The 60,948-nt window shown below is 39.0% G+C and overlaps 4 protein-coding genes across 4 annotated transcripts in view; 3 read left to right on the forward strand and 1 right to left on the reverse strand.

Annotated features, from left to right (window-relative positions):
* The window catches only part of LOC310723663 (uncharacterized protein), a 122,486-nt gene extending 116,695 nt beyond the window's left edge, over window positions 1-5,791 (forward strand). Inside the window, exon 2 of the mRNA XM_083537024.1 lies at window positions 5,299-5,791. The gene's annotated coding sequence lies outside the window, so the exon portion shown is untranslated. The remainder of the gene's footprint in view (window positions 1-5,298) is intronic.
* A 7,122-nt stretch (window positions 5,792-12,913) lies between these two features.
* LOC310725012 (engulfment and cell motility protein 1) lies at window positions 12,914-24,772 on the forward strand. The gene is made up of 7 exons (XM_083539563.1): window positions 12,914-13,246; window positions 15,890-16,015; window positions 19,801-19,913; window positions 20,061-20,168; window positions 20,744-20,826; window positions 22,938-23,015; window positions 23,632-24,772. The coding sequence occupies exons 2-7, from the start codon at window positions 15,978-15,980 to the stop codon at window positions 23,842-23,844; spliced, it is 633 nt and encodes a 210-aa protein (XP_083395689.1). The 5' UTR covers window positions 12,914-13,246; window positions 15,890-15,977; the 3' UTR covers window positions 23,845-24,772.
* A 2,274-nt stretch (window positions 24,773-27,046) lies between these two features.
* On the reverse strand, window positions 27,047-35,486 carry LOC310724410 (serum paraoxonase/arylesterase 2-like). The gene is made up of 9 exons (XM_083538423.1): window positions 35,269-35,486; window positions 32,954-33,024; window positions 31,304-31,359; window positions 29,515-29,677; window positions 29,303-29,429; window positions 29,013-29,213; window positions 28,859-28,940; window positions 28,629-28,757; window positions 27,047-28,166 (listed from the first exon to the last, which is right to left on the reverse strand). The coding sequence occupies exons 1-9, from the start codon at window positions 35,343-35,345 to the stop codon at window positions 28,005-28,007; spliced, it is 1,068 nt and encodes a 355-aa protein (XP_083394549.1). The 5' UTR covers window positions 35,346-35,486; the 3' UTR covers window positions 27,047-28,004.
* A 5,112-nt stretch (window positions 35,487-40,598) lies between these two features.
* ywhabl (tyrosine 3-monooxygenase/tryptophan 5-monooxygenase activation protein, beta polypeptide like) lies at window positions 40,599-60,703 on the forward strand. The gene is made up of 6 exons (XM_083539170.1): window positions 40,599-40,814; window positions 43,118-43,423; window positions 52,999-53,122; window positions 57,823-57,986; window positions 58,999-59,094; window positions 59,581-60,703. Exons 2-6 carry the CDS (start codon window positions 43,130-43,132, stop codon window positions 59,638-59,640), a joined length of 738 nt encoding a protein of 245 aa, XP_083395296.1. The 5' UTR covers window positions 40,599-40,814; window positions 43,118-43,129; the 3' UTR covers window positions 59,641-60,703.
* The last annotated feature ends 245 nt before the right edge of the window (window positions 60,704-60,948 follow it).

Raw genomic sequence — 60,948 nt, forward strand, 5'->3', positions numbered from 1 at the left:
AAGCCAGAGTACCATTAATCAGAGCTGCAGCGGCCATCAACCTAAAATGGCGCCATGGACAGCGTGCCATTTGCACAATCTAGCTCTGAATAACAAACAAACAAGTGTTTCAGACTTGGTACGCTTTGCGAGCTAGGCTTCGAGGAGCTATGGAGGTTGTGGCTGGCCTATGAGGGCGGAGCATGATCGGTCGGTTCCCGAGGGAGCCGGCTGCGCACATTTGGTGCAGATTCTCTGCACATTCTGTGCATGATCTGCGCATATTGCGCCGCACTCATTGAGCCGTGCACATTCTGCTAGCATGTCTATGCAAATGCTCCACTCCCGGAGAGCCTTCCTCGAGGGGTTGTTGCTTTTACTCCTCGTATTTCTGGCCCTGTTAGCTTAGGCGGAGCGGTGCGCTGGTTCCAGTAAACGCTTTCTGAACCTACGTCACAACCTCCGTGTCAGGGTCTGCCTTTCTTCCAGACCAGCACCCCGAGGTGTCTAGGTCCTTGCTTAAGCCAGCCCCTGGGTATGCCATAAAGTGGCCCATCTTTTTTAGTGGGACACTGGCCACAGGTGTCGGGGCGGCGGCGGGAGCTTCTCGACTGCCCAGCTCTCTCCAGAACGCCTCCCGGTCCTCCACCTAAGGATGGATTAGCTCCTGAAACCGATGTTCCTGTTCGGAACCTGAAGGAGGGCTTGGTGTCGGGTCTGCTGGAGCTCAAAGAGCGCCTTCACCAGCTCACCCAGTGGGGACGATTCCATGGCGGTTTGTCCTGCATTTCTTCCCGGGTTTTGGCACCAGTGTAGGAGAGCAGGAAGTTCAGAGGAAGGAACACTCTCAGGACAATGACCAGTTCTGAACAGTTCAGTTTATTAGAGCGTTTCACAGGACTACACACACCATCCAGCGCCCTTCTCTCGCTCCTTTTATATGCTCCCTCCGCTCACTGCAAACAGAGAACCCTCATTAGCAAAACTCCCTCAGGTGTTTCATTCTTACTGCTTTCTGCCCCCGGCCTCGCCCTACATTCACAAACCGGCACTCAGCCACCTCCCCGCTGCCTCAACTGGTTTGTCACAGTAGATCTAAAGGATGCATACTTTCATGTATCCATCTTTCCTTCTTACAGAAAGTTCCAAAAGGTTCGCTTTCGGGGTTGAAGCTTACCAATACCAGGTTCTTCCATTTGGCCATGCTCTCCTACCCCGCACCTTCACGATTGGTAGATATTAGCCCGATCAGAGCAGTTAGTGGTCCAGCATCGAGATTTCACTCTCGCTCACATACACTGGGCACTGGGGTTTTAGCTAAATGCCAAGAAAGAATTTGCTTTCTCTATTACAGAGAACCACTTATCTAGGCGTCATATGGGACTCGACCCTTTGTATGCACAGCTTTCTCCTGCCCGCATTGCGTCCATCCTTACAGCCATTAGGAAGGTCAGGAAGGGCAGTCACTTACTGTCAAGCAGTTCCAGAGACTGCTCAGGCTTATGGCAGCAGCGTCCAGTGTGATTCCACTTTGCCTTGTGCACATGAGACCCCTTCAATAGTGGTTTAGAATCTGGGGGTTTCTGTCGAGACAGAGATTGATACCGGGGAAATGGTGGCTCCATCCTCATCTGGTGGAGCAGATTTGGGAGAATTCTGCAAAGTCCAAGTGGATTGGTCGTGTCTTAAGACTTAGCACTGTCCCTATGGTTCTCCCTCACTTCTCCAGCCACTCTAGGGCTAGATGCCATGGCAGGCATGGCCAAGCCTGTATGACTTTTCCACGTTGCGCTGCTTGCGGGAGTTCTGGAGAGAGTTCGCCATCATACCTCGTTCACTTTAATTTTTTAATTCTGTAAAGCTGCTTTGAGACAGTGTCCAATGTGAAAAGCGCTATAGAAACAAACTTAAACTTGAACATGTACATACTGCTTTTCAAACATCCTATTCCACATTTAGTCCTCATTTGCTCTTATAATAACCTTCACTCTTGTGGGAAGATGTTCCACTAAACTTTGAAGTGTGCTTGTGGGGTGCAGGCCTGGGGTATAATCAGTGTTCCAATTCATCCTAATTGTGTTTAATAGAGTTGAGGTCAGAGATCTATAGTAGGAGATCTTCCTCTCCAACCCAAAGCATATCTTCATGGAGCTGACTTTGTGCACAGGGGCAATGTCCAGCTGGAACAGGTTTGGGTTTCCTAGTTTGAGTGAAGAGAAAATGTAACACTGCTGAACATTGCATCCCACATATGGCTAGAAAAGTTACCTGTCCCAATATAATATAATATAATATAATATAATATAATATAATATAATATAATATAATATAATATAATATAATATAATATAATATAATATAATATAATATAATATAATAAAGAAATGTAAAATAATATTTTGTATATATGTAATAATATTGTTACAGGTGTTTGTTTTTTATTGCAGTTGAAGTAATCCTGTCATTTCAATCCAATGCTGGGCCCTTGAGCAAGGCTCTTACCTCTCAACTGCTCATATGTATGAATGAGATATTTGTAAGTCACTCTGGATAATGGTGTCTTTCAAATGCCTTAAATTAAAAGGTTGGGGTTCTCATGCTTGACCCTTTGCTCTAACCTCAGCTTTCTTACAAGCTGAAATATGAAAGGAAAGCTATTTCTCTGTGCCGATTCTTGATTTTATCCTTTATGCACTTTGAATGTCTTAACCCGGCCTGGGTAAATGGGAAGAGTTGCGTTAGGAAGGGCCAAATCTAATATACGGATCATGAAAGAGAAATTCATACCGGATCAGTCGAGGCCCGGGTTACCAACGACCGCCACAGGTATCGTTAGTGTTAGATTTTTATCATGCCCAAATGAAACTTAATTCTTGGAGAGGTTTTCCATACGATCTGCGATGCACGTAGGCCTTTCTGATCAGGAAAGAATCACACCGCACACAGCAAATGCTTCCTCTTCAGTTTATTGCAGGCAGCAGAACGTATATATACACATACAGGGAAAAGAAACCTGACCTAGTTGTTTCCTGTTTAGACAAGAGGATATACTAGCTGGAGATGTGTGAGTCCAGATAAGGACTCCCTGTTTACCTTACAGACTAACATCGTAAATATTCTATAGACACTGAGCAGACAAAGGAATGTGTGTGAAACAGTGTGAAAAACATCTTAACACTAACAGTTAGCCAACAGGGTACTGGTGGAAATTGGGCTACTGTTGGCTGAAGGAGGAAAAGGAGAGGAGAAACATGACTACAGAGACGGCAGGGAAAGGAGAAGTGTAGGAGAGTGGAGGTAATGGTGGGCACTTCAAATGTTGGTACTATGACTAGTAAAGGGAGAGAGGTAGCTGATATGATGGAGACAAAAAAAGGTAGATATGTTGTGTGTTCAGGAGACCAAGTGGAAAGGGAGTAAGGCCAGAAACATTGGAGGTGGGTTTAAACTGTTCTTTCATGGTGTAGATGGAAAGAGAAATGGTGTAGGGGTGATTCTGAGCGAAGAGTGTGGTGGAGGTAAAAAGAGTTTCTAATACGGTGATAATCGTGAAGCTAGAAGTTGAAGGGGCGATGATAAATGTCATCAGTGCATATGCTCCACAAGTGGGTTGTGAGATGGAGAAGAAGGAAAAATTCTGGAGTGAGTTAGATGAAGTGGTAGAAGGGGTACCTAGGAATGAAAGATTGGTGATTGGGGCGGATTTCAATGGGCATGTAGGTGAAGGGAATAGTGGTAATGAGGAGGTGATGAGTAGGTATGGCTTTAAGGAGAGGAATGTGGAAGGGCAGATGGTGATAGATTTTGCTAAAAGGATGGAAATGGCAGTGGTGAACACTTATTTTAAGAAGAAGAAGGAACATAGGGTGACATATAAGAGTGGAGGAAGGTGCACACAGGTGGACTATGTTCTATGTAGGAGATGCAACCTGAAGGAGATTGGAGACTGTAAGGTGTTGGCAGGGGCGAGGAAGAAGAGAAGGAGAGTAAAGAAAGAAAGAAAGAAGAAAAAGATGGTGGAAACTGAAGGAGGAAGACTGTAGTGTGAGATTCAGGGAAGAGGTCAGACAGGGGCTCGGTGGTGTTGAAGAGGTGCTGGATGATTGGGCAACTACTGCAGAAGTGATAAGGGAGACAGCTAGAAAGTACTTGGTGTGACATCTGGAAATAGGAAGGAAGACAAAGAGACGTGGTGGTGGAATGAGGAAGTGTAGGAGAGCATAAGGAAAATAGAGGTTGGTAAAACAGAATTGGGATCGACAGAATGATGAGAAAAGTGGGCAGGAGTACAAGTAGATCGGGCAGCAGGTAAAGAGGAATGTGGTGAAAGCCAAGGAAAAGGCATATGAGGAGCAGTATGAGAGGTTGGACACTAAGGAAGGAGAAAAGGATTTATACCGATTGGCCAGGCAGAGGGACCGAGCTGGGAAGGATGTACTGCAAGTTAGAGAAATAAAGGATGGAGATGGAAATGTGTTGACTAGTGAGGAGAGTGTGTTGAGAAGATGGAGGGAGTATTTTGAGCAGCTGATGAATGAGGAAAATCATAGAGAGAGAAGGTTGGATGGTGTGAAGTTGGTGACGCAGGAAGTGGATAGGATTAGTAAGGAGGAAGAGGATGAAGAATGGAAAGTCGGTTGGACCAGATGACATACCGGTAGAAGCATGAGGATGTTTAGGTAAGATGGCAGTGGAGTTTTTGACAAGATTATTTAACAGGATTTTGGAAGGCAAGAGGATGCCTAAGGAATGGGTGCTGGTACCAATCTTTAAGAACAAAGAAGATGTGCAGACCTGCAGTAACTACAGGGGAATAAAGTTGATCAGTCACACCATGAACTTATGGGAAAGAGTAGTGGAAGCCAGGCTGAGAGAAGAGGTGACAATCTGTGAGCAAGAGTATGGTTTCATGGTGAAGAAGAGCACCCCAGACGCAGTATTTGCTTTTAGAATGTTGATGGAGAAGTATAGAGAAGGTCAGAATGAGTTGCATTGTGTATTTGTGGATTTAGAGAAAGCGTATGACAGGTGGCCGAGAGAGGAGTTGTGGTACTGTGTAAGGAAGTCAGGTGTGTCAGAGCAGTATGTGAGGGTGGTGTAGGACATGTATGAGGACAATGTGACAGCAGTGAAGTGTGCAGTAGGAACAACAGACTGGTTCAAGGTGAAGGTTGGTCTGCATCAGGGATCAGCTCTGAGCTCTTGGTGATGGACAGGTTGACGGATGATGTCAGACAGAAGTCTCCATGGACTATGATGTTTGCGGATTATATTGTTATTTGTGGTGAGAGTAGGGAGCAGGTTGAGAAGATCCTAGAGAGGTGGAGGTACACGCTGGAAAGAAGAGAAATTAAAGTCAGTAGGAGTAAGACAGAGTACATGTGTGTGAATGAGAGGGAGGGCAGTGGAGTGGTGCAGTTGCAGGGAGAAGAGGTGGAGAAGGTGGAGGATTTCAGGTACCTGGGGTCAACAGTGCAAAGTAATAGAGAGTGTGTTGGAGAAGTAAAGAAAAGAGTGCAGGCAGGGTGGAGTGGGTGGAGAAGAGTGACACGAGTGATCTGTGATAGAAGGGTATCTGCAAGAATGAAAGGGAAAGTTTATAGGACTGTGGTGAGACCTGAGATGTTGTATGGATTAGAGACAGCGGCATTGAATAAAAGACAGGAGGTGGAGCTGGAGGTAGCAGAACTGAAGATGTTGAGGTTTTCGTTGGGAGTGACGAGGATGGACAGGATTAGAAATTAGTTTATTAGAGGGACAGCGCATGTAAGACATTTTGGAGACAAGGTGAGGGAGGAGTGATTGAGATGGTATAGACATGTTCAGAGGAGGGACATGGGGTATATTGGAGGAGAAGGAGGTTTATGGATGTGGTGAAGGAAGACATGCAGGTAGTTGGGTTGAAAGAGGCAGATGTAGAGGACAGAGGGGTATGGAGACGGATGATTCGCTGTGGCGACCCCTAATGGGAGAGGCCGAAAGAGGAAGAAGTGCACTTTGAATGTCTTCCCCAGAAATATGAAAAAAGCAGAGTGCAATAAAGAATGTTAGCCAATTATGCATTTACGTAAGCACCCCTCATATCTAAGCTTTGTTTTCCAGGTTGAAGGGAAGGTCAGTGCCAACAGTGACTTGTTCCAGAAATAGGCGGCAACCGCTGTGTGTGTGAGGTGAGCAGGTGTGCCCCTGTCAGATGCTGGGTCGCTGGTACAGGCAGGTGTGTGATCCTGTGAAAGTTTGAGAGTGGAAGAGCAGGTCCTCCAGGACAGTGTGTGCAAACCTTGTACTCTTCTTTTAAACAAATACAAAAAACTATTTGCATTAACAGAAATGTTTTGTCTATCACACAAATAGGACTCGAATCCATATCTTTGGCCTTTTGCTAGGATTCAAATTAAAAGCATATACCACCAACTAAAAATAATTATAAATATATTAAATTAGATTCAACTTTATTGTCATTACACATGTACAAGTACAAGGCAACGAAATGCAGTTTAGGTCTAGAGTGCAATAACAGCAAGTGCAGGATATACAGTGTTTACATGAGTTAAATAAATTAAATGAAATAGTAATCTAGGTGTAATTTACAGATGTGTAGGTACTATGAACATAATATACAGATGGCTATTACTATAAACTGAAATTTACAGAAGGATATGTGCTGTAACAAAATATATGGCTATTACTTTAAACAGTAATTTACAGACGTGTACTATTAAGTACTATGAACATAATATACAGATTATTATATATATGTACTCTGAACATAATATACAGATGAATATACAGTGAGGAAAATAAGTATTTGAACACCCTGCTATTTTGCAAGTTCTCCCACTTAGAAATCATAGAGGGGTCTGAAATTGTCATCGTAAGTGCATGTCTACTGTGAGAGACATAATCTAAAAAAAAAATCCAGAAATCACAATGTATATTTTTTTAACTATTTATTTGTATGATTCAGCTGCAAATAAGTATTTGAACACCTGTCTATCAGCTAGAATTCTGACCCTCAAAGACCTGTTAGTCTGCCTTTAAAATGTCCACCTCCACTACATTTATTATCCTAAATTAGATGCACCTGTTTGAGGTCGTTAGCTGCATAAAGACACCTGTCCACCCCATACAATCAGTAAGAATCCAAAAACTAACATGGTCAAGACCAAAGAGCTGTCCAAAGACACTAGAGACAAAATTGTACACCTCCACAAGGCTGGAAAGGGATACAGGGAAATTGCCAAGCAGCTTGGTGAAAAAAAGGTCCACTGTTGGAGCAATCATTAGAAAATGGAAGAAGCTTAACATGACTGTCAATCGCCCTCGGACTGGGGCTCCATGCAAGATCTCACCTCGTGGGGTCTCAATGATCCTAAGGAAGGTGAGAAATCAGCCCAGAACTAAACAAGAGGAGCTGGTCAATGACCCGAAAAGAGCTGGGACCACCGTTTTCAAGGTTACTGTTGGTAATACACTAAGACGTCATGGTTTGAAATCATGCATGGCACGGAAGGTTCCCCTGCTTAAACCAGCACATGTCCAGGCACGTCTTAAGTTTGCCAATGACCATTTGGATGATCCAGAGGAGTCATGGGAGAAAGTCATGTGGTCAGAGGAGACCAAAAAAGAACTTTTGGGTCATAATTCCACTAAACGTGTTTGAAGGAAGAAGAATGATGAGTACCATCCCAAGAACACCATCCCTACTGTGAAGCATGGGGGTGGTAGCCTCATGCTTTGGGGGTGTTTTTATGCACATGGGACAGAGCGACTGCACTGTATTAAGGGGAGGATGACCGGGGCCATGTATTGCAAGATTTTGGGGAACAACCTCCTTCCCTCAGTTAGAGCATTGAAGATGGGTCGAGGCTGGGTCTTCCAACATGACAATGACCCGAAGCACACAGCCAGGATAACCAAGTAGTGGCTCTGTAAGAAGCATATCAAGGTTCTGGCGTGGCCTAGCCAGTCTCCAGACCTAAACCCAATAGAGAATCTTTGGAGGGAGCTCAAACTCCGTGTTTCTCAGCGACAGGCCAGAAACCTGACTGATCTAAAGAAGATCTGTGTGGAGAAGTGGGCCAAAATCCCTCCTGCAGTGTGTGCAAACCTGGTGAAAAACTACAGGAAACGTTTGACCTCTGTAATTGCAAACAAAGGCTACTGTACCAAATATTAACATTGACTTTCTCAGGTGTTCAAATACTTATTTGCAGCTGTATCATACAAATAAATAGTTAAAAAATCATACATTGTGATTTCTGGATTTTCTTTTTTAGATTATGTCTCTCACAGTGGACATGCACCTACGATGACAATTTCAGACCCCTCCATGATTTCTAAGTGGGAGAACTTGCAAAATAGAAGGGTGTTCAAATACTTATTTTCCTCACTGTATATGTACTATGAACATAATATACAGATGGCTATAACTATAAACTGAAATTTACAGAAGGAAATATGTGCTATAAACAAAATATATGGCTATTACTATAAACAGAAATATACAGAAGGATATGTACTATGAACATAATATATTGCTGTTACTATTAACAGAAATCAGGTGGATATATACAATGGTAAGTTAGGCAATGGTGAGCAGCAATGCAAAAAAAACATAGTGAGCATAGTTTTTGTGTAAACAGTCTATTAATGCAATACGAAGTGTGAGGTGAGAAATGAGCAAATGTACAAGTGAGCATAAGTTTTGTGTAGACAGTCCATTAGCGCAATAACAAAGTGTGAGGTGGGGGAAAGGTCACCATGATGTTGAAGTGAAGTTGAAGTGGAGAAATTATTTAGATTTGCACTCTCACCCATATGATGGTGGGTTCCTATTGTTATCTGGTCCCTCTTGAGGTTTCTTTCTCATGTTATAATTTTCGGTATGATTTTTTGCCAAGCTTGGAATGCGTTAAATGCGTGTACATCCAGATTTCTGTAAACTATTTTGTTAGAGGAATTATTGTAAAAAACAACAGTGTTATTGAAATAAAAGTGTAAACCTGAGTTGAAATGCTAAACATTTTTAGAATCATTAAAAGACAAGTGTGATCTAAAAGAAAATAAATTAATGAGGTGTCAAATAGAAGTGTAAACAGGAAACAAGATCGCGGTAATGAGATCCCAGAAAAAGGAATTATAATTACAGCAAGACTACAGTGCTAGGCTATTAAGTATTAAACATGAAACTGTTTTAATAGAGGCAAATCTTTAGTGTATTTATGTAAGGCAGCAGCAGAGTAGACACCTTCGGTAACAGTGGAGAAGCTGAAAGAAGCAGAAGTAAAGCATCAGCATGAAACAGTAAGCTTAAGCGTGTAAACAAGATCAGACTCCAGGGCTTCCTCTTGTCTGGTTTAAAATGGTTTACAAGTAAGTTTTGGTCTTTCTATGACAGCATGTCATTCCACAAGGTGACACAGTAAGGCTGATATAAAGTGCTTTACCGCACCATTAACAAGCCTGTGTGATCAAGTGAGAGTTGTGGTAAAAATTCTAACTACACTTTCCTATGCACTCTCCAGCACTCTGACTAAAATGCCTACATGCCTAAAACTATTCTATACATTAACTGAAGGGCACTATTAGAAAAAGTTCAGCTTTCTGCTGTAGTATTTGTTGGTTTAGATACTAATAATGAGCCTGTACCTTTTTACCAAAACAAATGCGATCATAACAGTCCAAAGGTTCACACTGCAATTGTGAAATAAAATATAAAAAAAGAAAAAGTGTTTTATAGTCATTAGTAGTATTTTATAATCAATGCAACATTTTACACAGTATTTTACAAATTGCAATAATCCAGCTTAGAGATTAACCTATAAATGTTACCTAGAACCTATTAACCTAGAAATGTTGCACGTATCAGATTCAAAACACTGATGCTTGCCTCCAAGGCCAAAAATGGGCCGGCACCATCTTACCTCAGTGACCTAATCACATCTCGCACTGCACCACGCAGTCTGAGATCCTCCAGCACTGCTCAACTGGTACCACCTTCTCTCAGAATAAGAGGTAAGTAGACTTCGAGGCTCTTCTCTGTTCTGGCACCAAGGTGGTGAAATGAACTTCCCCTAGATGTCCGTACAGCGGAGTCCCTGATTATCTTCAAGCGACGACTGAAGACCTACCTTTTCCTGAAACACTTAAATTAGCACTTTCCAAGTTTGTAGAAATCTAGGGTTATATTTAAATTAAGTTTGTAATCTGGCATACCAGTGTAGATTTATTCATTACAAGATATTTAAAGCACTTTTGTACGTCGCTCTGGATAAGGGCATCTGCTAAATGCCGGAATGCAAATGCAAATGCAAATGTTTCTGAGATGACAAAAGTCTATCCTAGTACAACCCTAATTGCAAAAAAGTCGGGACACTGTGTCATATGTAAATAAAAACAAAATGCAATGATTTGCACAAACCCATATTCTATAAATCCATATTCGTAGTAGAAGAGTCCAACTGCTGAACTGGTTAGGCAGCAGTCTAGATCTTTCACCATTTGAAAACAATGAAACATGAAACAAAAAATACAACAAAGGTGTCAGGGATCCACCAGCCACACCTCCACCTATCACTCCAAGCAGCTCTCCCTCATACTAATCAGCTACACCTGGCCCTTATTAGCTTGCACTCTACTTAAACCCCGTTCTCCCACCAGTTCTTTGTCCGTTCTACAGCTTAGGCTTTAGAACACTGTCGGACTATCCTAACACTATGTTTCTGGTACTTATTGGTTACAGGACTCTGTGTGTTTTGTTTGCTCATAGTTTTCACCAGGATTGTTGAACCTGGAGTTTCGTTGCGTTTTTTTTCCGTTTTCTGCCTTGCTCTTTATTTCTTCCATTAAAAACCTTTGTGGATTGCTCTTCGGTTTTCCGGCACGTTCTTTCGCCTGACAAAAGGACACCCAGAACTGTTAAGCAGCTAAAATCCTGTATCAGACACATATTTAAAAACAGTCCTCTCCCAAAACTTCAGCAACTGGTGCCCTAACTTTTTTGGAATTGTGTTTGTATAATTATATGCGTCAAAAATCACAATTACTGCTGCACCCGATGTAACTGAAAGACGTTCCTAAATAACCAAATACACAGTTTATTGTGGCTCTAGTAGTAGTAGTAATAAAACTTCTGCCTTTCATCCTTTATTGTCTACCTTTCATTCTTAATTTTACTTTGTTGCCAGCATCTTGAAAAGTCTTAAATAATTGAAAAAAAAAAATCTGCTAAGGGATATATATTATAAAGGGGAACTTACACATGAAATACTACAAATCTACTAGGTTCCCTGGTGGTCTAGTAGTTAGGACGCGGCGCTCTCACCGCTGTGGCCGGGGTTCGATCCCCGGTCAGGGAACCAACCCCAGCCATTAGGGTTGCACAAGCCTTAGTGCCGGTCCCAAGCCCGGATAAATGGGGAGGGTTGCGTTAGGAAGGGCATCCAGCGTAAAATCATGTGCCAAATCAAAAACGCGGATGATCCGCTGTGGCGACTCCTAATGGGAGAAGCCGAAAGAAAGTTTTACTACAAATCTACTACAAAACCATTTAAAGATTGCTAAAGTGAAAAAGAAAATAGAAATGTAGGCTTAGCGATCAGTTTGAGCAATTAATGTAGTAATTTGTTCCTTTGTATAGTGGGGTGTCTTGGTCTTTTTAAAGGTTTGTATGACCGTTTGAGTAAAAATGTTGGAAAACAATGCTTTCTACTTTCCCCTTCCTTTCTCCAGCTTTAAAAAACATAAAAAAATATGTTATTCTGGACTAAACTATGAGCCAGTAAATATAAATATCTCTGCAAAAGTGCTGAATAGCACAAATAAAACCCCTTCTTGTTTTACCCTTGGATTCCTAGTGCTTGTTGTAAGCCAGCAAAGTGATCTCATTGCAACCAATCACCTGGTCATTCTGATTCTTATGTGTTTCTTGTGTCTTATGCCCTGTTTGCCTATTATGTCATCTGTAAAACACGTTGTTAACAGTTACAAATGTACCACATAAATGAGAAAATTGAAAGTATTTGGTCTGCAACAATGGCAAGTTTTACACGAATGCTTGGACTCATGATTTCCCAGCAGAACATCACACAGAGCATCACACTGCCTCCACAGGCTTGGTTTCCTCCCATATTGCATCCTGGAGCCATTTTCTCAGGTAAACCACACACATGCACAAACACATGGCATCCAAAAGGCATGTAAAGGTATCTTAAAGTAGATATATCACCTACTACCATCGTGATCCAGTTAAGATGCTTATATTTCTATTGTATTAGTTTTTTTGGTGGACAAGGGTCAGCATGACCAGCTTGCAGTGATGTAGTGTGGAAACTGACTGTTATATTTCTGCCCTATCCCACACCCCTTACAGATGCTACTATAGAAACAATATAATCAGTGGTATTCACCTTTCAGGAGTTCAAACTGTATAATGGATGATTGGTATATCTTCTGTTCACCTACTATGTCCATACGCATTGTATTATGGTGGCGATGGAGACAGAGGGTGGGCAGTTTGCACTACGCCACACTGGCACGTACTCTCAGTGCCAACACCAAACAGTGTGCTGCACACAACCGGTTACCATAGAAACAGAATCATGATGGTGGCACCTCTGCTCCCTTTCTCAATGAAACCTAATGATGGTACCGACTCGGCTTCTTGTGCCCTGCGTATATTTGTGTGCCTGTGTTTTTATTTCCATATTGATGTGCTTTCATAGGATTGTATGTGTCAGCATGGATTTCTTGTTTCATATTGTGAGCACGTGTGTATATGCGCACACGGGGTTCAATAGCTTTTCTCCATCACTATGAACTTACCTACAAAATCAAATCACTGCCCTTTCGTTCCATTCCTCTTCATCCCTTCCCCCATCCCTCCATCTATTCCCCACATTCTCCTTTTCTGCACTGCCCATGTGACTACCTTTTGGTGTTCATTGGTCGGTGGTGCGAAGACACTGAGTCACCCATCCAATCCTCACTGTCCTACAGCTCATATAAACATAAGCAAAAGCTGCATGCTTATGAATTAGAACTGTGTCTGTATGCCAGGGAGGAGCAGCCCTCTCTCTTACTTTTGAAACAGTCATTATCTATTGCAATTTTTTTTTTTTCTCACACTCATCCATGCTGTGACTAGCATTCAATCCCTTTGCATATTTTTCTCTAATTCCCAGTTCATGTGTGTGTGCTTGCGTGTGTGTGTGTATGTATGTGGGGCTGCAGTGCTGGAGCAGAAACATGGTTGTAACATTGGCACGTAAGTACAACACAAGGCTGGTATGATTTAATTTATTTATGCTTTTTTTTATGCATTGCTCAATGCATTTGACTAGTCCCAGATGCCATGTCAGGTATATATGCTTAATTTTGGTACTTGATCTGGACCAGGGAAATACATTTTTTTCCTTCTAATTGCATCATTTATACTAGACATTTGTGAATATTGATCTTATGTAAGACATATGACTCTTAGAAAACACTGTATTTTCAATTTCTACTTTTGTGCTGCAAAAAAATAATAATAATTACTGTATATATGTAACGTATAGCCCATGTCTACAAGTGTAATATATTGGTGGATTCCCTAGCTATTACCAGGCATGATCTGTTTTAATATGATTCTCTTTTGTTTACAAAAGAGAAAAAATGCATTATTCATGATATTTATTAGAGATTTGATTGTATACAGAAGTACAGATAAGCTATGAGCATGAAACTTGTTGAAATATATACTTTTATGACCTTCACCCTTTTTCTCTGTATGCATATAGAATTAAGTTTGAGAGTAAAATGCTTCTTGTATACGTGTGTTTTAGGCTGCAGATCAAATCAAGGTTTGATTTCAGTAAGTTTGACGTATAGACACTATATAATTTATATATTTTATTAAAAATAAATAAATGGTGTGACACATTGCTGAAAGAATTCCAGCGAGATCCACCTCATGTGTTACTGAGAATTGATTAATAGAGCACATTCCTTCATTTGGGAAAATTTAACACTGGGGAATAGTGATCATGTGCAAATACTGATGAAATTGAGATAGAAAAATTCAATACAGACCAGAAGTCAGCATTATAGCATGTACAGTGTCAGTATTTAATTGTTTTTATTGGAGGTTGTGTTGCTTTTAAACACTGAAGATGTCATGATATTAAATTAAATTATATATACACACACACACACACACACACACACACACACACACACACATATATATATATATATATATATATATATATATATATATATATATATATATATATATATATATATATATATATATATATATATATATAAAATCTATTAAATAATTAAATATTAATTCATTATAATAATAATTTATATATATTATATATAATTAAATCTATAATTTTTATAAGCTTTTCTATCCACATAATGCTACTACTGAATTATATGACTTAATATTAACATATACGTGTTAATGTTATTACCATTATAATGTTAAATACTGCTCAGCTCATGTTTACTGGTTTGATGCTCAGGTAGAGACCACTGATGATAATGATGATGATGATGATGATGATGATGATGATGATGATGATGATGATGATGATGATGATTGACATTAACAGCTTTTCCAGAGCGACTTGTGATGATCTCATATATAAATCTAATCAATTGAAGGTTAGGGGCCTTGCTCCAGGGGCCCAGCAATGTTAGTATGGTAGTATGGTGCTGGAAAATGAACTCATGAACTTCTCATACAAAGTCTTAATATTAACCATGAGCTGCTACATCCTTTATTAATGTTCTCTTGAAAAAGGCATTTCAGCCATAGTCACTCACCAAATACCTTTGCAAAACAGCAAGAAGGGCTTAAATTGTTTATTGTTAACGCCCACTCTTTTTTTGAAAGGTTCCTGCACAGTACAATTAACAAAGTTAATAAAACAAAGAGGGTAACCCAGCCATTATGGTTGCACAAGCCAGTGCAACGGTCCCAAGCCCGGATAAATGGGGAGGGTTGCGTTAGGAAGGGCATCCTGCGTAAAACATGTGCCAAATCGAATATGCAGATCACAAATAAGAATTATTATGAGATATTTTTATAAATATTATTATTTTGTTAATTATTATTATATGATTAAAGTTAGGAAATAAATCCACCTAAAATGCTTTTGTTCAAGCAAACAGTGATGGATGAAGTACACAAACCATGTACTTGAGTTAAAGTAGAGATACAGTATGTAAAATGTGACTAATTAAAAGTGCTCCCTTTAAACTTACACTTAAGTAAAAGTACAAAAGTATTTGCCTTCAAATGTACTTAAGTATCAAAAGTGCTATGATTTATTATGTCTCTAATGTTCCTATTATCATTTTTGTCACAAGACTCTATGCTTAAAACTTAAAAATGTTACTCTTAACGCACCAATCTATTAATATGAATAATATTGAGTTAAACTGATTGATTTCTATTAAAATGATCATGAGCTCAAAACCTACTAAAAAAATAAGAAGTGTTCTGCTTGCTGTTGAACTGATGCTGAACTCTATGTTAGTGTAAGTAGACACTACCAAGTGCCAATCAAAACAAGTTTAAAACAGAGCCCACCCTCTACCCTGATTGGTGAATTGTTGCGTGTTTGACCAGGCAAGTTTTTATCCACTTAAATAAAAGGGAACAACTGATTTCACAAAATGTAGTTGAGTAAAACGTAAGATATTTGAATTTGAAATGTTGTGAAGTTAATGTAAAAGCAAATTGAAATACTTTAGTAAAGTACAGTTGCGTGAAAAAGCTACTTAAGTACAGTAATGAATTACATTTACTTTGTTACTGTCCACCACTGCTAGCTAATCATTATAAACATTATTACACTATAAAATATATATAAAATATTTTTATGTGCTTGACCGAAATGTCTTTTTTCAGATGGTGAAGTTCCTGAATACGCGAGTCAGATTTAAAGCTGTCCTCACCATACACTGATATATACTGAAGCATATACTGAAGGTCAGAAATGATGAACCGGGATGAATTCAAATCACGCACAATGCAGTAAGCACCCATCAGTTTAAAGGTCTTTGCATGTCTGTCGTTCAAACTATGTTGTGTGTACATTTGGGAGGGGGGATTAAGAAAGTCTGTGTTTTTTTTTTTCTTCTTGAGGCTGAGATTAATTAAATAAGAGTTAAATTATTTTCTAAAATGTTATAGCACCGTTTTAAAACCACCTTCAGTCAGCGTAATGTAATAAGTATTACATAATTAGAATTTCTAAAACAAAATGAAAAAGAATAAATAGTGTGTATATAATAATTAAAATTGGAGTGGACACAATCATGAAGTAGATAATACACTTAAATAATGCACATCTGAATCTTTTGCCAATTAATGTTATAAATATGACATATAAATGTTATAAATGTTTTTAAAATTCCACATTAACAGAAAATGGGTAAATATATTAATCTATAACATATGGGTTAATGGCTGTTAGCTACACTATACAGACAAAAGTATTGGGAGACCTGGCTTTTCCAGACATATTTGGTTTTTCTCCAAACTGTTATAAAAAAGTTAAAGGTTCACAAAGGCAGTTCCATAAAAATGTGATTTACATGGGTTTTACTGGAAGATATTAGGTAGCCCGATAGATATATACACATATAAGTGTATTAAGAATATTAGGCAGGATGCATGTAAGGTGTATACAGTGTATAAAAACACATACATATAGAATATGTGAAATATTAGTGCAGCTCTATCTAGGCAAACTATGTGTGTGGGTATAATGAGGGGTATATACATTTACAATATACAATAGAAAACTGTACAGAAGTTATACAGAGTGTTTATACAGTGTTCTAGTGGTGTAGTGTAGAGTTCAGTAGGGTGATGCTGAACCTGCTGGTTTTAGTGCGTATGATCCTTATTGATGGAAGGAGGATGAACTGTTTGTGACTGGGATGTTAGGAGTCTTTAATGATATTGTGAACTGCTGTGGTGAAAGTGCTCAGTGGCAGGTAGTTTTGTACCAGTGATCCGTTAGATGGTTTTGACCACCCTTTGTTTTACGTTCACACACAGTGAAGCCTCCATGCATGCAGTGATGGAATCCTAAAAAAAACTGGTTAGAATTCCATTGGACAGATAAGCTTTCTTTAGACTCTTTAAGAAGAACAGGTGTTGTTGATGTAGACTGGGGAGTGTCCACTGCTATTAGATTTTAGACAGTCCACAATGTGCTCTTTAGTCTTTATAGCATTGAGGGTCAGGTTGTTGGTGGCACACCATGGTTCGGATCTCCTCCCTGTAAGCCGATTCTTCATCGTTGCTGATCTGGCCGACCATAGTGGTGTCATCTGCAAACTTGATGAAGATGTTGGAGTTATGCAGAGGAGCACAGTCATGTGTGAGCAGGAAGTCGAGTAGTGGGCTCAAAATACAGCCCTGTGGGATGCCAGTGTTCAGAATGAAGGTTGAGGATACCTAATTGCCCAAATGAGGTCTGTTGGGGACAAAGTCTAGAATCCATCTGCATATAGTGCAGATACCCTGTACTGATCTTAGTGATCAATACAGTGGGGATGACTGTATTGAATGAACAAGTAAAATCAATGAACAGCATTCTGATTTGGTTGTTTTTATCCAGGTGTGTGAGGGCTGAATGAAGAGCCGTGGGAACTGCATTCTCTGTCAACCTGTTGGGGCAATAGGGCAAACTGGTGTATGTCCAGTATAGGTGGTAGGCCCACAGTGAGGTGATTCAGAACCAGTTTCTCAAAGCACTTTATAAAAATAGGGGTGAGTGCAACCGGGTGAAAATCATTCCGGCATTCTGCAGCTGAATGCTTATGCACTAGTATGATGGTTGTAGTCTTTAGGCATGTGGCACACATGACTTGGGCCAGTGACAGCTCGAAAATGTCAGTGAAGACCTGCGCCAGTTGACCAGCACATGCTCTGAGAACATCCCGGTATGCCGTCCGGACCAGCTGCCTTGCATGCCTCCACTCTGCTAAATGCTGAATTGACATCTGTTGTGGAAAGTGATAGTAGACTGTGAGGAGTAGAAGTGTCAGCAATTGAGGTGCAATGTCCTATGCCAGGCAAAATGCGTCCAGCCAGACCGCGAATCCTTTTTACATAATTAAATAAATATATGGCAAATGCTATTTTCTAATAAAATTAAATTTATATCAGGCACATCACGGTCATCTCAGCAGAGATACCGCGGGTCGCTACCACAGTTATTATGCTCACTGTTGCTACGATTAAACGCGCAGTTGCGTGTGCAGTTGCAACAGCAGAGAGCAACACGCAAACAGATGAAACTTTCAGTAAGCGAAAAACAATGGCATTCTTAAAAATTTGGACAGTTGATGCTGAAAAGCGAGTTTTTTTAGATGCTCCCATCTTTAAGTTTAACTTAGTTCAGCCTAACCGACTAGTTTATTTAATTTTTATTTGAGGTAATTTATATTTTTATGGACCTGTACATATGAACAGATAAAGGGTTTTTTGCACTTTAAAATTTTTCCAACACTGGCATTAAACATTAATGCCAGTGGCCACTGGGACATGTTAAGGGAGGCTGCAACCAATGGTGATTCCATCAACTTGGAGGAGTACACATCATCAATGACCAGCTACATCAGCAAATGCGTTGATGACGTGACCATCTCCAAGACCATCACTACACACTCCAACCAGAAGCCATGGATGACAAAAGTGCGTGTGCTGCTGAAACAAAGAGACTCTGCCTTCAGAGCAGGGGACAAGACGGCCTTAAGAACAGCAAGGTACAAACTGTCCCGTGCCATCAGAGAGGCGAAGAAAATCCACGACCACTTCCAGGACAGCGGAGACACCCGGCACATGTGGCAGCGCATCCAGGCGATCACGAACTACAAGACAACATCACCTGCTTGTGACCGTGACGCCTCCCTCACAGATGCGCTGAATAACTTCTACGCCCGGTTTGAGGTACAGAACAACGTGAAGGCGAGGAAGATGCTCCCAGTGACCAGGCGCTCTGTCTAACCACAGCTGAAGTGAGGAAACCCACGGAAGTCTGCTGGACCAGACAACTTTCCTGAGTGCTCAGGGAATGTGCAGAACAGCTAGTGGATCTCAAGCATCTCCCATCTTGTCCAAAGTGGAGTTTACTATACCAGCAAATGGGGACTATGTACAGTTAATACAGTAAACAGTATTTCAATATACATTTACCATCCACTTTATTAGGAACACCTGTAGATGCACATTTATGCAGTATTTGAATTTGCCAAATGTGGCTGCTGAACTGTTCACAATAATTATACAGATTAGGGGTCAAGTGCTTTATTTAATGTTCAAATCAATCATCCGAATGGGAAAAGTGTGATCTTAGTGACTTAGTGAGCATAGAGTGGTGTAAAAAAAAAAAAAAAAACATCTGTGTGTCCGTTCATCTTTGAGCTCTCTTATAAATAAGGCTGAAGTCAGAGGTCAATAGCCAGACTGATTTGACAACACAGGTCATCTAAAGGATCTTTTCAGACGAGGTGAACAAAAATGCATTTTAGAGCACACAAGGGTGGGCTAAAACAGCAGAAGATCATATCAAGCGCCAGTGGTGTCAGGCAAAAACAAGAATTTGAGGCTTGTCTTTTTCTAATATTCGGTGCACCTGTGCCCATGGTAGCCTCAGGTTCCTGTTCTTGGAATGCAGGAGTTAAACATTACACACTGAATTCAGAAAATTTATTAAACATAAACTTTCCCAAATGTTTTGCATGCTCAATGTTTGTGTGTTTTTATATTTATGTAGTAACACATCTGTTTTGGCTACACCTTAGGGAACTTCGTGAGAGGCTCCAGCCAGAGGTGTCGGAGCTGATCAAGCAGCAGAGGTTAAACCGACTATGTGAGGGCGCCTGCTTCAGGAAGATCAGCGCTCGCCGCAGGCAAGGTGAGCCACGTTTTTCTTTAACCATACTCCAGCACACTTTCTCACATCCTGATATATAAGGTTTGGCCAAAGAAAATTGCCATGTTGCCAAAGACAAATATACTGATTTAATACAATATATTACATCTTTCTTTATCTCTATTTCAGATAAGTTTATATATTGTCGACTGTCTCCAAATCACAAAGTACTTCACTATGGGGATGTGGAGGATTTGTCACAGGGACAAATCCCTCATGAATCGCTACAAGAAAAATGTGAGCCTCTTTGGTGCACTACTTTAAGAAATAACTTATTTTTTTTTTTTATCTAATCAAATATCCCATGCAAATGGCCTGCAATGTGAGAATAAAAAGCAATCAAAGGCTGTACACTAAGAAAGTCTTACCTTTCATACGTTCATTTAAAAGTGTGAATACACTGTACATACCGAATGATTCCCAATCGAACTGTAAAGCCTTTCACAATAACGGTTTTAAGTGTATTCTCCGTGCACTATTTTAGATAAGGATATACAAACAGCCTTTATTTGTCATATATACATTACAACACAGTGAAAATCTTTCTTCGTATATCCCAGCTTGCTTGGAAGCTGAGGTCAGAGCGCAGGGTCAGCCATGATAAAGCGCCCCTGGAGCAGAGAGTGTTAAGGGCCTTGCTCAAGGGCCAAAGAGTGGCAGCTTTCGAGCCCCTGTATCGCCAAGCTGCCACTCTTGGGCCCTTGAGTGTACCCTTAAGTGTACCACAGACAACAACAAGGACAGTACGCTTAGTTTTATTTTTGTCTGAGAGCGTGTACTAACAGAATCTCCCTCCTCATGTCCATCAACAGTAACAGTAGAAGATATCAAGACATTGATAACTGGGAAGGATTGTCCTCACGTGAAGGAGAAAGGAGCACTAAAGCATAATAAGGTACGCTATAACAATGAAAAGGCCTCACATTTCAGGAGGAGATGGTGTAATGAATGATACCGGATTGTAAGAGTTGAATGGTGCAAGAAAAATGTGGCATACTTGAAGACATTTCAACAACATTCTGTGTACAAGCCTGGGTAAATGGTATTCTTATGCACTTATTTCATCTTCAGCGTTTCTTTTTATAAAGTCGTTACTGAATTTGCGGGTGATTCCTATTTATTAACGGGAGAATAAAGAAAATTTGCATTACAAAAACTTTTAGAAATCTGGCAGGAATTTTAAGTACAATTTGGCCTTCAAAAGCATTCCCCCTACATGTATATTGTTTTGTATATATGTTTTTCAGTGTGGTTAAACTAACATAAAGCAAAATATACCCAAATGAGATTTGCTTCAACCCGAACTGTGTTTTGATTGGATTTCTTTTAATATTTATCGAATTTTCAGTAAAAATGTAACTTCAAAAGCACTTATATGTATGAAAATACATATAAGGCCTGAAGTCACTTAAAGGTGAGTGTACACAGAGTGGTGGTGAAATCTGGAGAAGGTGTACAGTATGAACACTTCCTGTAAGGGTACACATTCAAGTAAGCTCCATAAGGCACACTTTAATCACAATAGAAATTGACCGTGTGGTTACATCCTCCACCCAGTGAGCTAACCCCTACCTAGAAAAGACAACCTCCATATGTTACTTTGTATGTTGCAGAGTCAAAATGGTTTCTGTCCGGTCCAGTTATTACAATGGGACATATATTTTGCACAACAAGGGATTTTTTGCAAACTCACCTTCACTGAAAGCTGAAAGGTCAACAGACTAATTCAGCTGAACAAAAATCCACAGTCACCATAGAGTCACCAGGATACGTGTGAATTAAAGACCACCAGTGCATGCTCCCCAGATCTTTTAGCTGAAATTATTGCTATAAATATAGCAGATTTTAAAGACATCATAGTCAGCTTCACACTGAGGTGAATAAATAAGGGCCTTTAAAGGACTCCAGCACAAGATGCAGATTTCAAATTAGGCTACTTGCTTCTAAAGATACCATCGATGATTTTGCAGTGTGGTGTGACAGCTTCCTCATACACCTTTAGATTGTAAAGGAAATTTTTCCTTTTTATTCGTTTTGGAAAAAGGAAAAAATTTAGGTATCATACAATGCACAGAATCCAGCCAAACAATATTTGAAAAATAAATTACACTAAATGTAATCGCCAGACCTTGAAATTACCTTGGAATTTGAAAATTTGAAATGGGACAAGAATTAGAATAGGACAAAAGTATTTGGAAGAGTACATGTTGCTCCAAAGGCAAAGCAGTCAGGGTATTCGAGTAACTAGCAAGAGAAGAGTGGCTGCGGGAACTTAGCCTTGACTAAGGCCTTGCGCTTGCCATCTTCGGGTGAAAAGTGAAAATTTGTGCCTTAGTGGCTACATTATTTACAACTAAACTGTCATTGCTGGGGCTTTGAGCAAGGCCCTTAACCCTCAACTGCTCAGTTGCCAGGTCAATCTGGATAAGGGCATCTGCCAAGTCCATCTGGATAAAGGCATCTGCCAAATGCCATAAATGTAATGGTAAACTTACATTATCCACACTTGTAAAGATAAAGAAAGATTAGCAATGCAAAAGACTTAAGGTTATTAAGCACCACAGAGGCTAGTAATGTTCTCACCAAGGTAACAAAGTAACAAAATGAGGCTATCCAGAGTTTTGAGCCTGTAACTCTGTGATCTGTGATCATTCCTATGTTTACCAGGACCCTGGTTTTTCGACCAGACCGTCATTACAATCATGATTATGCCACCTCTGAAGCTGATTTAAAATGTACAGTTACAATACCCTTTTTTTTCATTCAGTCATTCTTCTAATTCAGAAAAAAGCTCTAAATGTATAACTGTAGCTTGCCTTTATGTACCCCTTAGAAGTTAATTTGCTGTCCCAGAAAAGCTTTGGAGGACAAGTGTAATAGTGACAGAGCTACCATCTGGCATTATGCTGTCCCTTCAGAAAAAGTGCTAATAAGCACAACGGGGAACGATTAGAGGTTAGAGACAGAGACCTAATGTGAATTCATTATTACTTTTCTGCTCTGTAGGAGGTGCCTGAGCTGGCGTTCTCCATTTTGTATGAATCTGATGAATATTTGAACTTCATTGCTCCAGACAAGTATGAGGTAACAACTTTTATTCACACAGTTTTATCACACTAAATGATTGTGGACATATGGCCATCTCACCCATATGTGAGAAGATATGAATCTTCCCAAAACTGTTGTCACAAATTCGGAAATGTGCTTTATATCTCTTGATATATTCTAGCATTACAATTTCCCTTCACTGGAATGATGAAACCTTTTTCTAACCGATAATGCCCCTGTGCATAAAGTACAGTCAAGGAAGGTTGGTGTGGAAGATCTAGAATGATCTCTACTCTAACTTCAACCCCAGTGAAGACCTTTGGAATTATCTGGAACCACCAACACCATTACCTGACCTCAGTAATGTATTCGTGGCTGAATGAGCACAAATAACTAGAGCCAATGTCAGAAATCTAGTGGAAAACCTTCCAGGAAAATTTAGGGTTATAACAAAAGCAAATGGAGGACTAAATCTGGAATGAAGTGTTGATCACATATGTGTGTTATGCTCAAGTGTCCAGAAACCTTCAGATATATAACACACGTAACTTTCCAATTAGTTTTACTGTAAAGAATATTTAAGGTTTAAAAGTAAGTTGATGTCACATATAGGCTTTTCCTCATCTCTGTCAATCTGTTTATTACTCATCAGTACTGCATCTGGACAGATGGCTTGAATGCTCTATTGGGAAAAGAGATGACAAGTGAACTCACCAAGTCAGATATGGACACACTGGTTACAATGGAGATAAAGCTCCGCCTCCTAGACCTTGAGAATGTCCAGATTCCTGACGTTCCACCCCCTATTCCCAAAGAACCCAAAGATTATGACTTTGTTTATGATTACAGCCAACAGCACGCTTGAGAGGCACTGCATCACAGCTGGATCACACTGCATCATAGCTGTCAGACTGTAATATATTTACCCAAAATTGTAAATTGATATTTTAATCAAAACGTCTGGATGACACTTTGTTTGAGCCACAAACATTGATTCACAAGCCTTCTCATACTGACTGTCCTGCTTTTCAGTGCGGTTTGTAATAATGTTTCATTAATTCTCCCCCCTTTTAAGGGCTGTAAGAATACATTATCAGCCTCAGTAATGTTTGTTAGATGTGCCCTCTAGGGGCCAAGGGTAACGAGCAACTATAACAATATATTTTATAAAGCAGGAAATGACAGATGTAGCTAGTTTCAAATCAAAAGCAATAAAAAAACGAATAAAAAATATATATGGCATTTTTACGCTTTATTGTACAATTGGAGTTTATGCAACCAATCGCTTATAAATATTAATCTATTATACAGGGGGGGGGGGGACACCCCAAAGGTGATTTGCCATCAGCTTTGTGTTCTGATTGGACAATTGTTTAGTATTTTTTGTAAAATTTGGCCTTCAAATTTTTTTCACAACATCTGTACAAATATACATAAGAGGCCTGAAGTCACAGAAAAGTGTGTGAAAACAGAATGGTGGTAAAATCTGGAGAAAGTGTACTTTATGTCACAAATAAAGTTGACCAGGGGGTTACATGCACCACCCAATAGACCAACCCAGTGGTTGGTTTCTGTCTGGTCCACTTATTACTATGGGGAACATACCTGGCACCTGGAATATCTGCTTTACTATACACAATACACTTCTTTTTTTGTGCTGTGGCCACTTGTGTACGCGGCTGCGACATGACTTCAGGGTCAGAGCACCATGTTGAGTGTTTTAAAAATTGTAATGAAATGCAGGGTGAGACATAAGTTATAATTGCCAATAAAATTTATTAGCATTAAAGAAAGTACCAATTTAAATTTTTTTTTCAATTAATGCATTTTATAATACTTTGGTGTTTGTGTGAAGTTTCTGGCACATGGATTTCTTCTGGGATGTCTGGTTTCTGAGTTTCTGAATATAGTATTAGTTCTGTTCTGAACAGAACAATGTTCTGAATTAGACATTTTTTCACATCAGTGCAAAATTATTTTATGACTTCATTCATTTCATTAATGAATATATAAAACACTATCTAAAAGTGCATTCAGGTTCATGTTGGATCTACAGCCGATCCAAGGATCAGCAATTTAATTGATGGAAAGCAATATGTTTGAATGCCAGTAAGTAGACTGGCTCCATTAATTGTCTGAGGTGTGAACAAGTTTTTTAATAAGTGTGTACGAGTACATGGTGCTTTGTGATGGATTTATGCTATGTTCAGAGTGTCTTCCTGAACAGTGGTAACCTCTACTACAAACCTGACCGGAACAGTATAAAACACATGTTGAAACACTGTGTTGAATGAAATACATACATATTAATATCTACTAGATTAGCTATTACTCATGTATAGTGTCTACAATATCCTGGACTATTCATACACAACTGAGTCGTCGTCTTCTTCTTTCTTCTTCCCCCATTAGGGGTCACCACAATGGATTATCTGTTTCCACACCCCCCTGTCCTTTACATCTGCCTCTTTCAACCCAACCACCTGCATGTCTTCCCTCACCACATCCATAAACCTCCTCCTTGGTCTTCCTCTTTTCCTCCTTCCTGGTGACTCCATCCTCAGCATTCTCCTACTGATATTCCCCATGTCCCTCCTCTGCACATGTCCGAACCATCTCAATCTCACCTCCCTCACCTTGTCTCCAGAATGTCCTACATGCACTGTCCCTCTAATAAACTAATTTCAAACCTCAACATTTTCAGCTCTGCTACCTCCAGCTCCACCTCCTGTCTTTTACTCAATGCCACTGTCTCTAATCCATACAACATCACAGTTCTCACCACAGTCCTATAAACTTTTCCTTTTTACTATTGCAGATACTCTTCTATCACAAATCACTCCTGCCACTCTTCTCAATCACCCTGCCTGCACTCTTTTCTTCACTTCTCTAACATACTCTCCATTACTTTGCACTGTTTACCCTAGTTACCGGAACTCCTCCACCTTCTCCACCTCTTCTCCCTGCAACTGCACCACTCCACTGCCCTCCCTCTCATTCACACACATGTACTCTGTCTTATTCCTACTGACTTTCATTCCCCTTCTCTCCAGCGCATACCTCCACTATTCCAGGCTCTTCTCAACCTGCTCACTACTCTCACCACAAATCACAATATCATCTGCAAACATCATAGTCCATGGAGACTCCTGTCTGACCTCGTCCTTCAACCTGTCCATCACCACTGCAAAAAGGAAGGGGCTCAGAGCCGATCCTTGATGCAGTCCAACCTCCACCTTACACCAGTCTGTCGTTCCTACTGCACACTTCATAGCTGTCACACTGTCTCACCAGACTTCCTCATACAACACCACAACTCCTCTCTCGGCACCCTGTAGTATGCTTTCTCTAGATCCACAAACACACAATGCAACTCCTTCTGAACTTCTCTATACTTCTTCAACAACATTCTTAAAGCAAATAATGCGTCTGTGGTGCTCTTCCTCGGCATTAAACCATACAGTTGCTCACAGATGATCACCTCTTCTCTCAGCCTGGCTTCCACTACTCTTTCCCATAACTTCATGCTGAATATTTTCAGCTCTATTTGACACCTTTGGGATGAATGTGAATGCTGACTGCACCCCAGGCCTTCTCACCTTACCTACACCAGTACCTGACTTTACTTGTGGATGAATGAGCACATATCTCCACAAACACACTTAAAAATCTAGTGGAAACATCTTCCCAGAAGAGTGGAGGTTGTCATAAAAGCACTTAATGTTGAACGGGATGTTAAAAAGAGCTTGCAATTCTATGGTCGGTTTTCCATAAACTTTTGTCCATAGAGTGCATGTATGATAAAATAGCATTCATGGAAGTCAATTATTTAAAAAATTTTAATAATCAGGTCAGATGTCTAACATCAGATTCTCGTTAATGGCACTAAATTTCAAGAAAATGGTGAATGGATATATTACAAGAATTAAACCAAGCAATTGCCAGTGTGTGCTCTATTTAGATATCTTACACATTGGACACAAAAGTTTGAGGGTGTCTGGCTAACCATGATAGATGATGTTGCTGTGCAACTAAGAAGTAACAATGTCACCAGAGACACAGGCAAATGCTCATGACTGTTTATTTGAACATAACATTAAGGAACATATTATAACCTCTCAACCATGAGTTCACAGTATAGAAATAAATCACAGTATCAGCTATAGAACCAAACACACACAACTAAGTGAATACAAACAATAGTTTGATGCTACAATCTGCATAACTTTAAATGATTTCAGAACAATTATTGAAGAAAAAAAATTAAAGAATGGAAATTGAACTGAACCTGGAACTGTGTAACCGCCTTCCTCAAGTTTCAGTCACTGTATTAATGCTATGCTTCATATTTTATGTTTGTCTTATAGTAATACTCTCAATCCTCAGAAATTAGTTATACTTTGTATAACAGTTCAAGTATAAATTAGTAATACTTGAACTGTTTTATGTTAAAGACAGTTCACTATATTATATATATTAAATTAAATATAGTGAACTGTTCTTAGCATAAAACATTTTATTTAATTAATAAATGTATAACAATTGTATTCTGGGTCTGAAGCCTCAACTTGCATTGAACAGAATTAGAATAATTAAATAAAAAATGCTGTTCATTCTAGTATTTCTTTCCCCCAATTGCTCTTTAACACCACTTGCATTTATGTATACAGTCTATAATGTCCTGTATATAAAGCGCTTTCTGTTTATATGGATGGCGTGACAAACGATTTACATTTTATTTAACTTTTAGGAAACATCTGGAAGAATTCACAAGAGAACAAATATACCCAATCCCCTGATAACACATTTGATATATTACACCGAATGTGTGACAAACCCATGAGCAACTTATTAAACATCCAACACGACAATCATCAAAACACCAATTGATGGAATTTTTTTTCGGAAAGAAAGGTGTCCATCACTTAACTACTGATTCCAGAGACAGATAAAAAATAATCTCATTGCTCGTTGTCACCTATCTGAACGAGAAGCACTTTAGTGAAGCGGTGTTAAAAGGATGTTCTACTCCAGGTCACATACCAGGGCTTTTTGGTAAATGGTTCCTATAAGGAGTTTCCCTTTGTATGGAGTAGCCACTGAGGATCCGATGAGAACGCTGCCATTATCAGAGTACACTTGAGTCACCACTGGTTTGTCAGAGAGGATGTTCTGAACACGGATAACCTGAAATAGAAAAAAAAAACATAAACTGTGTGTATACAGTATAGTACTGACGTGCATCTCCTATCTGAGGCCAAAGCATAGCCACTGATACGAGACATTAAAGATATATATGAAGCAGCTACCGACGCGATACGATTCACCCCTATCCCCAAGCAGTGCAATTGAATTAGTGTTAATTCAATCGCAACACAATGCCATTTAATGCAATTTAAAATATATAATTTTTGAGTTTTGAGCTTTCTGGAGTTAAGTAAGTGTCACAAAAATGCACAAGGTGTGGTGTACATGCACTTTGAACTTTTTTACGAATTCATATAAATAAGTGAAAATGCATATATAGGTTTTGCTGCCTGTTCTCACACACACACACACACACACACACACACACACACACACACACACACACACACACACACACACACACACACACACACACACACACACACACACACACACACACACCTCTGAGCCAGGTGGATCATTTGGATCACTTAGGGTAAATTTGATTCCATTTGGGTGGCAACCCAACCACAAGTCTCCGGTTTTACTCTCCACTTCGATGTTGTCACAGAGGGAGCCTACAGCTACTTCCTGTACAAGAGGAAAGATACCAATATCACTCAACAAAACCTTTATACAATCAATAAGACATTTAAAAACAAACAGGGTTGTATATCACCTCTAATGCATACCTTAACACGGGATAGTGAGTTGTCCTTCTGGATGTTCAGCACAATAACTCTGTGACTCATTAAATCTGACACATAGAGATACCTGGCCCAAAAGAAAGACATTTTAAAACCTGTGTGTTGGAAACCTTTTTTTAAACATTTCTCAGAGACGTACTTTTTATCGGGGGAGATGTTGATGCCGTTGGCATTTAAAAGTCCTCCCACGACTACACGAACTGCTTCAGGACTGTAATACACCACATCACACCAGTGCAGAGACAGCAGCATTTCCAGCAGCTTCAAGTGGTCATTGGTGAAGTAGTGATCATTGGTAGCGTAGAAGTTCTCCACTCCCACGGCTACGATGTCATTCACACTATGCCGACGCGATTTCACAAAAGAAGACCGAATGAGAGATTGAAATATAGCGAGTGTTGAAAAGATACGAGTTTAGGACGGACGTACTTGTGCAGCAACTCGTGCTTAATCGTTTTCTGGTGCAACAGAGCGTTTTCCTCTTCGACATACTGAAATATTTCGACCTGGCTGTTTTCGTGCGGATGATTTACCACAAATAAATACACAGAGCCATCTGCAACAAAAAGTCATCACTCCTGATTTTAATACCGCACACATTGTTAAGGAAATCTAAAATGAATATGGTTGCATTTCTTTACCTCCTTCATTTATGTAAACGCTGATTCCATGTGGGGCAAAAGAAGCTGTGTCAAAGTCCCCCTTGATCTGGAGCTCTGTAGGATCGTCTCCGGACGGCAGATGTAGCGTGTAGATCTTTCCAGGCTCGTCTGAATAGCGAGGCATACCTGGGTACTTCAAACCCTGTGGTTGTTGAATTGAAATATATTATAACTAATTAAAATGCATGAATAAATAAACATTATGACCACTGTACTGTCACTCAGTTTCAGGGTGATACTGATCTTCTTATAGCCTTAGCCATCTTCGTCTAGAGCAACAATTCTAATTCTCAAATCCTCAAAATTCTTGGCCATGAGGTGCCATGTTGAACATCCAGTGGGCAGTATGAGAGAATTGTACTCAACACACCAAATTTTAACTGCTCTAATACAAGATACACAAATTTGTAAGGTCCTGTCAAGCAGACAAAAACATTAACATGATGAAATGGTTGCTGAACTTTTCTTTGAGATAATATACACACATATATATATATATATATATACATATATATATATATATATACTCTTAAGCAGAAATAACAGCTTTACACAGTCTTGGCATCTGGACAGTTGGTTTCTCCAATCCTACAGCTGAAATACTTTGCCATTCCTCTGGAAAAACTTGGCAAAGATGTCCTTTACTAGTTGGAGATTTCTGTCCGATTTTGTGATCCAGTTCTTCCAAGAACAGTTAAACAGGATTTAAGTGATTAGGCAGAATAGATAACACTTTAACTGCCTGTTTGCTCTATAAATAACACTTTGGATACTTGGAGGTATACTTCAAGTCATTGTCTTGTTGTTTGGTGAAGTTGGTTGAAATTAGCCACAGTCCAGATGGAACTGCATGGTGTTGAAGTATGGAATGGTAGCCATGTTGGTTTCCTTCTCCTGAAATAAGTCTTCAACCTTCCCTGCTCCAAAACAACCCTGAACTATTATGCTTCCACCTCCATCTTATATAAGTTCTTCTGTTAGAGCTCAGTGTCGACTCATCTGTCCACAGAACTTTCTTCCAGTCATTCAGTGTCTAATTCATGTGTTTTTGACTTGATTGTTGCATATTAACAAAAGGAAGATGCCCTCGTCTCAAAACACTTAAAACAGACTGTGTACACCACGATGTGACATAATGGGCCATTCTGATTGGCCAGTCAGTTTAATAGTTTAAACAGTTTAAAAGTCAGTTAGTTAAATGAGCCGCCTCGTACAAAAGTGTAACCATAGTAACAGTCACATTAGCATACAGAAAGACAAACATTTCCTGTAATGGCCTGATGTCATTACTGAGCTAAATGGAAGGAAGATAGTAAGTGAAAAGGAGAACTATGACAAAAAATAAATAAAAAAAAAGCAGTTAACACCAACAGCTTCATTATTATTAAAGACAAGGCACAGATGCAGTTAATTTTTAAGTCAATGTGATTATTTTGCTTATCTTCACAATTCTGGTTTTGCATATTAAATAACTCACAAAAATTTACCTATTTTTATCCATTCAATCAGTTTTGTCCTGCAAACATTAATATCTATATTTTGTCAGTGCTAGCAACTGACCATTGGTATAAGAGGGATAATCCACGGCAGTGTGTGCGAGAGACACCATTTTAAAGCGGCCCACAATGACATTACGGTTATTCACCTTCTGAATTGTGCACCTCTAGCTGTAGATTATCCTTTACATATGTTATATATTTACCACAGTTATCTTTTTAGTAGTCATGTTATCAAAACGATATATTGTGAGTAAAATTGGGGAACATACAGAGCTAATAAAGGCCAGTCCATGTTCCAGTATGGTGATGTCCTCAGCTCCGATCTCTGCACACAGAAACGTAACGATTACACATTTCTGACACAACACTTTTGTATTCGCAAAATCTAAATCAGGCCTTCATTTTTTTTTATAACAGCTGTACAAATGGAAATCAGTGTATGAATTATTTTGGATTTTGTCTAATTGTTGATATGCCGAAGTTTTATTTAAGGCTGCAACTAACGATTATTTTAATAAAATGCTCTCATGCATTGGATAACTTGGGACACACACTTTTTCCTGCTGCTGGTTGACCCTGTATTCTCCACCATTTCGTAAGCGTCTGTGTTGTCTTGCCATCACGCTAACCCGTAACGTGAGCAGCCCAAATAATAGATAACGTATTTAATGAATTTAAATTTTAAACCTGGATATATGGGTTATGTTAGGAAGGGCATCCAGCAAAATGTGCCAAATCAAATATGTGGAGAAGAGTGATAGCAGGAGTGATTTGTGATAGAAGAGTATCTGCGAGAGTGAAAAGGAAAGTTTATAGGACTGTGGTGAGACCTGCGATGTTGTATGATTTAGAGACAGTGGCATTGAGTAAAAGACAGGAGGTGGAGCTGGAGGTAGCAGAGCTGAAGATGTTAAGGTTTTCGTTGGGAGTGACGCAGTGGACAGGATTAGAAATGACTTTATTAAAGGGACGGCGCACGTAGGACGTTTTGGAGACACGGTGAGGGAGGTGAGATTGAGATGGTTTGGACATGTGCAGAGGAGGGACATGGGGTATATCTGTAGGAGAATGCTGAGGATGGAGCCACCAGGAAGGAGGAAAAGAGGAAGACCAAGGAGGAGGTTTATGGATGTGGTGAAGGAAGACATGCAGGTAGGTGGTGTGAAAGAGGCAGATTTAGAGGACAGGGGGGTATGGAGACGGATTATCTACCCCTAATGGGAGAAGCTGAAAGAAAAAGATAAAATATATCATTTTATTTTCATTTTCCTTTCTTACCAAACTTTGTGCATATGGTGATGGAAAATTTTTTGGTTGAGTTGATTGAATTTTTTCTGAAATAGTCAAATTGCTGTACTTATAAAGTCTGACCATGATATTTTGTTTTATGTTTATGTCTGGCATTAACCAAAAAATAAATAAAATTCACTAACTAAACTTTTTTTTTGGCAGGTCAAATAATAAGTAGGTGAACACCTTAGTTCTAAACTATATATTTGGTGTTGAATGCTTGCTTCTGATTGGTCAGAATGCTCTATGACAGAAACACAGACTGATTTTCAATTCCCATTTTAATATGAATAATCTATAAGAAGACATTCACAGAAACATGATAACCTTAATGATGATAATCATATCGCTTCACACTGTACACTTTAATGCGAACTGGACAATAGTGAAGCTTCAGAGCAGTGTTTCATAATCAAAGAGAAAAAGTGGTGCGAAAGATTCCTCTATTCTGAGTTAAAAGCAGGGTTAAGAACGAGAGAACAGAAAGCACTGTTTGAAAGCCCTTATTTTGAAATCACATGCATTTGATTTGATTCAATCCTTTTTTTTCCTGATGAAAACCACATTCGATCCACCTTCTGGGTCTGGCTCACTTCAGTACTGTAAATATGATCTAAAGATACACTCACCTATTCCTTTTATCAGTTCACAGTTAGGGAGGTGATTCTGGGTGAGTTCTCTGAAAGCCAAAGTTCTGTTTCTGCAAGAAACAAACAGTGAAGGCAGGGATTACAATGACAACTAGAAAAGGTACATTCATGATGATTATTGATGGATCCTCAGTGGAGATCGTCAAGAGCACCAAATTCCTTGGTGTTCATCTGGCAGACAAGCTCACCTGGTCACTTAACACCAGCTCAATCACCAAGAAAGCCCAGCAGCGTCTCTACTTTCTGAGAAGGCTGAGGAAAACCCACCTCCCTCCCCCCATCCTGTCCATGTTCTACAGAGGGACCATTGAGAGCATCCTGAGCAGCTGCATCACTGCCTGGTTTGGGAACTGCACCGTCTCGGACCGCAAGACCCTACAGAGGATAGTGAGGACAGCTGAGAAGATAATCGGAGTCTCTCTCCCCTCTATCATGGACATTTACACTACACGCCGCATCCGCAAAGCACACAGCATTGTGGACGATCACACACACCTGGTCACACACACTTTTTACCCTCCTGCCATCAGGAAAACAGTTTCGAAGCATTCGGGCCGCCACATCCAGACTGTGCAACAGTTTCTTTCCTCAAGCCATCAGGCTTCTCAATACACAGAAATGAAACAGAACTCTCTCTCACACACACACACACACACACACACACACACACACACACACACTCATTCAAATGTGTGTAACGAACTGTAAAATTTTTCCTGGACTTAACACTTAACACACACTCATCACTGATCTCAATCCATTCCACCACCATTCATTTATTTATTATTTATTATTCTCAACTGTACCACACTCTTAACTGCTGTTTTTTGCACATTTATCATTTATCACTGTATTATACTGTTTACATGCTGTTTTTTGCACCTTTGACTGCTGCTGTATTTTTGCACTACATTGTTCTGTTTATACTCACTTCTGGGGTATAGTTTTTAGTTTGTATAGTTTCTACAGTCTTCTTGTACAGTACTGTATAATCAAGTATACATATATATTGGGTTTTGTGTCTTGTCTTGTGTCGTCTGTCTGAACTGTCTGTCTGCACTGTTTGCACTAGGTTGCACTCGATGCACTTTATGTAACTTGTGTTGTAGCTCTATGTTGTTTTGTTTGTTGTTGTTGTTTAGTGTAGCACCAGGGTTCTGGAGAAACGTTGTCTCGTTTTTACTGTGTACTGTGTACCACTGTGTATAGTAGAAATGACAATAAAAGCCTCTTGACTTGACTGACCAACTTTGAAGTTGGCTTCTTTAAAAAAGAGATGGAAAAGCAGAAGTAGAAGGAGGAAAAATAATTAGAGTGATGGGGCAAGAGTGAAAGAGTGAGAGAAAAGAGTGATTGTGAGAGTGAAAGAGGTGGAGAGAGAAAGGGGAAATTGAAAGAAGAGGGCAAGAGTGAGAGAAGAGGGTGAGGAGGAGTGCATGACAGTGGGGAGAGAAAGAGCAGAGGGTAAGATTGAGGAAAGAGGGTGAAAGTGAGAGGGGAATGAGAATGAGAGAAGAGGATGAGAGAAGAGGGTGAGAATGAGAGAAGAGGGTGAGAAATAGGAGGAGGGGAATGAAAGAAAAAGATGACAATGAGAGAAGAGGATGACAATGAGGAGGAGAATGAGAGAAGAGTGTGAGAATAAGAGGAGAATGAGAGAAGAGGGTGAGAATGAGAGAAGAGGGTGAGAATGAGAGAAGAGGGTGAGAATGAGAGAAGAGGGTGAGAATAAAAGAAGAGGGTGAGAATAAAAGAAGAGGGTGAGAATAAGAGGAGAATGAGAAAAGAGGGTGAGAATTAGGAGAGAATGAGTGAAAGAGAAGAGAAGTGTGAGCCATGCACAGGAGTGTCTGAGCTCCATGAATATTCTGGGCAGTGATTCAGACTCGAGATCAATTGAGTTCGAAAAACAACTCGAGTAAAAACTGCATGAAAGTTTTAGAGACATTGTAACCCAAATCAGATTTTTCTCAGGTTTTTAAAAAAGCCAGCATGATTATATAACTGTCGGAAGCCCAACACAGCATGACAGCAATGACAGTTTACAAAATAAATGGCTTTGACCTGTCAGCTACATTCCAGTCCAGCAGTGGACTATAAACCCACCCTGATCACACAGTCTACTAACAAAATACAGATCACAGACACTTTATAAGCTCAGGAAGTGTGTATACTGAACTATTCATTACGACATTGTTGTTAGTTCATGCAATCAGAGTAACGTGAGCACGAGGAACAATAAATAAAAACAATAAAACAAAAAAGATTTTGCGTCCATATCAAAATGAACCAACCTCAACGTAGAAAACCTCTCGCCAATCAGTACCGCCAGAGCTGCAATCAAAACCGACACGATCAGTAACTTCCCCATGCTTTATTATTTTATTTTTTTTACAGCCTGGAAAGTTCACGTTGCTCCTTCCGTAAATGACGCCACCCTTAAAGACGGCTTGGGAAACTGATCCGAATCTTCTGAACTAACCGATGTATCGATTCACCAACCGGAGCGCTGCATATACTACATGGTATTAAAAAAAGATTTGGTTTAATTTCGTTTTATACCATATTTTATAAACTCCAAACAAGTAATTAGACATAATTAGACATAATTAGCCATATTCTAATTCACAGATAATATTTATGCTTATTTAATAAATAAAAAGTGTTGTCGAGTTACCGACAGATGGCGCTGTTTAATTAGATTTTTAGCACACAACAGAAATGTTTTCGCTCCTTCGTTTTTTTTTTAGGCATTTAAAAACATTATTTCTGATTTATTATTTCAATTCGGATGTAATATTAAGGTAAATGTAAATGTAGTATAGCGCCAAATGGCAGCATTTTCTGGGGAATCGAGTCACTCGACTCACCTATAGACTCGTTCGGAAAATAACCGATTCCCTAACTTAGATTGACCCTGTGGAAGACTGTGGAAAGGTCACATGGGAACATCTGAGTGGGTTCGACTACAAATCAGATCCATCCATACATATTTGATCCAAAATCAGATCCCAAGTCTGGAATTGAACATCAAGAACAACAGAAGCAACTATGACTACAGCAGGATGAGTCTATAATATAAGTAGTGAACAAGGTTCTCCTTCAGTCACATCCAAAAACACACTTCTTTGGACACATTCTTCCCATGCAAGTGCAGCACTGTCCACAAATTCAGTAACCGAATTAAGCACGGTGATGGGTGTGTCTTGCTCTCACTCTGGTTGCTGTGTGCACGCTCTTCCAAGAGAAGTACCCACACAAGGAATTCATGACGTCATGAAGAGCCATATTGAAAGAAATTTGACCTTTCCAAAACTTATACAAACCTGAGTGTATTGTTTTTGCAATTAAAAATCATTTTTTGAAACTTTGGACTTGTTTATCATGAGATCCAAGTGTTTTTAAAAGTGTCAAAAAGGTCCCACCCCTTTAATATGGCATAGTACATTTGATTGCCATTGACTGGGAAGTTGATATCCCTTAGTTTAGGATGATTCATTTACATTTCCACACAAAGGAATAGTGTGGTTGTATGATTCTGCACCCTTCAAGCTCTGGAGTCGAGATCTCACTGTAGTTGAAGGTGGTATTTCTATCTGGGCAAAAATACCTTACCATACTGGTCATTCCAGGTGTACTGTCTTCTGTAACATGTCTGCTGGTGAAGCAGTGTAATGAGCTGCTGTAATGAGATCGATCAATCAATCAATCAATCTATCTATCTATCTATCTATCTATCTATCTATCTATCTATCTATCTATCTATCTATCTATCTATCCATCTATCTATCTATCTATCTATCTATCTATCTATCTATCTATCTATCTATCTATCTATCTATCTATCTATCTATCTTTTAATTAATCTGATCCGATCCGATCTTTTGGTCTGCCTTCTTGTCAGTACATTACAAAATGGATGAAAGTAGCTGAAAAAGCCGTTATTCTACATATCTATCACAATGCAAGCCATACATACACTCACCAATATTGAAAAGATCTGAAAATAGGTTAAAAATTGCACATGTGAGAGCAGGACATGTGACAATGTGGAAAAAAATAGATTTATTTCTCCCCATGGAACTGAAGTGGTGGAGAGCAGAAATAGCTCCTCTTCTATCAAGCAAGCTCTGTGTCCTGTGTGCTCCAGTTTTGCCAGTGATTTTTTTTAACCACCTCTACAGAGTTATGGCTTAAGAGTGTTAAGATTCCTGTAAAATGTTAAGAGTGTTAAGATACTGTTAAATATGAAATCATCACATATAGGACATAGACGCACGTAGAAACATCAACTTTTGCTAGATTCTTTCGCTTCACTTCAAGTGTAGTAATAATTATGGCAGATGGAAACAGAAATATGTGATATTTCCATTCAAATTCTAATTCATTCAATTATTATTTATTATTGACTATTGCGTCATCTGAAAGTTAGCATTTCTGAAGAAGCCCCACCTGCACACCATAATGTCTTATATCCCTGAAAAGCTGGTTTCCTGATATGTACAGTGCCTGTCAAAAGTTTGGAAACACCTAGGCTTTAATCATTTTTTAAAAAGACACATACATGTTCAACAATGTAGATAAAAAAATATAAGAATTGGACATTAAATGACTGGAGGAAAGTTCTGTGGAGAGATGAGTCTACACAGAGCTGTAACAGAACTTATATAAGACAAAGAACAGAAAAGAAGATCTACAGTCAAACATGGAGGTGGAACTTTAATGGTTTGGGGTTTCGGAGCAAGGAATTTTGGAGATTTCAGGTGATAACCAACACTGAACCAACACGACTACCATTCTATACTTCAACACCATTCAATTGAAACTGCGGCTAATTAGAAGCAACTTCACCATTCAACTGAACAGTGACCTGAAGCATACGTCCAAACTCTGTAACTTAGAGAGCAAACAGCTGGCTGAGTGTTTTCTATCATGAAATGGCCAACCCAGTCACTAAACTTAAATCCCATTGAACTGCTCTGGGATGAACTGTATCGCAAAGTCAAAAAGAAATCTAACTAGCAAAGAACCCCTTTGGTAGTTTTTACAAAAGTCATGGCAAAGTATTTCAGCTGAATGTTTGAAGAAACTGTTGGTCTGCCAAGAGGGTGTAAAGCTGTTACTCCTGCTAAGGGTGCAACATCTGTACATTTCAGTGGTGGACCATAACACCACCAAGGGCCTTCTATCTGGCCTAAACTGAGGCCCTCTAGAAGGCGTCCAATCACTGTGGTGTTTTCACGTAATTTGATTGGATGGTCAAACTGCATCTGTATAAGTGCACAAGCTCAAATATATTCATGTGGATTTAATAGCTGGTAATAACTTTTTTTAGTAATGACATTTATTCTCACTGCATGAGATACCTGTCTGTGATTCAGCGCTCATAATATTGATGGTTTCTGTGGCATCATGATCATGGTATCAAGAGGTGGATAGATTCTAATAGGACACCACTGAACTGTTACTCATATAGTTGGTAAATTCCCGTACCCAAACTCTAATCAGCTTTGTTTGAATAATTGATAGATGCCCAAACACTGGGTGAACTGGTCGAACTGGGAAACTATCCCTGCTAGATAAGTGGTAGCTTAGTGGTTAAGATGTTTGATGTCTGATAAGGGCATCTGCCAAATTTCATAAATGTAGGTGGTAAGTGCTTGTAGTAAGAAAGAGGTTGCTGGATGACTAGTCCAGGTTTTTTTTCCAGAACAGATTGCAAAATCTCAGACAATTAGTGATCAAGTTACTCATGTAATTGAAAGATGGATAGGTGCAATTGCCAGAGACGATTTATTTGGCTCATTCCAGATCACGAACTATTCTGGCTAAACTTGATGTTTTAGCCATGATAGTATATTCTTTGCTTATAGTTGCAGTGAAGGTCAATCAGAGCCAGCAAGGCCTTCTCTGCTGGCCTAAACACTAAGAATCGCAGTGTTATATTTGAATTTTTTCATTAATATCCATGAAATTAATTCCTAGTAGTCAAGTATCTTAATTTTATAGCTTTTCTCTCAGTTGCACTGCTTCAGGAGTGTATGTTTAGGTTAGAGTTTTTGTCTAATCATATTTCAGTTATCACATCACATGTTGTCAACCTTCAGTAGTGTGGGAGCCTGTATCAGAAGTACAAATCAATGAAGCTGTTGCTTTAACCAATCAGATTTTGAGTTGGCAAAACAAGAGCCATCCAGCAGGCGTCCAATAACTTTGGCATTTTCACATCATTTAATTGAATGGTCAAAGAGAGCACTGGTCAAAGCTGGGAAACCGCATCTTTTGCAAACTGCACAAGCTCAAATATATTTGTGTCGACTTCATACCTGTATTTTCATTCCACAGCGGCTGACAGAGGGGAAGAAATTGATTTGGTTTTAAGGGCATTCACGAGATAGACCTTTTTAAAAAAAAAAAAATATCTGCCCATCATGGGGAAAGCTATTATAAGCTTTATCATGGACCATTAATACTTTTGTATTTTTATTTCCTGCAAAATTTGCACAAAAACACACTATTTGCCTTCATTTCAAACTTAACTGGTCAAACCACCAATCAGGTTCGAGCACGCGCTCTGTTTTGAACTTGGTTTGATTGCCACTTGGTGTTGTCTACTTATCACGTACATACAGTTTAGTGTCATTTTAACATCAAGCAGATCATTTTGAGAGGAATAAATGCTGAAAAAAAACCTCCTGACTCGAACTCGCCACAACACCCGTAGCCTCATTTGCGCAATTTTTTTTTGTAGTAGTTGAAAAAAAGGTTTTGGGCCCATGATCATTTGAATTGATATCAATCAGTGTTTGATTCATTAATATTATCCTATTGATAGATGCAAACGCTAAGAGTCTTTTCACAAACTGAGTTGATTAAGCAAATCAGTCTTGTGACAAAAATGTTGATAGGAACATTATCGCCATATCGAATAATACATAGTACTTTGGATACTTAAGTACATTTAAAGGCAAAATTTTTGGCACTTTTACTCAAGTCATTGTTTACCGGGACACTTCTACTTTTACTGAAGTCGTATTTTACAGAGTGTATCTTCATGGTTTGTGTGCGAGATTTGTTGAATTGCGTTCTTTGAGTTTCTTGCTTTATTGCATTCAGTCTGGCTGTATAAGATACCTGTCTGTGATGCAATGCTCTGTTCTACTGCGTTTATCTGTAATATTGTGGGAGGTGGTATCTTAGCGGTTGAAGCGTAAAACTTTGGATCTGAGGGTCATGAGTTAAAATTGCAGCCACACCGCGCTGCCACTTATGGGTGCCTTAGCTCAGTTGTATGAACGAGATACCTGCAAATCGCTGTGGTTAAAGGGGGCGTCTGCCAAATGCCATAAATGTAGAAGAAGAGCCTTTATTTGTCAGCACAGTGAAATTCTTTTCTTCGCATATCCAAGATTGAATGAAAGCTGGGGTCTGATCACAGGATCAGCTATGATACAGAAAGATTAAGGGCCTTGCTCAAGGGCCCAAGGGTGTATTGTGTCATGTAATTTAATTCAGGCAGGACATCACTGAACTCATCATTTACTCCACTTGGCCGTGTTATTCACCACGTATTCCACCACGAATCTGCACTACACCCAGCAGCCATGATCCATTAGACCACGGTCTGGACCGCTCGATCCAACCTAGGCTGCTAAATCCGGCGTTGCCTGGTTACCGCTGACGTCATGGCGCCCGGCTCCGGCTCAGCCCCTGGGGCCGGTCTGTGATTGGAGGGAAACCCCGTGCCGAGCGCCACTGACCCCCGCGAGAATCAGCTGTGCGCAGCAGTTAGCCAGCCTTCGCTTCGCTACAGCATCCTCATCCGTCACTCTCATCCCAGGTAAGGACACTTTTATAACCATCTCTTCACCGCCGTTTGCTCCTCTACCGTTCCGTACACAACCCAAGGACCGGGAATTGTCCCTGGAGCAGCAAATGACGTAATTTCTTTATCTCCAAAATAAAGCGTGTAAAGCGGTCACTAGCTTGTTTAAACCGGGTTCATTAAAGATGGCCGCGGTGATGCTGAAGGGGGAAAAATCCGACTAACGAACCACTTAGGCGCGGGGTTGAAATTGGTTGGGATGGTTAGATATACTCGTTTATCGGGATGGATGGGTGGATGGATAGAAAAACCTCAAAGAAATATGATAAGAGCCGTAATGCAGTGGTTTCAGAATCGCCATTCATTGGCCTGATTAACGGCACAGAAGGAGCACTAGGCAGGCGATCGAGTAGTTAGAATGGATGGATGGATGGATGGATGGATGGATAGATAGATAGATAGATAGATAGATAGATAGATAGATAGATAGATAGATAGATAGATAGATAGATAGATAGATAGACAGACAGACAGACGGATAGATAGATAGATAGATAGATAGATAGATAGATAGATAGATAGATAGACAGATAGACAGATAGATAGATAGATAGATAAATGAATAATTCAATAGATATATTATTACAAAGGTAGATATATACATCGAACAATCTCCTGTTGATATGGCCTGGATTGAGATTGCGTTAAACATGTTTAAATAATGATTTTTATTTGTATCATATGTAAAAGGTGATTTTTTTCCCCATAGGTGTTCTTGTGTTTGTTTTTCCACACGGGGATGGAGATGTGTTGTATAACGGAAAGCGTATGAATACATTGGGTGGTGGGGTGATGCGAAAGCGGTGACGTTCCGCTAAGCAGGATAAAGCGCCTTTTCACCTTCTAATGATTTACTGCTTATTAAATGTATTCATCTTGTTATAATATAGAAATCAGTCGATAACTCGGTGTCGTGTTTCTAATATTTTTGGTGTGTTCGCTAAGCGAGGGAAAGAGAAACCGGACTAGGCAGCGAGCAGCCGACTGGAGAACTGGGTGTGGTGAGGAATAAAGGCACATCCGCATTCCCCCCCCCCCCCCCCCTCGTACAATAGTGCCGATTTGTTGCAAATTTTAATATATTTCTCCTTTATGCCTTTATTAAATGTTTAATATTTGATTTGTCTGATTTTTTATTTTGCTTGATTCGTTATTTGATGCGTTCGCTCCGTAGTTATCTGGCTCTCTGACTCGTCTTTTATAAATCGAGCAAAATGGAGGGCAAAAAATAAATAAAAAAAGGAGACAATATATTCCAGAATTTATTTTATATACGTTACATTTATTAAATTGAACATAGAAGACGATGAATAATCAGGATCGTGTGATAATACGTGAATTCCGTGTTGCTAGATAACGACCCAGTGAGACGTTTCGCGCATGCGCACCTACGCTGTGCATTCTAATTCAAAAGCTTTTATATAATATGTATTTATTGTAATTTTTTTTTTTAAAGTAACCCTCCTTTCACACAGGATGCAATTTCTGATCAGATCAAAGCAATCAAGTCGACTAAATATCTACAAATACACATTGGTAGGGCAACATGATAAATCATTAAAATATTCACACTATTTTCTGCCACTTGTCCACCGAATGTGTTGATATTCTGAATGATATAAAATAATGATGTACATAAAATAAGAAAGGTCCGGTTTAAGGGTCCAACCCTTGTGTTATTGCAAATTGGAGGCTTGTTGGACTTTCTTTTGAACTTAATGCCGGAGCCATTATTTCATTTCCTATATAGGACACTTGTGTAGGGAATTCTCACCCGTTTGGGATACAGTCCAAATTAATCTCGTCACCGAAGCGATCCTTTTTCCAGTGTCCTAGTCGGCCGCATCACAGAGTATCGGATCATGCCCAGGGTGCGTCTAGGAGATAATGAGAAAATGTGCAGTACAGAAGGGGTTTATGGAGTCCAGGTTGAGGAAACGCTTGTTTAACAGGGATCAGTGTAAACATTTTGACCTACTGATGATGTCATAGCCTTTCTGATGTGATCAGAATCTATGAGTGTGTGTACTGGGCGTCACTGTGCTGGTGGTTTCATTCATATCATTCAGTGTTATATAATAATATACATATATAATGATCAGTTCTTGAGCTTTCCATGCACTGCAGATTTTAGTGTATAAAGTATATTGCACATCCTATATCACATCATTTCCCTTGGAATATGTCTCTCAAATTTCTATATGCATGCTATAATTGTGCCTAATAATGTAAATAAGCAGGCATCATTTTCCTTCTAGCTCTGAGCAGCCATGGATACAGGTGAACTAGTGCAGAAGGCCAAGCTTGCCGAGCAGGCCGAGCGCTATGACGACATGGCAGCCGCCATGAAGGCAGTGACGGAGGGCGGCGCCGAGCTTTCGAACGAGGAGCGCAACCTGCTCTCGGTGGCCTACAAGAACGTCGTGGGCGCACGCCGCTCCTCCTGGAGGGTGGTCTCCAGCATTGAGCAAAAGACCGAAGGAAGCGAGAAGAAGCAGCAGATGGCCAAGGAGTATCGTGAGAAGATCGAGAAGGAGCTGAAGGAGATCTGCAACGACGTGCTGGTAAGGGCCGACCGTTTCCTCGCCCAGGCTATTGATTATAAATGGTATTTAGAGAATATAATGTGCTTGAACTTTATAGCGGTAACCTTCATGTTGTCGCCCGTGTTTCAAGACGTACCAGCGGCGATGCTAAATAATTACATCCAAATTCCTGCTCAACATTTTGTCATATATTGTTAAAAAGAATTCTGTAAAAAAGAAAAAGGAGATAAAGATAAAAGATATGTATGAAATAAATAGAAATGTACAATGTCCAAATGTACAAAGCTTTCTAGCTGACCAATTAAACCCGGTTAACAGGAGGCAATTTCAATATGATGATGACGATAATTTATGATCAGTATTACGGTAAATCACTGATCACTTTCATCCGATTGGTCTGAATGCCTTGAGATCTGACCAGGAAAAGTAAATGTGTATTTTAAGCTTCTTTTTTTTTAGTACTATTAAAAAACCTAAGCGGAATGAGAGAGGGAAATGTGTAGTCACTGACATGCGAGAGCTTTCAATAAAGAGAGATCGATAGAACATTCATGCAAAGAGGTTTGTTCTTCTCCTTTTTTCTTTTGATTATTATTATTATTATTTTTCTTATCTCCCAAAGAGAGAGAGAGACGGTCTTTCCGGTGTAAAGTAATTCTTGCACTGATAAATGGATTTAAAATGTGCAATGTATGGTTTTCTTATTTATAAAAAAAATACAAATAAAAATGGCTTCTGGCTAGTTGCTGTGGTTGAAGATGAATAAAGCCCTTTGAGATGTGATCATTTCCATCATCCTCTGTGATCGTCCCTAAGAATGGGCAGGTGGCAGTGCATCAGGCTACCAGTGATGGAAGGTGATAATCTTCCTAAGGTATGAGCTCAGAAATTCTTCAGACAAGCCTACCAGATTAGCCTCGATCCCATTTGTCCCAGACCCAAGTGTCCTTAACCCTCAGGAAAGGTCCGTGCACGTGAACACAGGTTATGAAAGTACGATAATGAAAATGATATGTATGTGTATGTGTGTTTATTCTTTTCGGTGGACGGTGTTGTACATATTGACTTGCAGGTCTTGGTCATTGGCTGCGGTAATTAAGAGGATTTTAAGGTTTAAAATCTCGATTTGAACCCTGTGTGCCCCAGTTGCAGATGTTTTGAACCAGTGATGACGGTTTTATTTGTATTTCTCAGTTTTTGACTGATTGAATTGTTTCGCCAATCAATTGTATAGTGTGAGTCGAATCCTATTGATCCGACAGTCATCGCTTTTAAAAGACCTGACTTGCGGTCATCTCATTTATTAAGTGCTGAGATTTGAACTCATAACCCTCTGATTAGTGAGCAGTTTAAAAAAAAAAGTGGTGAGAAACAGCTAGTAAGCATCCATTCCAGAGATCCCTCAATCCAGTTTATCCTCATTTGTTTGTGTGAAGGCAAATCATCTTGCTTCTGTAAGAAAATAATTTGTCATGATTGTTAGGAACAATGGAGAAAAAAGCCAATCTCAAAAATATATTGCAGCTGGATTCTGGAAAAGGAAAAAAAAAAAAAATTGTTTTGCCAATATGGACCAGTATAGGGTCTGGTTTTCAAGCCATATGTGGTTCTTCCACAAACTGTTACCACCAAGTTGGAGGCACACAGTTATACAGGATGTCTTTGGGTCGGCATCATGGAATTTTCCCTTCACTTCAAAGAACTAGGAGACACACACCTGCTCGAGCAAGACAAGGCTCCTGTCCACAAAGCCCAGGGTTGGTGTGGAAAATCTTGAATGACTTTCTAAAGAGCTCTGAGCCCAACCCAATGTTCCTCTAGATTTTGGATTGTGCTCATTAGTCAGGTACTGATGTAGGTAAAGGAGGTCCTGGGGTGCAGTCAGTGTTCCAATTCATCATGTTCTATAGCAGATCTTCTACTCCTAGCTATGTAAAGCATATCTTCATGGAGCTGGCTTTGTGCACAGAGACAGGTTTGGGTGAAAGGAAAATTTCATTCTCCCACATCTACAAACAGCAATATGCAATATTGTACCTCAGATTTTTTTTCTTTCCCTAACGCATTAATGTTGCCCTCAGTTGAGTCACGACTCAGTCTAGAATAAACACTCATAGACTCCAATCAGAATCTTCTCCTGAAAAACAATTCTATGAATCATTGATTATATATTAGAATAATTACCATTCGAAAGGTTTGATCTTGATTCAGTTTTAAGAAATCATGCGATTCTTCCCGTGTGTGTCAGTTGACCCATCGTGGTGTTAAAATGGCCCGTATTAGTTTAACGAATGATTATTGATTTATTGCCTGGATGAGTAGCAGTGGCATCTAACATGATGAGGCAGATCCCAATTAACTTCACTTCAGTTTCCCAGACAGAGCTCGGATATTAGAACATGAGTGAAGGCATTTTTACTGTCGTTTTCAACAATCAGACCCTCCTTATACCAGAATAGTCTGCGTATATAAAATGCTAAGCAACCTCGGTGTGTGCCACACAAATGTGCCTCCTGTCTGTCAGTAATAAACATGTAGATGGAGTTTTACTGTGGTGAATAATAACCTCATGACAGACACAAAATGAAAAAGCTGAACACACTGCCTGGACTTACAGTTTCCCTTGTCGTTATAGCAACGTTCACGCTACAACCTGCTCCCTTTCTGCTCAGCACCTTTCATCACAATACAAATAACATGTAAATAAATGAAGGTTGGATACAGACGGAGCAGTTTAGGATTCTTTTCTAATACATACAGTTGCTTACATGTATATATATATATATATATATATATGTGTGTGTGTGTGTGTGTGTGTGTGTGTGTGTGTGTGTGTGTGTGTGTGTGTGTGTTTCCATCCTTATGATGTAAAATTGTTAAAGGCTTTTTGCCTGCTGCTGTCAGGTTTTTCCTGTCAGGATAATCGTTCGCATTTATTCCACTGACATGTTGTCGCCTTCTTGACGAAAAGAAATCGTGAATGTATGAATATAAGCGCGTGAGCTCACCGGCTGAGAGATAATTAGCACTGTGAAGCACTTGAGCAGCGCTTGCTAATTGAATACCCATGTGTATATTTCTCCGTCATAGTCAGGTCAGTTGTTTGATATTTTATAGGCAGGTATAATTGAATCAAACAAATAGACTTTAAGCAGCTGGTTGACACACACACACACACACACACACACACACACACACACACACACACACACACACACAGTGTTTAATACATTTTGAGAGGTTGAATCTCTCACTGATGTGACTGGGTGTCAGGTGTTGATGAAGCCCTAAAGGTCGGGAAGTAATTGTAAAATATAGGGAAGATTCCTGTGCTGCAGTGGGTTAAATCAGCAGTCCCCAGTCATTTTTGCGCCATGGACCGGTTTAATGTCAGACATAATTTTCACGGACCGGCCTTTAAGGTGTGGTGGATAAATACAACAAAATAAAATGATCGGCTGGCATAAAAACTGGTATTTTCTAAATATAATAATAAACATGAATCCACTGTGTTGGTTTTTGTTCATTTTGCTTGCTTAGGGGTTTCAGTTCAGTGGTAATGTACTATGTGTAGCGGGCGGAGCAGCCCCTTTAAGAAGGTAGAGGATGGAGGTAGGACATGTGAGCGAGGCAAACATTATGACACGCATCAAGAGTGAGTCATAGACAGATGTGGCAGGGAGAATCCGGTAATTTTCCTAAATAAAAACGTTCAGAATCAAGTCAAGTCAAGTCAGGAAGCTTTTATTGTTATTTCAACCATATATAGCTGATGCAGTACACAGTGAAATGAAACAACGTTCCTCCTGAACCCAAGTGCTACATAAAACAACAGTCACAGAACAGAAGAACACAGGGCCAGGAACTAAGATCCTCTCCACATAAAGTGCATGTGTGCAACTGGTGCAAACAGTGCAAAAGACAACACAAGACAGTGCAAGACAATACACAAAATATAAAAATAAAAATAGCAATAGCTCCGCCAGTAAAACCTGTCACGACAAAATCAGATAATAAATAAAACGGAAATAGTGTAAGTTATGTATTCTTTATGTGTGGCCCGGTACCAACTGACCCGGGGGTTGGGGACCACTGGGTTAAATGCTTTGTTTCCGAAGCACCGAGTTCAGGGCCTGAAGATTATTACACGTTACATGATCACAATTTATTATTTTAATTATTATTGTTATTATAAATAACACTCCTTACTAGCGGTGTACAAAATTCACGGGTCTGTTCAATTTCGGTACGGTTGGGGGGGAGAAATACAAAACATTAAACTGCTTGTCGTTTTTTTATTAACGCAGTTTATTATTATGAACATTTTCATCAATTAAATTGGCACAAATTAAATTGATTAGGGCTGCAAATATCGATTATTTTGATTATCGGATACATATATATTTTTTTATTATTTAATGTTTTGCTTATTATAACTATACACTGTCTCCGAGTTATGATGGTTCCACTTAAGATTTTTCAATCTTACAATGACGATTCGATGTACGATACAGAAAATAAATCTTATGAGGAAGTAATTTGTGTAAATTTGTATTGTATTTTGCAGATAGCAAGTTGACAACCATGCTTAAAAAATTTATATAAAATATAATACAACTTTGTTTTGACAATTTTTGTAAAAAAAAAAAAATTTTAAATACACATTTTGTTCATTTGTGCAAATATAAGCATCTAAATCAGGGGTCACCAACCTTTTTAAAACTGAGAGCTACTTCTTGGGTACTGATAATTGTGAAAGGCTACCAGTTTGATACACACTTCTAAAATAACAAATTTGCTCAATTAATCTTTAATTATATGTTATTATTAATAATTAACGATATTCATCTGTATCTAGTCATCTATATTTTAATATTGTCATTTTCAAATTCACACCAATGCAAGTGTGATTTAAAAAATGTGATGCAGCTCACTGGCGCTATGGTGAACTATTATTTAGAAAAGGCCTGTGGGCGACTCATGTGGTCCTTGCGGGCAACCTGGTGCCCGCAACGTGGTGACCCCTGGTGCCTGCAACCCGGTGACCCCTGATTTAGAATATATAATTAATTACATTTTGTATAATAATTAAATAACTTATGCATAAATTAAATATACACACATAAAAAAAACAAGCATTTAAATTTGGTAAAGTCGCAGTACATCACGTTGGAAAACAGATGTTACTGTTGTGGTAGAAATATACTATAAAAAGAGAATGGAACGGAGAAACGCAGCGAACTAAAATATGCGTTGGTGTACAAATGCATAAGCATTCGCTAAAACCACAACAGTAAGTAAAAATGTACTCGTTTACTGCTGCTGTTATTTGCTGCTTTTAGATTTAATGTTTGTTCGCACAGTTTTAATTAAATACAATAGCACTTCATTAAACTACACCATTTTCACATGAGGATTATACAGTTTTTTTTATAATAGTGCTGATGTTTCGCCATCACCCGTGACTCCAGCGTGTTTTCTTTTCATGTACTCTTGCATCACTTCTATCCCACACAAGCTCCGCTTTTATAACTTGTAGGTTACAGTTTTCTTTGTTGTGTTTAATATAAAATGCTCCCATGCCTTAGATGACTTGGGATGCACACTTGTTCCTGCTGCTGGTTGATCCTGTACTGTCCGCCATTTCCCAAGCGGCTGCGTTATCTCACCGTCACGTTATCTTACGTAACTTAAGCAGCCCAAGTAATAGATAACGCCATTTGTTGACAACTAATTTCATTATCGATTTTATCAATTAGTTGTTGCAGCTCTAAAATTGATTAATAAAATAAATGAAAAAAATAAAATCGTTCACATTTGTTAAAACCCATTTGGGTAATACACACCTGTGTGTGTGTGTGTGTGTGTGTGTGTTTGTGTGTGTTTTACATTTAATATTTAATTTTCTAAAGATATGTTCTTATTTTAGCAGACTTTAGCAAATGTCTTCATTCCTTCCATCCTTTATTCATTCACTCCCTCGATATGTGAAATTGTCAGGATTTGTCTTCGGGTAGAGTTGATAAGTCCGCAGGAGCGAAATCTGGCGAGTGTGCAGTAGTAAGATCATGATGATCATGAAACTCACATCGTCACACTCTTTGTTCTAACTTGCTGTCCATGATGAAATCGCAGACGTGATAACGCACGCTGTCAGAATAACACCGGTTGCGCAGCTCCCGATATACACCAGATGATGCCTTTTGGCATGCTGACTTATGAAGGTCGGTGCTTCCTGTGACTTTGTGTGCAGCCTTGTGCTGCCATCTGTTGAACTGTTACAAAACTAGTTTCCGAAAGTTTTTTCTACCGCCTTGTAGATAACATTTCTATCTATCTATCTATCTATCTATCTATCTATCTATCTATCTATCTATCTATCTATCTATCTATCTATCTATCTATCTATCCATCCATCCATCCATCCATCCATCCATCCATCCATCCATCTATATATCCATCCATCCATCCATCCATCCATCCATCCATCCATCCATCCATCCATCCATCCATCCATCCATCCATCCATCTATCTATCTATCTATCTATCTATCTATCTATCTATCTATCCATCCATCCATCCATCCATCTATCTATCTATCTAATCTATCTAATCTATCAGTTTTCAACCTCCCCTTTTTCGGCCACTCCTTTCAGTTTTTTTACTCCTTGATGGTCTGATATATTATATATGCTTTTCCGTTTTTTTATTTATTTATTTATTTATTTATTTATTAGCTAAAACAAGCGAAGAAGTGGAATCCACGTTTGCTTCTCGTAATGATTACTTTCCCTTTACTTCGATTGTCTTGCGACTCGGCCTTGTGAGGCAAACCCAGATGAAGATGGGTTCTGGTGCAACCCAGATGAGGATGGGTTCTGGTGCAACCCAGATGAGGATGTGTTCCCTCTTGAGTCTGGTTCCTCTCAAGGTTTCTTCCTTATGCCATCTCGGGGAGTTTTTCCTTGCCACAGTTGCTCATCAGGGACAAACATACTTACAAAGAACATATTTACGTTTAATCACCACATTATCTGTGTAAAGCTGCTTTGAGACAATGTTCGTTGTTAAAAGCGCTATACAAATAAAAATGAATTGAATTGATTTGAATTGAATTGAAAAGTACACAGGTGGGCAGGGCCGTGGTCTCCACACAAGCCGTTTAGTTTATTACGTAGTTTATTAACTTGCTTTTATTTTATTTTTACAGTTTGATGGTGCATATCTGAAACACGAGCCGTCTCATATGGTCTCATATGTGCTAGTGTAATTGTTAAGAGTTTCAGTGAACTTTGAGTAAACAATAATTTACTGATTAACTTGTGGCAAGGGCTGAATGTCAAGTCACAGTATAAACTCTGGCAAGATTGAACCTAATGCCAAGTTCAAGAGCAGACAGTTGCACATTTTCAATGTATTTCTCGGTTGGAAGGACATAGTTTTTAGAAGCACTCCAGTGAGGGCTTGTGCACTCAGACGCAAGTCACCAATAAAGCAATACATCCAGATGCTTATATTTTGTTAAGCTCATGATATGTGGTAGAGTCTGGCAGTGGAAATGATTCACACTTGCACATGCTTGACTGTGCATGAAGGGTGAAAAGGCCAATCGTGATTAAGGTTCCAAATCTCCAGGTATTTTGAAGACTATGGGAATTAATGAGAAGATATGGGAATTAACGGAAATAAACTGTGAATTTTCAGAATTGCATGTCAGCCGATAACAGGCAACTTAAACATAGTTAAACAACCAGATTTAAAGCAGTTTCAGTTTCTACCCTGCACATTCATCAGACACATGCACACATGCCACACCCCCTTACGTGCACTGTGCATGAATCCTGCACACACAAAAATAATGAGAAAAAAAGTGTCCATCTTGACGATTATTCATGTAAATTACATAAATATTACATACATTTATGTTTGAAAAATAGCTGTGTAAGTTATTGTGCAACCAAATTCTACTAACAACTAAATCAAAGCAAAAAATGTTGTAAGTCTGTATAAGTTTGCATGCATGTCAGCTTATGACCTAAATAAATCTTTATATTGTATATGATATCATTTATACACATTTAACCAAATTTCCAAGTTTTCAACTTGGAATATTTCCCCAAATTCCCCAGATGAAGGAGAAGAAAGATTCTGAAAAGTTTCCAGAAATGTTCTGCCCCTTTGCCAACCCAATCCTGATACGTCATAACCACAAATGTATTCGTTCATTTATGAAGGCTCTTCGCTTCCCAGCCGCTGAGGAGCATATAGTCGTAATAGTAATAATATAGTAATAATACAGTATTATTGCGATTGTTTTTCTACACTTACTTCGTTTTCTTTGCCTGATCAATAATTATAGACTGCCTGTCTACAGCTTGAATTTTTTTAATTATTATTATTGGCATCAGGCAACAGAATTTGAGATTACCAAAAATATATTAAAACCAGCATCCACAGTGTCGTTCTCTTTAGTTGTAAGGTTTTCCGAGACCTACTTTGCATAAAGGTTTGTCCAAACTAAACCTTTAAACTAGTGTAGAGGGCAAAGGGAGAAACCATTTCCATGGAGTAGGAAAAATGCCACCTTCATCCTTGTCCACAAATTCGGGCAGGAAAGTAAAACATTTGGGACTACGGTCTTGTTATCAAGCGTTCGGTTTGTAGATTGTCGCAAGCAAGCGACAGTGAGATTGAGAGCTTCATTTGCATCAAAAAATAACAATGTATTTTTATTAATAGATAGGCTATAATTTTACTATTTATTATTCTAACAATATTTTCTATGTTGATTGGTTTCTCAAGCGCGTCCTCTCAGCACCGCTGCTGCTACGTGAACATGACGTATAACAACCCTACAGAGACCGAGGCGTGTCCCCGAGAGTCACATAGAATACAGATTAACATGGCAGAGGTAGAGCCGCATCTTCAGGAAAATATGGTGAACGCAAAATTTATTAAAGGAAACTTGATGAATTAGTTTGTGGAAAAACATCACTGACATTACTGAAGTCACAACTGCAGAAAGATTATATCCAACATCCCACCATTCCTGAACTACTCATTCACACGCAGACAGTAGAGCAATCAAACCCAAAACATGTTGAAGAAAATAGGTTGTAATCAATTCTTTTTTTCTTAAGTATAAATCCAACTCAGATCATATATACAGCGTTTAAATATGTTTAAGTATTCGTTGTCCATTTAAAAACATTTATTTGTATCATTTTAGTTTATGCATTTTGTAGTTTTTGTTTAAAAAGAAATTGCTAAAACTTTTTTTTTCATGAACAGAGAAATTGGTTTGCTTGCCCTGTTTAGTAAAAAATAAGGTAAAAAACTAAATAAATATATATATATATATATATATATATATATATATATATTTTTTTTTTTTTAAAGACATTTGGATTGTTAATCTGTAAAACATGGAAAAATTAAAATCCCTTATACCATGTGTATTTTATTTATTTATTTAATTTGAAGGAGGGGGGGGGTGTCATAGCTAACATACTGACAACATGGGAGAGATGTGTGTGCATTTTTGCATAGGTCTTATTATTCTCCTCTTCTTCCCTCTGCTTCTCTCTCTCAGGTTCTTCTGGACAAATATCTGATCCCGAAGGCGACCCCAGCCGAAAGCAAAGTCTTCTACCTGAAAATGAAAGGCGATTACTTCCGCTACTTAGCCGAGGTAGCCGTGGGAGAAGACAAAAGCTGTAAGCAACTCCTTTAAACACTCACTGACTCACTCGCTCATAGGGTTGCACAGGGTCAGAAACTTTCCATGAGAGCTTCATCTTGAAATCTGGAAATAAATTTGGGAAATATTCCAAGTTCGAAATTGACCCCATATTTCTGGGAATTTCATTGGAATTAAAAGGAATTTATGGGAATTTATAGGAGTTCGTTAGGAACGTACGGAAATATATATAAACTGACTAATATACAAACATATATATATATATATAAACATTAGTTTTTTGGTCACAAGCTGACATGCATGCCAACTAATACAGATTTTTTTTTAAATGGCATTTTTGATTGAATTGTTAAGTTTTGTTGCTAAATAGCTTACATATAGCAGGTTTTGGGGTAATATTTATGTAATATTTCTGTAACTTGCGTAATTCTCAGCAAGATGGACATTTTTTTGTTTACATTATTTTATGTGCAGAATTTAGGAAATGATCTGTGGTACGTTATGGGGGAACATCGCATGTAGGGTGCATGCAATTAATGAATGTGCAGGGTAGAAATCCAGCTGGATTGCATTCAATCTGGTTGTTTAAACCACGATTATCCCGCAAGATTTTTTTTTTCTATTCTTAACAATATTTAAGTTCCCTGATATAGACTGACACCTGCAATTTTGTAAATTCCCAGTTTATTCCCTTTAATTCCTGCTAATTCCCCTATATTCCCTTTAGTTCCCATGGAAAGTTAGCAATCTTGAACAAGCCCAGAATTTCCCAAATCTAATCTCTCACTTCTTCCAGTGTCTTATTCACTGAACAGGAGGCTAAGTTTGAAAGCAGAGGGCCAGCGTTTAATCACAGTCATAATCTATATCAGTGTGCATTAAAAAAAAAAGCAACAAAAAAAGGGTTTCGGCAAACTCAGGGTGACGTTTTTTTTGTTTGTTCCTTTGAAGCCCGTCTTGAAAAGGCGCATTAGTCATCCGGTACTGCGCCACACCCGTCTCATTTTTTCCGTCCTGCAGAATTGCGGGCGCGAGCGTTAAGCAGTAGCGTAGCCTTAAGAACAGGATGCTGGATCAAAGTTTTTGTTTATTTATTTATTTATTTATTTATTTATTTATTTATTTATTTATTTATTTATTTATTCATTTAAAATAGTTTTGTAAATGACATCATGTCAGCAAAGGAGTTCGGAAGCCATGGATGTGCTTGAACTAAACACACACTTACCTTAGGGCATTGTGGTTTCCACTGTGCAACCATTTCCTTTTGCTTGAACGGTTCACTCGTGGGCAAAGCTGAGGAAGTGACGAGGCCCCGGAGGTTTTAGGAAGTGTTTAAAACCTATTCATTAAAACACAAGTTTTCCTGCTGCAACTCAGCTAATCTGTAATCTGGTAATGTGGTGTTTTTTTGGTTTTTTTTGGGGAGGGGGTTCTACAATCGCACAGCAGCACTACTGCTCATAATTTCCAGGGATACCAAAGGCACTGTGTATGTATATGTGTGTATGTGTGCATTAATGTGTGTACATATCTGTGTATTTTTATGTATACATGTAAGGCTTTTGGTGCACGAGAACAAGAACGATTCCAGTTCTCTGCTTCCAGTAGTTCAGCAGGATGAATCATTTTGAATCATCCCCCTTTTTTTTCTTTTTTTTGTGAGAATAAAGAGTCACAGACTAACTGCCTTCCTGTGCCAGGAAGTTTATGGGACATCACATGGCAGTGAAGCAACGAGAACATTCAAATGAGCACGGCCTTTCATTTTATCAAGTGGCTTTCTGCGCTTCTCAGTCCAAGCAGTCGCGGCCTGAAATATAGATTTAACTGATTCTTCTCGGTCTAGAAACAAGCACGAGTCTGAATTGCTACTGCAGTCAGGCTTATTATTATTATTATTATTTTATTTTTTTTAAGTATAAAGTTTGTACCAAAAATAACACGTTGCTGTTGAATCGCTTGTAACTTTGTGTTGGGTTTCGGATGTCATCTGATGAGCCAGTGCAAATACCACTGATTCATCTGAGAATAGAGCAAGTTCTGCTGGTTATTTAATTCATTTATGAAACAGGCCGTCGATTGTATTCGTCTGAACGAGGAATAATGAGCACTTTCTTTCATTCTTTCATTCGCGCTATATCCGGGTTATCAGATAGATTGCGAACCTCAGAAGGCTTTTCGAAAACGTTTTGTCCTATTTGTGCAAGTTTATGAGAAATACCCAGTCCATGGTTTGCTGAATAGCATTTTACTGGTGTAGAATATATGTATTTTTTTTTTGTTTTGTTTTTTTCTCTCTCTAATGTTGCATTCTGCGCAGACAAAAGCAGTGATACCACTGTTCCATTTCTTTCAATTTCTTTTCCCATCCATTTTTATTATTTTATTCAAAATAAAAATATATATTTTACTCAAGCACTTCACCGAACACTTTCCCACCAATATCTATTGCATCGTAAATGCAATCAGTATAATAAATTATTAAAAAAAACAATCTAAACTAGTCAATATATCAAGAATTGAAATAAAATATAAATATAGAGTTCATTTTCCTGTTGTTACAGAATACTATATTTCGCAGGTCTGTGTTTGGGCAGGTTTTAGATATCAAAATGTTATTATTATTAGATCGGTTCCATCACTATAGCACAAAAAAAAACTTTTGTGGGCAACCGATTCACCGGTTTTGTCCATGAATCGGCACTGATAGTTGATTGCTGGAGTTATTGGCAAAAATCCATAATGATAGTTTTTCCAGCTTCCGGTCTGCTGGTATTACAAGAGCGGCCTCTAGAGGTGAATCACAGACACGGTTTTTTTTGTACATTCTAACTTGAGACCGCGTGCTGCTCAGAGAGCGCTATATTATTATTTATTAGTTATATAATTACATTTATAAATGAATATGTTCATATTTAATTCCTTCAGCATATTTCTATGATTCAGTACTTTTTTTTTGTTTTAATTTTTGTAATGAAGTTCAATATTTTGAATATTTTACATGGAGTGTTCTTCTTTTTGAATATTTTTTATTTTTTTTTGCGAATATCCATTTTAAAAACTAGCGGTTGATTTAATTGGCAATGATCCAAACCCAGCTATCGATATTTGTAAAATCCACTAGCAATCAACCTCTACATAAAATGTTCTATGTCCACACTAATATATTTTCGTTTAAAAATGCATATTTTTCTCTCCATTTCGAACTTCCATCTACATTAAGCTGCAAAAAGTAAATACACGTTTTATTTACATACAGTACAGGGACATGAGTGTTTTCAGACGTTTCAGTGTGGACGAGCAACGTTTGGGAAACGATTGAAAACGATAGTACGGACGCAGTTTTTAGACGAAACTGGATTAGTGTAGATGCAGCCTTACTTCGTTCGAATAACGGTAGGAAAGAGAAGCCCTCTCAGCACGCTAGTATTAGTAATAAATAACAACAAATTGCCCTAATAAGTTATACACAAATCGGATCATATTAGTAAAATAAATGTTGGCTGTCATATACACTATATGCGACAAAGATCTGCATGTGCTTTTTGAACATTACGTTCCACTTTTTGTCCCAGTTTACTGGGAGATTGTCTTCATGCATCTACAAGGGTTCATGCATCCCTTCAGTTACTGATGTAGGTGAGGTGAAGAGGTGTTTGGTGCAGTCAGCATTCCAACTCCTAATGATCAGTAGGGTTGAGGTCAGAACTCTATAGCAGGCCACTTAAGTCTTCCACTCCAGCCCATGTAAAGCCAACCCGTGTATCTTCATGGAGCTGGCTTTGTGCACAGGGGCATTGTCATGCTGCAACAGGTCTGGGTCTACTAGTTCAAGTGAAAGGAATATTTGCTGCTTTTGCATTCAAAGACATCCTATAGATTTGTGGTAAGGGTTTGGGGGGAAAGCACACATAGCTGGAAAAGTGTCCCAATACTTTTATCCATATTGTGTATTTGAAGCTTATCGATTCCTTCCTCTGCAGTTTATAACAATCTCGTTTAATGTTTCCTATACGAGCGTCGTAACGAAAAGAGTCGATATAAACAGCATCAGTAATCAACTTGGAACTTGAATCCAGATGTTTGCCCCGACTTGCCACCATTCTGATAAAGAATGTGTATAGTTGGAAATAAATTCCATTCAGATTGACATTCAGAAAAGCACACGCGTACACCTGAGCTTATTTTGTAATGTCTTCCAATATAAAAAAAAAAAAAAGGTTAGATAAAGTCATTTCAGTAGCGGTTTTTATTAATTCATTTATTAATTTATTTATTAAAGACTTTAGAAGTTTAAGAAAACTACAAATAGAACAGACTTGAAGCAGGAGACTATTCTCGTTAAAACTGCATCATGTACAGGATTCGTTGTCTTTGTTTTCCCTTAAAAGGTTTTCTTTTCTTTTTCTCAGTGTCATATACAGAATACACACCGACAGGGGAGGGTGGGATGGTTGCAGCGCCTTGGAATGTTCTTTTAGTGTTTTGTTGGAATGTTGATGATGAGTATGATCTCAAGATTACGTCCAGTGTGCTCGAGAAAGCTAGGGTGCTGCCACTGAAGTAGATAGAATATTTGAAACTGTCTGTACATCATGTCGAAAGTGAAGTTCCTACTTTTTAAGTCATTGTGCATTTACTTCAATTCATTTCTTGATCTAATTGTTTTTTTGTTTGTTTGTTTGTTTGTTTTTTCCCTTCACCAATACCCAGCTATCATCAGCAGCTCACAAGAAGCCTACCGGGATGCGTTTGAGATCAGCAAGGCCGAAATGCAGCCCACACACCCGATCCGTCTGGGCTTGGCACTTAACTTCTCCGTCTTCTACTATGAAATCCTAAACTCTCCTGAGCAGGCCTGCAAACTGGCCAAAACGGTACACAAAAACACCACATGTTCATTGTCCGCTTTACAAAAGCCCCAAGAGGCCATGCGTTATTATTATTATTATTATTTTTTTTCTCACGAGGAAAAACCAAAAGTACATATCACCTAGTCGCCTTGTGAAAGGGACACGTGTGTTTCTCACACCTCGTCTTCACAGGTGTTGCATTTGCTTGCTGTAGAGGTGGACTTTTATTTCTGCATCATATCCTAATTCATACAGCAGGCTTTCTGAAAACACATGCAATAAAATCAAAAACAAATCACAAAACCCACTCAATACACGATATAAAAGATTATATGGCCAAAAGCTTTGTGATGTGCTTTTTTTAACATCTTCAACGTTTAGTCCCCATTTGCTCTTATATCCTTCACTTCTTTGGGAAGATGCTCCACTAGATTCGGGAGTGTGCTTGTGGAGATTTGTGCTCATTCAGCCACAAGGGTGTTAGTAAAAGCAGGTACTGATGTAGGTCAATGGGACTGGGGTGCAGTCAGGAGGTCGACGATACATGGGTTTTGCCGATTAACCAGCACCGATAGTCCATATCAATAGTTTTTCCTGGTAGCGTGCTGTTTGTTTTTACACGCGAGGCTGCGTGCTGCATGGAGAGCGCTGTGTTTAATTATATAATAAAATTTATTATATATTCATCTTAATTTGATTTATTTCATGATGCAGTGCTTTTTTAAATTTTTGTAATAATTTTTTTAAATAAAGTTCAGTACTGTTTTTTCCAATATCGTTCGGTTAATCGGTTATCTGTGAGTACGATCCAACCTAGCTACCAGTAAAATCCACTATGTATCGACCTCTAGTGCAGTCAGTGTTCAAATTTATCCCAAAGGTGTTCAGCAGGGTCGTGGTCAGAGTTGTATAGCAGGAGATTATGAGACGCTTAAATAAAGGAAAAAAACCCATTCAAAGTCATTTGGCACATTGAGTTTTCATTGAGTTAAGCGCTCTGCCTCGCTTTTTTTTCTCTTCCTCCGTTTCCTCTTAGGCTTTCGACGAGGCCATCGCAGAACTCGATTCGCTCAACGAAGAATCCTACAAAGACAGCACACTGATCATGCAGCTGCTGCGAGACAACCTGACAGTAAGTCTCTCACCAAACGATTCCCCCCACCACCACCACCACCACCACCACCACACCCCATGTACTAGAGATACAGTAGGGAAAATATGACTCAAGTAAAAGGGCTCCCTTTAAACTTTCACTTGAACAAAAGTATTTGCCTTCAAATGTACTTAAGTATCTAAAGAACTATGATTTATTATGGCGATAACGTTCCTGTTATCATTTTTGTCACAAGACTCTTTTTTTAATGAACTCAATTTATGTGAAAAAGACTGTTACTATTAGCAACACCAAATTTATTAATAGATTGATATCAATGAGTCAACCACTGATTGATCTCTATTACAATGATCCTGAGCCCAAAAACTTTTTTTCAACTACCTCCTATAAAGCCACAGGTGCTGTGGTGGATATGCAGATACACACCAAGCGTGCAGGGCTTTTGATCTTGGTGCTAATTATTATTATTGTTGTTGTTGTTTTTTTTTCGTCTCACCTCATCAGCTGTGGACCTCAGACAACCAGGGCGATGCCGAGGACACCGAGGAAGGAAGAGAAAACTGATCCCCCCCCCTCTGCGTCTATGCTTCCCCTTACATCTGGCTTTCATCATCCCATCCACACTGAGACCGTCAAATCATCTGGCTTCTGTCTCCCTGACTTCTTCCTTCCTTCCTTCTTTTTGTCCTTCTTCCTTTTCTCCGTCACTATCATTAATCCACCCAGGGAGAGGTAGGGGTAAGGGGGGGGTGAATTTTAAGGGGGGGTCGTTAAGGGTTGAAGGGAGCAGGTAGGGAGTGACACTCGTCTGCTAGCGAGTTCATTAGGCGAGGGCAAGTTCTCAACTCCAGGTTTTGTCTTAGACATTTGTATATCCTGTATGTCCATCATTCACGGAGTTGAAGTGTTTGCCACACTCATGCACAGCTGCAATTTTTTATAAGCGTTCTTTAAAAAAAAAAAAAAAGGAAAAAAAAATACAACCGTCCCTAAGTGGCATCATCTACATCACCAACGTCACCGTCATCATGTAGGTAATATAAGGAGATAAGGTCTGCTTCACGCATTCATAAACGAGAACATAATGATAAAAAAAAAACGTCATCGTCAAGTTTTGCATTTTTTTTTTCTTTCCTTGCTGTGTTTGCGGATGACCTTCATATTTCCCTTTTCTTTTCTCTGCTCTTAACATGTACGAGGTAGAAAGGACCCCTAAGATCAAAGAGCACATAAGCTTGATAGCGATACAGTGAGACTGCACAAGCATCAAGCGTTCCTACGTGCGTCAAACCGTTACTATTTTGTTCTGTTTCGTTTAATTATTATTATTATAATAATTATTATTATTATTATTTTCTTTGATAATTTTTGATACTTGCCTGAACTGCATGTGGCTATGAAGTAGTTAGTGGGGGGGTTGTTTCTTGTTGGGCCGGCTAGCATTTTTGTTTTCATGTCTTTTGCTATTTTCACATGAAACACCAAGCGTACATGTTATTCGAGGGAGGGAGGGAGGGAGGGAGGGAGGGGGTGTCATTTCATCTATGTGTAATAAACAGTAATAATTTAACATTTTAACATTTTTGCCTTTTTTTGTTTTTTCATTATTAAAAGCTGTTAAGTCAAACCCTGGACATCATCTTTAATCTCACTGTCAAAAGGGCACAAGTTCAATAAAGCACCACTGATGGATTGTAGCCGGAGTGCCAACCTCAGTAGTTTGGTCGCTTTCGCGCTGACGATTCGGGGGGGGCGGGGCCTAAAGACTAGCCGCTTCTGCACTTTTCAGCTAAAGAAACGTTTCCCTATTTCTTAAAATTCGCCAGGAGACATAGCAGTTCACACGAGTAAAGAAGGTGAAAGAAGCATTCA

The sequence above is a fragment of the Silurus aristotelis genome, assembly GCF_946808225.1.
Source record: "Silurus aristotelis genome assembly, chromosome: 1".
Lineage (NCBI taxonomy): Eukaryota > Metazoa > Chordata > Actinopteri > Siluriformes > Siluridae > Silurus > Silurus aristotelis.

Coding starts and splice junctions, on each gene's coding strand:
- LOC310724410 (XM_083538423.1), bottom strand. CDS start 35,345: ATGGGGAAGTTACTGATCGTGTCGGTTTTGATTGCAGCTCTGGCGGTA. Junction 29,678..31,303: donor GACTGGCCTTTATTAGCTCT/GTATGTTCCCCA, acceptor CAACAACCACAG/GGTTTGAAGTACCCAGGTAT. Junction 28,941..29,012: donor AACATCTCCCCCGATAAAAA/GTACGTCTCTGA, acceptor CTTTTGGGCCAG/GTATCTCTATGTGTCAGATT.
- LOC310725012 (XM_083539563.1), top strand. CDS start 15,978: ATGATGAACCGGGATGAATTCAAATCACGCACAATGCA. Junction 20,169..20,743: donor TGAATCGCTACAAGAAAAAT/GTGAGCCTCTTT, acceptor GTCCATCAACAG/TAACAGTAGAAGATATCAAG. Junction 20,827..22,937: donor GAGCACTAAAGCATAATAAG/GTACGCTATAAC, acceptor TCTGCTCTGTAG/GAGGTGCCTGAGCTGGCGTT.
- ywhabl (XM_083539170.1), top strand. CDS start 43,130: ATGGATACAGGTGAACTAGTGCAGAAGGCCAAGCTTGCCGAGCAGGCC. Junction 43,424..52,998: donor AGATCTGCAACGACGTGCTG/GTAAGGGCCGAC, acceptor TCTCTCTCTCAG/GTTCTTCTGGACAAATATCT. Junction 57,987..58,998: donor CCTGCAAACTGGCCAAAACG/GTACACAAAAAC, acceptor GTTTCCTCTTAG/GCTTTCGACGAGGCCATCGC.